The sequence below is a fragment of the Camellia sinensis genome, chromosome 1 (genome assembly GCF_055761805.1).
Source record: "Camellia sinensis isolate YWXY chromosome 1, ASM5576180v1, whole genome shotgun sequence".
Lineage (NCBI taxonomy): Eukaryota > Viridiplantae > Streptophyta > Magnoliopsida > Ericales > Theaceae > Camellia > Camellia sinensis.
This window is the reverse complement of record NC_138961.1, coordinates 57,793,867-57,865,955: the sequence shown is the minus strand read 5'-3', so window position 1 is coordinate 57,865,955 and position 72,089 is coordinate 57,793,867. Positions and strand designations below refer to the sequence as shown.

Genomic DNA, 72,089 nt, shown 5'->3' with positions numbered 1-72,089 from the left:
ATGGTTATGTGATTAAAGTTTAAGTTTTATTTTCTTGCTTGATTAAACAAGTCTTTGTTTATTTTGTAAATAGGGCTAAGTCTTTTTTTGTCAAATCTGTATATATATGATGACGTAAGGATAATATGTAAATATGTATATAAAAAGTTTAAAATTTTCCTGTGTCATATAAGTCTGCACAGCTCAGTGGACATTGTATATTTGTTATTTGCTTCTGCTAGCCCCTAATATTATGTTAATTTGTCTCAGAGGCCTTCAATAATCCCAGCATTATTGGCTGGTTATGATGCTAAACTTATAGGGGCGGGTTTGGATTACGATAGTATGTATGGGAGGATTTTAAGCAAGAACTAGAGAAATTATGAAAAGAAATTAGGTTTTGAAATGTTTTAGAGAGAAAAGGAAATGAAAAAATGACTAAACATCCCCTCGCCCCGATCTAATATACACACAGATCACTCGAGTGATCAAAACACCGCTAGAGCGTCAGACACAATAAGTGAGACCACTCGAGCGATCAAAAACACCGCTCGAGTACACAATGACTCCCTCCCAAAAGTTTTGCAGACTGTAGAAGACTGCTTGAGTGAATATCACTCTACTCTCAGAAATTTTGCAGACCTACAAAAATATCGGGAGATCTCAAAGACTGCTCGAGTGACCAAAACACCGTTCGAGCAAAGAAGAAAGGAGTTAGATAGCAACTCTTTTGAAAAACTTGCTCTCAACTTGTTTCAAATATAACCAACAACTTCAAGCTCAACAACAACAAGACAAGAAGAAACAAAGACAATGAATAAGAGCATCGAATCCTGAATCCAAGAACATGATATGAGTCGAATCTAAACAGGAACCATTATAGTTTTCCAATATGGTAGGTCAAACATAATGCATTTTTTTGTCCAATTGGGAGTTGGATTTTCATTCTTTTGTTTTTTTGGATTGTTTGGATGCTTTTCATATGGCCTGTATATCCCATAATCAATTTATTCCGGTATTTTTTCTCCCAATAACTCCACAGGTTTGGACCGATTCTCAATTTGACCATTAAAGAACTTGTTCCTTCTCTAACTATGGTTCTCAAGCAAGTAGTGGCGAGCACCCATATACCCTATCTTACTTCACAAACTTTAAGATGATGCATCCACGATACAACTAGGGCAGGCCAAATAACCCTTTATACTCCACCCTGACATGTAAACTCTCAAATTAATATTGTTTTCGTGTTACAAAAGTCAGATTTCCACACCATCCATCAATCTATACTGTGGGTCATTGTTAATTTGATGCTTTTTCTTTGCAAATACTGCATCTTCAAGTTGCTTTAGATCATACGTAAAAGTAATGCTCGTTTATGATGTCAAACTTTTGGTAGCATCCAAGTGGACTAGTCCATTGTGGCTACTATCATCTTCTGTACATCGGAGAAACGTTACCAGTCCACTTTCCTATATATGGACCAATATGAATGAATTCCATTGAAGACAAGCTTGATCTCACCATACTTGGGCAATTCCTTTATGTCAACCATGTATCCGTCTGCTGATCGAAACTCCATTACACAATTGTCCACGTACGAAAACTTGATCTGTCCTTGAAGAAAAGATTTAAAAATAATAATAATAAATAAATAAAACTAAAACGTTACCATTTAATGGCATAGCAATGATCCCAAATCCTTCTTTTTGCACTCTATTTCTTGAATAGTTGCATGTTTGTCCCTTTTATTTTATGAAAGCTATATTTAACTGTATTTGAGAGCTATTTTTGGTCGAGAGAATTGAATTGCCTACCACAAGCCATGCTAACAAGATGGGTTCAACCACAGTTCATCTATTAACTTTTTTTCTTTTATATTTTTTTTAAATTTTTTTTAAGAAGGAAGTACTAAGACATAATTGATCCGCAACTTGGCAACAAACATTAAACACAACACTTAAATACAATTCAGTCAACCCATTTTCGATAATAATCCCTTGGATGGGAATATCATGTCCGGATGCAGTATTAATATTTTAGTCAAATATCACATTATTTATTTTTTTGGATTAGTAATTCAATTTTAAGGTCATGTTTGCTTAAACAAACTGTGGGGATATATTTTTGGATACCAACACGTGGCATGGCGACGCCGACGTGTTGGCCGAGTTACCACGTGTCGTGGAAGTTACGCCGAGGTAATCTCGGAGTTGCCGAGGTTATCTCTGAAGATATCGGAATCCGAGATAAGAAGATAAAGGACAGGAGTCCTAGGACAACGAGGAGACTTAGCCAAGATAAGGATAAAGCTCTTAGGGAGTTTATCTTTATCTCTTGAAGAATCCAAAGTCAGTATTGAATTGGAGTCCATAGAAGACAGGCTTCTAGTGGGACTAGGATTGAGTAAACTATAAAAGAGAGGCACCCCCATGGGTCTAAGGTACGCTGTTTTATATTCAAGCTTGTGAGTTTAGCACTTGATTATCTTTGAGAGATATACTGACTTGATCGTCGGAGTGCCCCCGGGTGGAAGAGCCACCGCCGGAGCCCTTTCTTTCTGTTACAGGTTACTGAAGCCATCTATTCTGCCGGTGCTCTCCAGCTGATTACTAGGCGGGCAGTGTGGTCGAAAAATCACCCACACAATTTGGCGTCGTTTGTGGGAATCTTAGAAGAATAGATGGCCAGTGACGGACAAGGGGGAAACATTGGGGGGGAAACATTGGGGGCGAAACTCCTGCTGGAAGTGGCAGACCAATTGACCTTGATGTTGAAGGAGACAACCATAATGCAGGAATTCATGACCAAGGCCACGTCGAGAAAGACATCGGCCAGGAGGGCAACACTTCAAAGAAAACAGACCAAGACCAGTACTATAACGAAGATAACCTTCAGGTATGGAGGGATAGATGCCTACGGAGGGATGAGGAAGTAAAAGACTTGGCAAACAAGTTGGCGGACCTACAGTCGGTCGTCAACTTCATGATGCAAAATAATGTTATGCAGCCACCATACCCACTACAAGATACGCCAATGCCAGCGATTAATACCCAGAAGGGAGGAAGAAAAGCAATCCCCGAAGCCCCTCAGCACACCAGAAGTGGAAGCCACTCTCACCGACCTTCCAGGGAAGTCGGACGAAAAGAACCAAGGCAAGGAGAGTCCCAAAGGACACATCGCATGAAGGATCCAGGGCCCAAGGAACATCGTCATGTTCAAGGGCAAGCACTCTGCTTTGACACAACCCATGAAGAAAGATCGAAACGGGCCCACCACGAGGCCGAAAGTAGTGTGCCAAAAAGATTGAAGTCCAGAGATAGCCGAACTCCAGGTAGGAGTAAGGAAGACTTGAGGGACTACTTCAAAAGGAGACAGCAGAATGTTGAAGCTGAGGTGACTTCCAAAGTTAAGCCGAGAACACCATTCTCGGTGAAACTTGACAAATTTGAAGCACCAAAGAGATTCAGTATGCCGAGGTTCCAAATTTATGATGGTAAGTCAGACCCCAACTTTCATGTTGGACTATACCTGAACTCAATGGCATTATACAGTGGGAACGAGCCATTGCTCTACAAAATATTTCCCTCATCCTTTGGGGAAATTACATCCGATTGGTTCCATAAGCTACCAAAGGGAAGCGTGAAGACATGGGAAGGCCTGGCCGAGATGTTTGTGGCCAGGTTTGTAACAAACAAACTACAGCCCTTGAGGGTCGACGCCCTGATGGCTTTAAGAATCACCAAGGAAGAAGGCCTTAGGGCCTACGCGAAGAGATACTACGAAGTGTTCAATCGAATACCCGAATGCAACCAAGAAGTGGCGGTCGTATCTTTCAAGAACGGCCTAAAAGATGACTGCCCACTACGGAAGTTTTTGGCAAAAACACTGCCAAAAAGCATGGAAGAACTCATGGCAAGAATTGAGAAATACGCCAGAGCCGAGGAAGATACATCGGGAAACAAAGAGATAAAGCAGGAGAAAGCAAACGGCTCGCCGAAGCGAGGCCGAGGTAACAACGGACCACCTAAACAAGAATCGGAATTGAAGGGCAAACAGGCAGTGACGACGGTGTTCCGAATCCCCATCCATAAAGTCCTGGATCAAATACGAAACCAACCCTATTTCAGACCTCCAGCAAGAGCACCAGGGGAATTCATGGAAAGAAACATGGGTAGGCATTGTGCTTACCACAATGAGGAAGGGCACCCAACCCAGGGTTGCAGAGCCCTAAAAGCACACTTAGAAGACTTGGTAAGGCAAGGCCATCTGAGGGACCTTATTGATGAGGCCAGGACCAAAGAAGAACAGGCAAGATTGCCTCAAGCACCAGCAGCTCCACCACCTCCAGCACAGCAACCACAGGCAGAAGGACCAAGGGTGGTTAATGTGATCCACTCAAGGGTCAACGAGAACGAAGTCAGAGGAGAAACCCAGAGGGTAAGGCATTTACAGCATGTCTACCAAATCGGGAAAAAAAGACCTCGGCATGAAGAAAGCCAAGGACCAATGATAACCTTCACTGAAGCCGACCTAGATTTGGTCCAGCATCCACATAATGATGCCTTGCAAGTATCCCTCCAGGTTGGGGAATGCCAAGTAAAACGCATCCTAATAGATCAAGGCAGCTCTTGTGACATCATGTATATCAGATGTTACAAGGAGCTGGGCCTTCATCCTGACGACCTGGAACAATCCAACAACCCTATGGTTGGCTTCAATGGAACACCGACATGGCCACTGGGCGCAGAAAGCGTGGAAGTACAAGCCGGTTCTAAGAGGATCAAAACAGAATTTATGGTGATTGACACACCCTCACCATATAACATCATCTTGGGAAGACCATGGTTGCACGTAATGGGGGCAGTTCCCTCAACATTGCATCAACTACTACGGTTCCCCACAGAGCATGGAATTGAAGAAGTCAGAGAAGATCAACTGCAGGCAAAAAGTTGCTCCATGGCAGCAACGAAGTCCACTTGTAACATTCGAGAGCCAAAAGAGGCAGAGATTGAAGATGAGGACATGGAGGTCCTAGATGATGTCGGCAAGGAACCAACCGAAAAAAGTGAAGAGACACTAAAGAAAATCCTAGTCCAGGAGGGCAACGAAGAACGTTTCTTTCTTCTCGGTTCAGGTTTAGCCGAAGAAGAGGAAAAAGAACTGGAAGATTTTTTGAGAGCCAACATTGATGTGTTCGCCTGGACACCTTATAAAATGCCTGGCATTGACCCCGAGGTCACTTGCCACAGACTGAATGTCGACAGGTCGGCAAAACCTGTGATTCAACGAGCCAGAAAACCAACGTTGATGCACGTCGAAGCAGTAGAAGAAGAAGTAGACAAACTTCTGGAGGCCAGGGCCATCCGAGAAGTTCACTATCTGACATGGCTGTCCAACACAGTAGTAGTGAAAAAGAAGAACGGTAAATGGAGGGTCTGTGTAGACTTTACTAGCCTCAACAAAGCCTGCCCCAAAGACAGCTTTCCTCTACCCAAGATTGACCAGCTAGTAGATGCAACTTCCGGGCACGAAAGGATGAGTTTTTTGGATGCATACAGGGGGTACCACCAGATTGCCATGTACCCACCAGACGAGGAGAAAACTGCGTTCATCACCCCTAAAGGCTTGTACTGTTACAAGGTAATGCCTTTTGGGTTGAAGAACGCAGGAGCAACTTACCAAAGGTTAGTAACAAAAATGTTCAAGCACCTGATTGGCAAAACGGTAGAAGTCTACATTGATGACATGGTCGTGAAGACCAAAGAATCTAAGGGTCATCTTGCCGACCTAAAAGAGGTCTTTGATATACTCAAAACATACCGGCTCCGACTCAACGCATCAAAGTGCGCGTTTGGAGTTGGATCAGGCAAGTTTTTAGGATATCTGGTAACGAGAAAGGGCATTGAGGCGAGCCCAGACCAAATCAAGGCCATCCTAGAACTGCAGAGCCCGACGTCGGCGAAACAGGTTCAGATGCTTACTGGAAGGGCGGCAGCCCTAAACAGATTTATCAGCAGAAGCTCAGATAAATGCAGACCCTTCTTCAACTTGGTAAAAAAAGCCACAGATTTTCTATGGACAGAAGAATGTGAAGCCGCTCTAACCGACCTAAAGAAGTATTTGACCACAACTCCGGTCCTTTCCAATCTAGAACCAGAGGAAGAACTGTATTTGTACTTGGCAGTGTCAGAACACGCAGTAAGTGCAGTACTAATCCGAGAAGAAAAAGGGGAGCAAAAGGCGGTTTACTATGTAAGCAAAACCTTGGCCAGCGCAGAAACAAGGTATCTACCACTAGAGAAATTAATGCTGGCCTTAGTAATGGCTTCAAAGAAGTTGAACCATTATTTTCAGGCGCACAAGATTGTGGTCCTAACAGAGCACCCACTGAAGTCCTTGTTGCAACAAAGAGACTTAACATGAAGGATAGTAAGATGGGCAGTGGCCCTGGGCCAATATGACCTGAAGTTCAGGCCGAGAACAGCAATAAAGGGCCAAGTTTTGGCCGACTTAGTGGCGGAATTCACACCCGAAACCGTCGAACATCGGGCTCCGTTGAGCCGAGATGAGCAGTATCCCAGCAAGCAAGGAGAAGCCCAGCCAAAGGCAAAAGAGCAAAAGAAGGAAAAACTCAGACCCCGTAGCATCTACATCGGCGATTCATTCAGATTGTTCGTCGATGGAAGTTCAAACCGTCAAGGAGCGGGGGCAGGAGTACTACTGATATCTCCAGATGGAGAAATAATAGAACAGTCCATCCGTTTGGGGTTCAAGGCCTCAAACAACGAAGCGGAGTACGAAGCATTAATTGCAGGGCTAAAACTGGCAGCAGTAGCAGAAGCAGATGAGGTAATTGTTTTTTGTGATTCACAACTCATTGTTAACCAATCAACAGGAGAATTTGCAGCCAGGGACGGAAGGATGTCGGCATATGCAAAAGAGGTCATCAGATTGGCAGCCCTATTTCAGAACTGCCGACTACTGCAAGTCAGTCGAGATGACAACACCCACGCCGACGCGTTGGCTTACCTGGCAAGTTCAATACAGATTGGAAAAACAAGAACAGTTATGATAGACTACATGTCGGGCCCGAGCATAGAACCAGGGAGCACAAAGCAGCAAGCAATGTGTGTGGACATAGGGCCAAGTTGGATGGATACAATTATTGTATTCCTGAAAGAAGGAAAGTTGCCAGAAGATCGTAAGGAAGCACACAAAGTCAGATTGAAATCTGCAATATTCTATCTAACAGAAAATGGACATCTCTACAGAAGGTCCTTCACTCGACCACTTTTAAGGTGCGTACACCCTTTGCAGGTTGAGGATTTTCTCTATGAAATTCATGAAGGAATTTGTGGAAGCCATGCTGGGGGCAGATCACTAGCCCACAGGGCCATTACCTAGGGGTATTGGTGGCCCTACATGCAAAAGAATGCTGAAGCCTACGTAAAGAAGTGTGAACAATGCCAAAGGTTTGCACCTTTAATACATCAGCCAACCGCTGACCTGAACCCAGTATCCAGCCCTTGGCCATTTGCCCAATGGGGCATGGATCTTGTCGGACAACTTCCCCAGGCAACTGGGCAGAGAAAGTACCTGCTGGTGGCAACAGATTACTTTACCAAATGGATAGAGGCAGAACCTCTTGCCAAAATCCGAGATGTGGACGTCAAGAACTTTATATGGAAAAACATCATCACCAGATTTGGCATTCCAAGGGCAATAGTTACCGACAACGGAACACAGTTTGACAGCAAACTCATCAAGAACTTTTGTGCGAAATTCAAGATCAAGAACTATTTTTCAACACCAAGTTTTCCCCAGAGTAATGGTCAAGCAGAAGCATCTAATAAAGTAATTTTAGATGGAATAAAGAAGAGGCTGCAGGCAGCAAAAGGAAAGTGGGTAGACGAATTGCCCAACGTACTTTGGGCATATCGGACTACGCCGAGAAGATCAACAGGAGAATCCCCCTTTGCCATGGCTTATAGCACAGAAGCAGTCATCCCATTAGAGATCGGCATCCCAGGGATCAGGACCCAGGGAGTAGAGAATGGCACCAATGACATACTCTTAGCCCGAGATCTGGATCTTCTAGAAGAACGAAGAGAAAAAGCTGCAATTCAACTAGCAGTATACCAGCAACAGCTTGCTAGAACTTACAACAAAAAGGTCAATCCAAGAGATTTTCAAGTCGGCGACCTAGTCCTAAGAAAAGTCGTCGGCAATAAAAAGGATCCCAGAGAGGGCAAGCTTGGCCCAAACTGGGAAGGACCCTATAGAATTACTTCGGTATTAGGCAATGGAGCTTATCGACTTGAAGATAATGAGGGCAAAGCACTACCAAGACCTTGGAACACTTGTAATTTGAAATTCTTCTATCATTAGATGTGCAGTATTTTTTGCCGATGTCTTTAATAAAGTTTTTTCAAGAATTCTTTCAACACATATGACTGATAAAATTACATACTGATGTTTTCTGGAGACATGAATAATGAGAACCCAAGAAGAACTCAAGTCCACATTGGGGGCAGAAAGAAGAAGAATGTGTTTACCACTTGTTGAAATTTGTAGCAATTTACAAGTTGGTTAAACCAAGATAATGTTTAAAATTGAAATTAGACCGGGATGATGCTTAACCAAAGTTAAGCCAAGATGATTCCTTGTCTTCACTTGTTGAAATTTGTAGCAATTTACAAGTTGGAGTCAAGATGATTCTTTGTCTTCACTTGTTGAAATTTGTAGCAATATACAAGTTGGAGTCAAGCTGATTCCTTAATTCACTTGTTGAAATTTATAGCAATTTACAAGTTGAAATTAAGCTGATTCCTTGTCTTCACTTGTTGAAATTTGTAGCAATTTACAAGTTGGAGTCAAGCTGATTCCTTAATTCACTTGTTGAAATTTGTAGCAATTTACAAGTTGGAATTAAGCTGATTCCTTGTCTTCACTTGTTGAAATTTGTAGCAATTTACAAGTTGGGGTCAAGCTGATTCCTTGTCTTCACTTGTTGAAATTTGTAACAATTTACAAGTTGGAGTCAAGCTGATTCCTTAATTCACTTGTTGAAATTTGTAGCAATTTACAAGTTGGAATTAAGCTGATTCCTTATCTTCACCTGTTAAAATTTGTAGCAATTTACAAGTTGAAGATAAGCCGAGATTACTGTTTCTCTTCACTTGTTAAAATTTGCAGCAATCTACAAATCGAAGTAAAGCCGAGGTTATAGCTTGCAACTTTTAGCAATCTACAGGTTGATCCAACCAAAGAAGATGCTTAACACTTGTTGAAATTTGTAGCAATTTAAAAGATAATGTTAAGCCGGCATGTGATCATCCGTTGAAATTTACAGCAATTTGCAGATTGAAGTAAAAGCTAAGTATATTGTTCAAACACTTGTTGAAATTTGCAGCAATTTACAAGTAGACCATTATTTAACACTTGTTATAACTTGCGAACAGTTTATTTACAGTATATGTTAACACTTGTTGAAATTTGTTGCAATTTACAAGTAGGTTAGACCGAGATCACTGTTTACATACTTGTTGAAACTTGAGAAGAAATTTGCAGAGTTAATATTGAATAGTATATGTTAAACACATGTTGGAATTTATCAAGAGCTTTCAGGTCTGTATCTTGCCGAAGTAAAGTTGGATGATTGATGTACCCGAAGTGTGTGACCCCGAGGAGATTGCACAAAGGTGGCAACATATAGAAGGCACACAACCATACAGAAGCAAATCAAAGAGGAATTAAAAGATTGAAGCATCCATAAAAAAAAAACAATTTCAGTTACATACAAAGAAAGGCTCATCGGCCATAAAAGGCAGTTTACATTGTTCAGAAAACAAAACAGAGTATAAAAAGGCAAGGAAATAAAGACATTCAAATCAGGATTCTTCAGCATTAACAGCTAGGGGCGCTGGGACCTCGGAAGATTCTGGTGGAACCTCATCGGCAATCTTTTCTGCTTCAATCTCAGCGTCAATCTCTGCAAGAGTTTCATCAAGACTTTTTTCGGCTGGAGGAATGTCGGAAGATGCCTGTTCAGGAGTTGCCTCCTTAATAACCTCCTCATCCTCTTCATGAGTCAGATCTAGGATTTGATCATCTTGAGGAAAAGATTGGGTCTCATTGGCATCCTTAGGCTTCCTTACTAGAGCATCACCGTCATCCTTATCCTCATCTCCGGCTTCAGACTCAGACTCAGATTCCTCTTCAGCCTGACTTGGAGGTGGAAGAGGAGGAAATGGAAGAGAAATAGCTTCAGCCTTACGCAACGGCGAGTCATCTGGGATATTGAGTTTTTTGGCAAGGGCCATCCAACCGAGGGAGAAGCCCCTGTTGCATGCCTGCCTAACTTGAAGTTTGTATTCCTCAGTGACGTCGGCCATACCCTGGGCGTAGGCCTTCTCATCGACTTCTTTGATTTCGGCCTTTTTTTGTGGCCAGAGCCTCCTGAAGCTCTTTCTCAGCCTGAACCATTTTTGATTTAAACTCCTTCTTTTCAGCTTCGGCAACCTTTCTAATAACCTCAGCAGACTCCGCTTTTTCTTTGGCCATCTGCTGGGCCTTAGTAGCAGCCTCGGCCTAATCTTCCAATTTCTTCATCTTTGATTCAAGAGATTTACTATCCTTTTTTAGGGCAGAAACCTCCATCTTCAAGTCGACCACTCTTTGCCGATTTTCAAAAGATTGCATCGAAAATGAATGGGCGTGCTGGATGGCCTGAAAGAAAACAGAAGTGTTAGAAAATCTTCTAAGTATGAAGCAGAAAGAAAAGACAAAAACAAGAAACACTTACTTGAACGGAGTGCTGGAGCATTAGCGCGTAGTTTTCATACTCGCTGTACTCAGCATTTTGCTCCAGATCGCTTGGAAAAAGAAGAGCAGTATTGAGGGCAATGCCGACATTAATGTCGTCGGCACTCTCGGTTGGCATAATTGGCCTATCCTCCAAAGTCAACTTTGGTGCCCAGGGGACATCGGGTTTCTTGGACCCAAAGTTGTAGCTGAGGCAGACCTCGGCTTCTTTGATTGGGTGGACTCGGAGGGCTAGGTCTCGGCAGACCTTTTTGCAGGAGCAGAAGAAGTCTTCTTACTCTCAGCCAATTTTGAGATAGGCAAACTATCCTCAGCCTCAACAGCCTTGGCCTTAGGCTGGGCCTTCTTGATTCTTTTTGGCTTCGGTGGGGGCATTGGTTGGGATGGTACAGCATCAGCATCAGTCGGGAGGTCGGCAAGGAGATTTTGGGCAATTGGCTTTGCACGACCCATTTCGGCAGTTTTGACAAGGCGTCGCCGACGTTTTCTTTCTGGTATTGGGATCAAGTATGGGGCCGAAGTGGATGGTTGATTGGTTGGGTCAGATGTGGACTCTTGATCTATTCGGGATGAAGAAGCGGTTATAGTTGTGGCAGTAGGTGGAGAGAGGCTCTTCTTCTTTTTCTTCGGGACGTCGGGCAATGTGGATTTGTACGTCAGAATAAAATTCAGTAACAGGGGAGCCTTGCGCTTATGAATTGGAAGATCTAGAAGCTTCTTTAAATCTTTTCCAGGGATGAAGGATCGACGGAAGTTTTTGGGTGGCTGATGAAGATCTGCAAGACAAACAAACCAACATTAGAAACAGACAGAGTTTTGAAAACTTGGAAAAGAAACAACTAAGTATTGGCACAGGGCTCTTACCCTTGCCCTCTTTAACTGTTCGAGGAAGAGGGTAGAGGTGAACGTCTTCGTCTGGGCCAAATTCCCAATTTCCCGAAGCAATGACAAAGTCATCCCCGGCTCCCTTGTTGGAATCCGGGAGGTCGGCTACAATTTTGAACTCGGTGGACCTCGGCTTGAGGTAGTAGACATAACCTCTTTCCTTCAGGTTAAGGGGGCACATGGTATAACAAAATTAGATATCGGCAAGGGTGATCCTAACGTTCTCTTGCCTAGCCAGGGCTATGATACCATTAATCACTCGATAAGAGTTGATGGTAAGTTGCATAGGGTTCAACCTATAGAAATGGAGAACCTCGCGAAAGAGGGGATTGAGTGGAAGCCGGAGTCTACATTCAGTAAAGGCTACAATAGGAAAGGGCATCGTATGATCTATGGGCATAATAGAATCGTCATCCCCACCTAGCCTGAGGTGAACATCGGCTGGAATTGAGAATTCTTGCCTAAAGAATTCAAGTTTAGTTGGGGTGTCTACCCGGTGTCTCCACATACCCATTATGTCGACCTAAAACAAAGAAGGCTGTGTTTCGGAAGATAGGTGTTTCAGAAGGGTTGCTAGAACCTCGGTTTCAAAACCTGGGTAAGGACTGGTAAGGTTTGTTTCAGTTTTTCCTAAAGATTGAAGGTTCTACAGACAAATCCCAAACCTAAAATTATAAAGACGAAGATCGAGGGCACAGATCTAGTAAAAATACAAAAAACAGAGAACAAAAGCGAAGTTTCAGAAACAAGAACAGGAATGGGCTATCAAGAACACGAAGAATACAAAGGGTTAAGGGCCAAGAACAGTGGTGAAACAATGTAAGTGTTCATAGCATGTGAAAAATCATGAAATAAGACGCATTTAGGTGAATGATTCACAAATAATGCCTAAGAAGAACAGTAATCGCAAGAAACTCCAAAACTGATCAAGAACTGAAAAAAAGGGGTTAAGGGGGGCCAGTTGCTTACCAGATAAAGTGAAGCCGGAGCAATATTCACCGAGATCAGACGACAGTTGAAACAGTGGCAAAAGCTTCGCAGGAATAGAAGAATAAAGACGGTCGCAGAATTTGGGGCTTAGAGCAATGGCAGATTCGAAGAATGCTAAAGCTTTTAGAGAGAGAAAATGCAAGAAATCAGAATACAGAAAGTGGAGAAAGGAAGAAGGAAAGAAAAAGTTTTGTAAAAAAACTTAAAACGGCGGCAAAACAGGGCATTTATTGCGCCTGGAGCACCGGATACGTCAGACGGCGCAGACGAATAAAAGACAGCTTTTAAGCGCGTCACAGACACGGGCCAATAAAGACAAAGCACGTGAAAGGAACGGTTAGATGTGCATGACAGCTCATGCGCGTGATGGAGTTCATTAGAATTCTTGTTCTCCGAAGAGAACACATCGGCTTGAAAATAAATTATTTCGGCCAAACAGTTTTTGAGCCACTATGCAGAAAGAAATATCGATATAGGTTCCATCACCTCAGAATGCCGAGGTAATAGAACCTAGGGGGCAGTTGTGGGGATATATTTTTGGATACCAACACGTGACATGGCGACGCCGACGTGTTGGCCGAGTTACCACGTGTTGTGGAAGTTACGCCGAGGTAATCTCGGAGTTGCCGAGGTTATCTCCGAAGATATCGGAATCCGAGATAAGAAGATAAGGGACAGGAGTCCTAGGACAACGAGGAGACTTAGCCAAGATAAGGATAAAGCTCTTAGGGAGTTTATCTTTATCTCTTGAAGAATCCAAAGTCAGTATTGAATTGGAGTCCATAGAAGACAGGCTTCTAGTGGGACTAGGATTGAGTAAACTATAAAAGAGAGGCACCCCCATGGGTCTAAGGTACGCTGTTTTATATTCAATCTTGTGAGTTTAGCACTTGATTATCTTTAAGAGATATACTGACTTGATCGTCGGAGTGCCCCCGGGTGGAAGAGCCACCGCCGGAGCCCTTTCTTTCTGTTACAGGTTACTGAAGCCATCTATTCTGCCGGTGCTCTCCAGCTGATTACTAGGCGGGCAGTGTGGTCGAAAAATCACCCACACACAAACATTACCTAAGAGTAATATAATGATTTTTACCCAAAAAGGAAAGTATAAAAAAAATTGCAAAACTTTCTCCATAAAAATTAATGAATAAATAAATTGACAATGACCAAATAAATCAACTCTTTAAAGCTGAAAAATTAAAAATAAATAAATAATAATAACTACTTAACAAGCAATTGCCAAACACAGCCTAGACCTCACCTAGAACCAAAAAAATCTCAAAAAAATCTCAAAAGTTTAACTCTTGTAAAAAAATAAATTTTGAATTTTGAATTTTGACAATTTAAACTTTAATTTTTAATATAATATTAATTTGTTTTTAATCTAAACGATCAGTCTATATTTGTTAAGTAAAATAATAGAAAAAATATATTTTAGTCATTAAACTCAACAGAAAAAATATATACACACATATTGAATTTAATAACCAAAATATTCTTTTCTATCAATTTTACTTGGCAAAAATAGCAAAATAATTCAAGTTGAAAATAAATCAAAATATTAAAATTTAAAACTTAATATTTACTTTATTACAACCGTCAAATATTCTTTTTTAAATTTTTTCAATATATATTATTGCTACCAACTATAACTAACTGTGTCCAGGGGCGACATCACAGCCTAGTCTGTGGGAATCAGGATCCCCTCCTTGTATTTTCTACTTGCAAGGTCATTGGGCTCACTTTTAGGCCCAATTTTGATAATCCGAACCGTTCATATTTTAAGATTTGTTCATTATATTATATCTGTAAAAAATCAAGTTGATCGGATATCAGAAAGCATGGGTTCTGAAAACTCAAACTAAAAACTATTTTTTTAAAGAATTTAATAAACAGTTTTCTGAACACATGCTTTCTGATATCCGATCAACTTGATTTTTTACAGGTATGATATACTGAACAAATCTTAAAATATGCACGGTTTGGATTATCAAAATTAAGCGTAAAAGTGGACCCAATAGCCCTGCAAGTAGAAAATGCAAGAAAGGGATCCTGATTCAGTCCGTGGTGTCACTTGAGCCCCCTCCACATGAGGGAAAAATTATGGTCGCATTTTGTTTAATTTTAGAATCATTATTTCAATTAAAAAATTTCAAAACTTATAACCAAACACTCAACTTAAAAAAAAAAAAAGATTCAAAAACTCTTTTCAAAACTTAAAATTCAAAACTCTATTTTTAGAGCAAAAAAAAATCAAAATTTTTTTTTTCATTTTGTTCTTTAAATTTTTTTTTATATTCGAAGAATATATATATTTTTTTATTTTTTTAAAAAATATTTTGTTATGTTTTTAAGTATATTGACGAAGAAATTTGTTATGATTTAAATATATGCGAACAATCCAAAAAATTTTAAATTTTTTATAAAAAAAAATTTAAAAATTAAATATTTAAAAAAAATTAAAAATATTTTGAAAAATTAAAAAATATATTTAAAATATTGAAAAAAATAGAATAAAATATTTAATATAAAAAATAACAAAATATTTAAAATAAAATTATATATTTAAAATAAAAAATAAAATTTTTAAATATTTAAAATATTTTAAAAAATACAACGTACAAATATAATAAATTTAGCACATATTAAAAAACATAAAAAATATTTACCCTAAAAAAATAAAATTAAGAACATTTTTAAATATTTTAAAAAAATAAACCCAAAATAATTTCAAAGTATAACTCAAATTTTTTTTCAAAACTCTTTTTAAAACTCATAGTCAAACAAGTTTTTTTTTTTTTTTTTTTCAAAATTCATTTCAAAAACTTATATTTCAAAACATAAATCCACATTCAAATTATAATTCTAAAACTAAACCAAATACTCTATATATAATTGTTGATTTAGAAATAAGTCAGCATAACCGATCCACTATACGCTATGTTTGGATTGAGTGATTTGGAGAGAAAAAAAAAGAAATAAAAACATATGTATTTCTCTTATTTGTTTGGATAACCTAAATGGAGAGAAATGAGAAGAAATGGAGAGAAACTCATTTTCTCTTATAAGTCTCATTTTCAATCTTCCCAAAAGTGGAGAGATTAGGAGAGAAAAGAAACCATTATTTTCATAATACCAATTTTGTCCCTATAAAAATAAAAGAAATAAAATGATTGAAAATATAAAAAGGTTATTTTGGTAATATAACATAAAATAATTTCTTTTCTTTTCTCTTAATGAAATCTAACCAAACAAGAATGAGAGAAATCACAATCATTTCTTTTCTTTTATTTCTTCCTTATCCAAACAAAAAGGAGATATATCACAATTATTTTTTTTCTTTTCTTTTCTCTTATAACTTAAGTAGTCCTTTCTTTTCTTTTCTCTCCTAAATTCCCAAACATAGTAAAAGACTGACTCTTTCTTTTAGAGTAAAGAAGTCTCAAAACACATTACAACGCTTCAAAATGGATCTACGAATTTGAACCTACGAATTTTTGTTTATGACGTGTATAAGCCCATAAAGGCCATGAATCACTATGAACAACCCAAGCCCATCACTTGGAGCCCAATACATAACCCAGCTGGTAAGGTCCAGGACAGCTGGAATCCAACATGGCATAAAAAGCCAATGACATTCAGACATATGGCAGGTGAAGGACGAGCCACATCAGCAGACAAAGATCTGCAAAGTTATTACCACTGCACATCACCATTAATGCAGCCCATCACAGCATTTATTATGACAACACCTCTCCGTCGGAACAGGACCCCCTTGCCCTGAATAAGGTAAGCTACAGCATAGACTTTCGGCAAGGAGGTCAGGTCGGAAGGGACAGCGAAATGATTACCAAAGGATATAAGCAAACGTTGAAGACAAGAAGAAGGTTAAGCTTTTCTATCTCTAATCTCTCCCTCTACACTCTACATCTCTTCCTAACTTGCTCGTCGGAGGGTTCACTGGGAGACTACCCCGTTCCCCGTTGAACTTGTTTGCAGGTTATCCAGTGGGCTTGATCATTTGGACCTAGGCTTGAGGAGCTTGGACCAGTCTAATCCATTCACTGGGACAAACTGTATCATCAGTTGGCGCCGTCTGTGGGAACTGGTTCTTATCCGGACGCCAGTTGTGCTCATTGTCGCCGGAGACCCTGTCCTAAGTGTATGGTCACGACTAAATCCATGGCTTCTCACCATAATGCTGCCGACCATCAAACCGACCCTCCCAATCCAAACAACCCATCACAGTATATCATTGAGCTTACCAACAGCATTAACCGCATGGCCGAACAAAACCAGGCCCTGATAAATGCTTTACTCCAAAGAAACCTTCCGATGCCTCCTCCACCACCTCCAGATATTCCACCCAACGAAGAAAGAGCCCCGAGCCATACTATTCCGCAACCCTATCCACCCAACTTGGAAGGTTTACAACCTCCTCCCCCGCATATAATTCTACCACCTCCACCCCTACACCCTTCGGTCGTGGCACCAGCCCCTGAAGGGAAAGCCAGCAACGTCCAACCCCCATTAACTGACCATGGTGACCACATTCCCCTCTGGAACGCTGAACTCCGAGCAATGAAGCTCCAACTCCAAGGGGTCATGCAGAACATTCAGCATAAACCCTCTACCACGGCAAGCTCACCATTTGTTGCCTCAATCCGGGACAAACCTCTGCCCGCCAAGTTCAAGATGCCCACCATTGACTCCTTTGACGGTACGACGGACCCAGTCGACCATCTGGAGACCTACCGTACCCTCATGATCCTCCATGCCTTCCCTAACGAGATCATATGTCGGGCTTTCCCCGTGACACTGAAGGGGTCAGCTCGACTATGGTTCGGCCAATAACCAGCAGACTCTGTCTCCACTTTCCAGCATCTCAGCGACTCCTTCCTTAGCCATTTCATTGGAACCCAGCGCCAACGCCGCCCTACAACCTAACTCCTCAACATCCGTCAGACCGAGGGGGAGTCGCTGCGCAGTTTCGTTACCCCCTTCAACACCGAAGCCCTGCAAGTAGCGGAAAACGATGACAAGGTCATCCTCACGGCTTTCATGGCCGGGCTACGATCGTCCGATTTCCTCTTCTCCTTCTCCAAAAACGCCCCGACCTCCATGGCAGCCCTACTCTTCAAAGCCCAGAAATACATGAATGTTGAAGATTCACTAGCCGCTCGGCAGGATCCAATACCTAAAAACCCGACCCCCAGAGAAAAGAGAAAAGACTCAGAACCTAGAAACACCCAGTATAACAGCCAACCACCCATTATACAGACCGACCTCCTCGAGCTGACCGGTCGGCACCAGCCCGACCGTTCGGTTGGTTCGAGCGGTACACGCCCCTTAATTCTCCCATGGAACAAGTCCTCCCCCAGATCCAACGAGACTACCCCCTCAAATGGCCCCTACCCTCACGGACCCCTTCCAATCGGAAAGACCAGTCCAAATATTGTTGTTTCCACCAGGACCATGGCCATAACACTGATGACTGCATCAACCTCAAGGATCAGGTCGAGACCCTAATTCGTTAAGGGCGTCTCAGTCGGTTCACGGACACCCGCCCACAGTAGAGGCAAAGAACCGAGCCCCTCAGAAACAACCGTCAGCGTACCCCACCCCGGCAGCCGGCCTAACCTAACCAAGGCCATGATCGTCCCCTACAACAGCCTCGGCTGCCAGGTAATTCCCCTCCGCCAGTTGGTGAAATCCGAGTCATTTCAGGTGGCCTTGCTTGTGGCGGACCATCCCGCTCCGCTCAGAGGGCAGAACTCAGGAAGATAAGGCAAGGCTCGAACAGAGCAGTTGCCACGGTAGACCGACCCTCCAAACAGCCCAAGCAGTGGACAGAGCCCATCACCTTCACGGACGCCGACTGTACAGGCATCCGTTATCCTCATGATGACCCTCTCGTCATTTTTGCCCTCTTCTCCAACTATAAGGTTAGGCAGGTTCTCATTGACAACGGCAGTTCTTCAGACATCATATTCCTCAACTGCTTCTGCCAGCTCAAGATTGGGGAGGAAAGTCTGTCTCCCCTCCAAACCCCTTTGGTCGGTTTCACTGGCGACCGGGTGACCTCCATCGGCTCCATCAATCTCCCCCTTACCATCGGTGAATACCCATGGCAGACTACCAAGTTGGTCACTTTCCTTGTGGTCGACTGTCCCTCTGCCTACAACATCATCCTTGGCCGCACCGCCCTCAACGCTTTCCAAGCTATCACTTCAACCTACCACCTCGTCATAAAGTTCCCTACCGACCTGGGCGTCGGGACAGTAAAGGGAGAGTAGACCGTAGCCAGGGAATGTTATGTTGCCTCACTCAAAGAAGTCAAGCTGAAGGAGGCCATGATCATTGAAGGACTTGACGTCCAAGATGAGGATGAGCTGCTTAGAGGAGAACCGGTGGACGAGCTCGTTGAGGTTCCCATCGATCCCACCAACCCTATGAAAACTGCCAAGATCGGCATTTAACTATCCTCCCAAGCTAAGGCTGACCTTACCACCCTTCTGATCGAGCACAATGATGTATTTGTTTGGACCCATTCAGACATGCCGGGCATTGACTCCTCTTTCATAACTCACTGCCTCAACATCGAACCTCATTTCCGACCTTACCGCCAGAAGCAGCGCATCTTCCATCTAGAGCGCAATACACTTATAGCCGCAGAAGTTGACAAGCTCCTTGAGGCCCAATTCATCAAAAACGTGGATTACCCTAAATGGTTGTCAAACGTGGTCCTAGTCCGCATGAACAATGGCAAATGGCGACTCTGTGTCGATTACTCTGATCTAAACCGAGCTTGTCCCAAAGACAGCTATCCTCTTCCCCACATAGATCTGCTGGTCGACGGCACGGCCGGTCATCAAATGCTCAGCTTCATGGATGCTTTCTCTAGGTACAACCAAATCCTGATGCACCCGTCCGATCGGGAACATACATCCTTCATTACCGACCGAGGTACCTACCACTACCGCGTGATGCCATTCGGACTGAAGAATGCTGGGGCCACCTACCAACGGTTGGTCAATGCCGTTTTCCATCATCAGATAGGTCGAAATATGGAAGTATATGTCGACAACATGCTAGTCAAGAGCAAACTCTCTATTAATCATCTGTCCGACCTGTGAGAGACCTTCGCCACCCTATGCAAGTACCAAATGAAGCTCAACCCAGAGAAGTGTGCCTTCGGCGTAGGATCTGGGAAGTTTCTGGGTTTTATGGTCAGTCAGCGGGGCATTGAAGCTAACCTTGAAAAGATCAAGGCCTTGATTGAGATGCAGTCACCCAGAACGGTTAAGGAGGTTCAAAGGCTCACTGGCCGAGTTGCGGCCCTCAACCGCTTCATTTCCCGCGCAACAGATAAGTGCCTACCATTCTTCAAAGTTCTTCGGCAAACTTTTGAATGGACAACTGAATCTGAAGAAGCTTTTCAGCAGTTGAAGCAGTTCATGGCAAATCCCCCCTCCTTTCACAAGCAATTACGGGCGAGCCCCTCTTCCTTTATTTAGCCGTCTCAAGCACCGCAGTCAGTGCAACTCTTATCAAGGAAGACGACTTGGTCCAATGGCCAGTCTACTACATCAGTCAGGCTCTCAGGGGAGCAGAGCAGAATTACCCGCTGTTAGAAAAATTGTCCTTGGCCTTGGTCACCGCCTCTAAACGGCTTCGTCCTTACTTCTAGGCCCATTCCATAGTGTTTCTCACCGACCAACCCTTGAAGAAGGTCATGCAACAACCAGAACTTTCCGGCAGACTCATGCAGTGTTCAGTGGAACTCAGTCTGTTTGACATCTCCTACCGGCCTCAAACAGCAATTAAGGGACAGGCTGTCGTAGATTTCATCCTGGAATTCACTAATCCTACCCCACCAGTCTGACCTCAGCCACGGTGTCCGCCTCGAATACCTAGCCCACCCGACCCTCTCACCTGACCTACAAGAAGTGCAGTTCCTCCAAAACGAACCTATCCCTTAGGCGTCCGACATCTTCCTATTTTTGACAACGGGAGAACTCGTAGATGACCAACAACAGGCCGCCAAAGTCAGGGCCCGGTCGTCCAATTACATCCTGGTCAGTGGCGTCTTGTACAAACGGGGTTTTTCACGCCCATACCTGCGATGCCTCAATTCGGCTCAAGCAACCTATGTAATGCGGGAAATCCATGAAGGGGCGGCAGGTCTCTGGCCCATAAAATACTCCGTACTGGTTATTTCTGGCCAACTCCCAATCAAGATGCGACTGATTTCGTGCTCAAATGTGATAAGTGTCAACGTTTTGCCAACATCCCTCATGCTCCTCCTACAGAGTTGATCACACTCTGCAGCCCTTATTCGTTCACCAAATGGGGGATCGACTTGGTCGGTCCACTTCCCACCGGCCAAGGTCAGACCAAGTTCGCAATCGTCGCCATTGATTACTTCACCAAGTGGGTAGAGGCAGAACCCCTTGCCACCATTACCGAGCGGAACACAACCAAGTTCATCTGGCAGTCGATCGTTTGCAGATTTGGCATCCCTCAGGCCATCGTCTCCGACAACGGCAAACAATTTGACAACCCCAAGTACAGGAAGTTATGTGCCAACCTCCAGATTCAACCATGTTTCTCTTCCCCCGGTCATCCCCAGGCCAATGGCCAAGTCGAGGTCACCAACTGTTCTCTCCTGAAGATCATCAAAACTAAGCTCGAAACTGCTAAGGGACTTTGGGCTGAGGAACTACTGAATGTACTCTGGGCTTACCGAACTACAGCTCGGACTCCCATTGGGGAAACCCCTTTTCGCTTAACATACAACGCTGAGGCGGTTATTCTAGTAGAAGTCGGTCTGCCTACTCCCAGGGTTTTACATCCGGATCCAGCACTAACCGAAGAGCTCCGTCGGGAAGACCTGGATCTAATTGAAGAACTCAGAGAGACCACCACTGTCAGACTGGACTCATACCAACAGAAAATGAGAACACACTGCAACTGCAAAGTCCGACCAAGGGAGTTCACTGTAGGGGACTTTGTCTTGAGAGAAGCAACTCTTGCCACCAAAAATCCGACTGAGGGTAAACTGGCAGCCAAATGGAAGGGACCTTACGTTGTGAAAGCCCAACCACGTCTAGGCACCTACCGACTTCAGGACATGGAAGGTCGAGACCTCCCCCACCCATGGAACACCGAACACCTGAAACGTTACTTTCAATAAGCTCCTACTTTTGTATTGCTCAGTTATTATATTTTCTTTTCGGCAAATTTACACATTCTTGATATCCCCTTACGCAATGTAACTTTTTGATTAACTGGGTTACACTTTCCCTGCCAACAATTATATATCTCAGTTATCTATATGGTGTCTCAATGACGTTTTGATTGCAGCACCCATGAAAAGCCTCAGCCAAACTGAGCATCATAAAGCCTCAGCCAGACTGAGCATCAAAAAGCTTCGTCCAGACCGAGCATCAAAAAGCCATAGCCAGACTAAGCACTAAAAGCCTCAGCCAGACTGAGCACTAAAAAGCCTCAGCCAGACTGAGCATCATAAAGCCTCAGCCAGACTGAGCATCAAAAAGCTTCGTCCAGACTGAGCACTAAAAGCCTCAGCCAGACTGAGCACTAAAAAGCTTCAGCCAGACTGAACATCAAAAAGCCTCAGCCAGACCGAACACAAAAAGCCTCAGCTAGACTAAGCACTAAAAAACTTCGTCCAGACCGCGCATCAAAAAAGCCTCAACCAGACCGGGCACGAAAAGCCTCAGTCAGACTGAGCACTAAAAGCCTCATCCAGACTGAGCATGAAGCACTCGGCCAAACCAAGCCTCAACCAACCTAAGCACAACAAGTCTTAGCCAGACCGGGCGCCACAATTTCAGGTTCAGACTGAGTTCCTTACAACGTCAGTGAATCATAGCTTAGCCCCAACTGAGCACGCGTGCAGGGCTCGGTCAAAGCCAGCTATGCAAACTTCATGCTTGTGGAATTAGTAGACACATTTAGTCACAATCCCAGGTCTAAGTCTTTACACCACTCTTTGCTTAGTCAAATTCCAAAGACGTTCTTACACGTTTTCTTTACAAGTCAGGTTATTTTCTTCTCAATCAAACTCTTACAAGTTAGCCTGTTTCCTTACAAGTCAAGCCTCACTCCAATAAACCACTAATCTACTTCAGCAGTGTGGCAAACACAAACTTATAATTTTACTACATTTTAAATTTCACTCTGCATTAAGGAGTTCCTAACTTTACCCTACATTGAGTTTTTATTACAACTTCAATTTCACTCTACACTGAGGAGTTCTTAAATTTAGTTCTTATTACAAGTTTAACTCCACTTTGCACTTCACAATGGGTTATACACGCCTCGCCCACGCCTCATTCATTTCAGTTGCACAAGCCTCATTCATTTCAGTTACACAAGCACAGACAATCAAATGAAAACATAATTGCAATTTTATTTATTTAGAAATTTGTACATGAGTTCATTACAGCCATTCAAAATAGAAAACAAAACAAAACAACAAACAAAACAAACACAAACACACAAGGTCTGTCCAAGGCCTTCTTCTTCTTCTTCAAACTACTCCTCTTCACTGGACACAAGGTCTTCTTCTTCAATACCCTCATCAAGGGGGGTCTGGGCCACATCGTTGTCATCGATTTTCACATTACTCAGGTCCAAGTCTGGGAATAGCTCCTCAACTTTACGCTTGAACATTTTCCAACCACTGTCCTAGAACTCAGCCATTTCGTGCTTATAAAAGTCTGACCGCTGGAAGCTCTCAATCACTTCTGCCTCAGTCCTTCCTCCAACAGTCGTCCTCAAAGGACCCGCCCCCCCAAACTCCTCCCTCGCCAAGCTATTGGCGACCGCGCCATCCACTGCCATCTGAAATTCAGCAGACCCTTTGAACTAGTCCACTGCTGCCACATAAAGATTGGGGTAAGCCGCCCTTTCAGAGGCTGCCTAAGCCCTCTCCTCCGCCAACTCCTTATCTAGGGTCGCCCTTTCAACAGTTGCCTTTTTTTCTCTGCCTCCAACTCCTTCTGAAGGCTCTCCTTCTCAGTAGCCGCCTTGGCTCTCTCTGCTTCCAACTCCTTTTGAAGGCTCTCATTCTCCTCCACTGCCTTAGCATGCTCGCCCTTCAGCTCCATTCGCAGACCATCAATCTTCACGTCTGCCTCATCCTTCTGCCTGACCAGCGCTTCATTACTGCTTATCGCCTCTTTATGTCATTCGACCGCGACTGCGCAGGCTTTTTGGGCCTCATCCAACCTCTTCTGCTCGCTAACCAGTTGGAACTCGAGCGACACAACTTGGCGGCGTATGTTCTCCAGCTCCACCTTAACCATTTGCAGCTCAGCGTGGGCACTCTCCCAGTTTGCGCTCTCCTTCTTCAACCTTGCAAGTTGAGCCTTGGCCTCATCTGCCTTGAGCTTTGCAGCCCCAGCCTTTCTCAGTAGAGCCCCTGCTAAGGTGGTTACCTCCATTTGAGCGGAACATAACCCCCTCAGCAGTTCAGCCTCATTGAATCTGGCTGCTGAGCGCAAGGCTGCCTCTTCTACAATCCCCACAAGGCGGTCTGCCCCTGCCCTGGCTGGGCCTTCTTCTCCCTCCAGCAGCCTAGCCACCGCACGAGCCTGGTAGATCGCAGTAGTCAGACTAACTCCCCCTCCTTGGGGTGCAGGACCTCCCTAGGGCTGTTCTTCCTTTCTTGGCTCAGGGCCAGTCACCTCACCTTCTACTTGCATTTTAGGGGCGACCCTCGCGACCCCTGCGGCAATCACCGCCACAATTGGAACGACTTCCATGCCCTCTGAGGCAAGGTCCACCACTTCTGGGGCAATTACTCTTCCTGGGGTCTCCTTCACTTCCACCCACTTCTGCCTCCTTCGCCATACTGGTCTCTTCTGCCCTCACTTCCCTCTTTCTCTTCTGGGCAGGCTCTTCTTCACTCCTCCTCACTCTCCTCTTCTTCTTCACTACGCCAAACACCTCCATCTCCTTCAACGACCTCTCATTCAAAGGATCTATTGGGAGCGGTCGTGACATAAATTCACCTAAGTTTTTTTCCCCCAAGGGTTTGGGTCGCAGTTGGATCCTCTCCCTTGTAACCGGCTTTGGCGGTCGGTCTGCCTGAGACTCTTTGAATTTTTGGGCTTTGGCAAGGATGGTCTGATCCTCCGCCTCTTGAGCCTTCCTCCTTGCCTCCAACTCCGTTCGATCGAGGTCCCCACCACTCGGCTGTGGACCCAACCCTGCCTCAAACAAAGATGACGGCTGAACGAGCTTGTCCCACCTGGGCCATTCCTTCTCCCTCCATTCCTTTACCCTCTTCACCCTCTCCTCTGCTGTTGCTCCCAACTATGGCTCCACAGACTTGGTGGGCACTTTCCAAATGGTGCGCACTCCAACCCCTCCTCTAGCAGATACATAGAACCACCGTGGTCTCCACCCCTTGATCAACGACGGCAGCCCCGCCACCAGCCCTTTCCCTGCCGCTGTCTGCAGAGTGACCCAAGTCTCTTGTTGCCCTGAGGCCTTGTAACATGCGAAGAATTCGTCTACTGTCATAGCCGCCCCTTCGTTCGCCTTCGGCCACGCACTCGCACAGGCCAGTAAGATCTTCCACGCATTGGGCATTAGTTGGCCCGACGCTACCTCCAAACGATTCAGGACATCTACCACCACTTGCGGCAGGGGCAGCCTCAGTCCTCCCTTCAATGCTTCCTCATAAAAGGCAAACTCCTCTGGCCTGGCGTCGGATGGCCTCTCCGTCGACATCGGCAACAACAACTCTATTTCAGCAGGCACCTGGTATTTTTCGCGAATGGCCTCCAAATCCGCTGCAGTAACCGTTGATCTATCTGCCTTTGTATGCCAGTGATCTGGTTCGGCCTGGCTGATTGGCTTTGGAGCTGCTATCATAGTGGAACCATGGGATTGTACCACCGACTCTCCCACCCTCTCCATCCTATATTGCTGTGCTAACTCCACTGCATCATCATCACCAAGTGGATCCACCTTGACATTCGCAGTTTCTTCTTGGGCCATTTCTATGGTATGCTTGCGAATCGCTTCGGATGTAGGTGCAAGGAAGTTGAAAAAGTGTTGCAGAGGTGTATCGCGAGCAACAAAGGAATTCACACTTGGAATATTTTGAGTTTTCGTAAACAAGTAAGTGAATCGAATAATGCCAAAAGCCCACGGTTTGCCCGTATTCCAAGGATCCCAATTAATTTTCGCCAGCTTGAAAACTTTTCAAATCATCCGCCAAAACTGTCTTTTCAAACACCCATAATGACCTATCGTTTCACTTCTGATCTAATACCTAATCTCCCCCCCCCCCGGCGGGATGTTGCTACGTGTACAACCACGATCCACTATCTCCTCTCCTTACCCTATCTTTTCCACTTCAAATCACCACGTGACACGCCGCCTCTCGAGCCCCACGCCCCTCTACCTCACCCTTCGTGGTCGACCCTCCTACTCGGTCACCCTTCGCGGTCGGCCCTCCTTGTGGTCGACCCTCCCATTCGGCCCCCCCTCGCGGTCGGCCCCCCCTTCGCGGTCGGCCCTCCTCGTGGTCGATCCTCCCACTCGGCCAACCTTTGCGGTCGCCCTCCTCGTGGTCGGCCCTTCCACTCGGTCACCCCGCACAGTCGAACCACCTCCCGGTCGGTTCACCCTCTCGGTCACCCCTGCCGGTTGACCTCTATCCTGCCAATCCCTAACACCCTCATCTTCTTCTTTTATATTCCCTTCATTGGACTAAAGCTGCACTCGGGAATGGGGGACTACTGACGTGTATAAGCCCATAAAGGCCATGAATCACTATGAACAACCCAAGCCCATTACTTGGAGCCCAATACATAACCCAGCTGGTGAGGTCCAGGATAGCTGGAATCCAACATGGCACAAAGAGCCAATGACATTCAGACACATGGCAGGTGAAAGATGAGCCACATCAGCAGACAAAGATCTGCAAAGTTATTGCCACTGCACATCACCATTAATGCAGCCCATCACAGCATTTATTACGACAACACCTCTCCGTCGGAACAGGACCCCCTTGCCCTGAACAAGGTAAGCTACAACATAGACTTTCGGCGAGGAGGTCAGGTCGGAAGGGACAGCGAAATGATTACCAAAGGATATAAGCAAACGTTGAAGACAAGAAGAAAGTTAAGCTTTTCTATCTCTAATCTCTCCCTCTACATTGTACATCTCTTCCTGTCTTGCTCGTCGGAGGGTTCACTGGGGGACTACCCCGTTCCCCGTTGAACTTGTTTGCAGGTTATCCGGTGGGCTTGATCATTTGGACCTAGGCTTGAGGAGCTTAGACCAGTCCAATCCATTCACTGGAACAAACTATATCATCAGTTTAGTTAAACAAATTCTTTACCATCCGTTTGAATAGACTTGAATTGCATGTGCATGAATTTAATATTAATAATTTAAATTTAAAATGCATGAATTTAATATTAATAATTTAAATTTAACTACTTATAAATTTTAAAATTGAAGCTAAACCTAATACTCTGCATATAATTGTTGTTTTAGAAATAAGTCAACATATCTGATCCACTAAAAGGTTGACTTTTTTTTTTTTTAGAGTGGGGAAGTCTCAAAACATATTACAAATGTTTTGAGAAGATGGTTAAAAGTTATTTTTTGACTTTTTTTAACTTTTTTATGAGAGAGAAAAGTAGGTTAAAAGCTAAAAAGTGACTTTTAACCTACTTCCCAAAATGGCCAAAGCTTTAGAATGGATCTACGAATTTGAACCCACAAATTTTTGTTTAGTTTAACAAATTCTTTACCATCCGCTTGAATAGATTTGAATTTAAAATGCATGAATTTAATATTAATAATTTAAATTTAAGTACTTATGAATTTTAAAATTGAAACTAAACCAAATACTCTGCATATAATTGTTATTTTAGAAATAAGTCAACATAACTGATACACTAAAAGATTGATTTTTTTTTTTATTTTTTTTAAGTGGGAAAGTCTCAAAACAGAATACAAAGCTTCAGAATGGGTCTACGAATTTGAACCTACGAATTTTCTTTAAGTTTAACAAATTCTTTACCATCCCTTTGAATAGATTTGAATTTAAAATGCATGAATTTAATATTAATAATTTAAATTTAACTACTTATAAATTTTAAATTTGAATTCAATAACTTCATCAGGTATGAAATAACTATATTTGAAATCATGTTCAAGATTCTCATCTAGCTAAAAATATCTTACTGAAGTACATCTCTTTTATCTTATCTTCTTCAATTTATGTTTGTATGTTAGTACCCATACAAAATATAACCCTCGTAAAATTATATTCGTACTCCTAAATTATTTTAAGGTACTTAATATTTTTAATTTTTTAAAAAGAACTCCTTATATGATGTTTTAAAAAAATAATAATAATAATATACTGATGGTACAGTTTGTCCCGGTGAATGGATCGGACTGGTCCAAGCTCCTCAAGCTTAGGTCCAAATGATCAAGCCCACCAGATAACCTACAAACAAGTTCAACGGGGAACGGGGTAGTCCCCCAGTGAACCCTCCGACGAGCAAGTTAGGAAGAAAAGTAGAGTGTAGAGGGAGAGATTAGAGATAGGAAAGCTTAACCTTCTTATTGTCTTCAACGTTTGCTTATATCTTTTGGTAATCATTTCGCTGTCCCTTCCGACCTGCCCTCCTCGCCGAAAGTCTATGCTATAGCTTACCTTATTCAGGGTAAGGGGGTCCTGTTCCGACGGAGAGGTGTTGTCGTAATAAATGCTGTGATAGGCTGCATTAATGGTGATGTGCAGTGGCAATAACTTTGCAAATCTTTGTCTGCTGATGTGGCTCGTCCTTCATCTACCGTGTGTCTGAATGCCATTGGCTGTTTATGCCATGTTGGACTCCAGCTGTCCTGGACCTCACCAGTTGGGTTATGCATTGTGCTCCAAGTGATGGGCTTTGATTGTTCATAGTGATTCGTGGCCTTTATGGGCTTATACACGTCATATACAAACATAACACTTGTACAAAAATTCTATATAGATTGAGTTGGCATCTTGTGATCGTTTCATTTTTAATCAAAACATCCACTATTATCTTTATAATTTCACAAATGTCATTGACACATCATTCTGATAAATTTTTTTATATGAATTTTAACCAGAACATTTAGCCTACTGGCTATGTGGCATCTTTTGTGGTGTGAGGTATGGGGTAGAGGAATAGTTTGATATTCTTTATAGTAGTTAATTTATTTCTCCCACATTACGAGTTAAAAAGTGCCCCCCTTATACCAAATTTCTAGATCCGCCATTGCCCATAATGGATAACTATAATCTCAAATATCTTGATTTTAAATTCACATCCATCCAAACAGGCAATTAAGGTGGATTATTTAGATTATAGTTTTACAAATCAGTGGAAAGTATTTGACACAATTTATTTATTCAATTATATAGTTTCATTAACTTACTTTTAACAAGAAAAATGGTTTTTCTTTCAAAATACTCAAGTGGTATTTTTTTAGTTAACTTTTCCCTTTAAAAAATAGTTGGGTTAAAAAGAAAAATTGTGAGATTTTAGATTTTAAACTTTAAATGAATTATTTACAAATAATTTTAACCCTTCATATTGTACTAACTACAGTGAAATTGAATGATTTTTTTTTTTTAACATGAATTGAATGATCATTCTATTAAAATATTCATTTTTATGTCTAGTTGACTAAAAAATTAATGAAAATAAAATTACAAATAGAATCATTATTCATTATTGTAACTTGTAAGGGAATGATCATTTCATAAGGAAGCCAAAGGAAGGATCATTATATTCTATTTCATCTCATTCTAATTAACCAAATAGAGCATTACAATTTATTCAAAGCATTTTAAGCCATTAATATTACTTACTACACACACATAATAATTTTTAGAATTTGAAAATATCTTAATTCACACATTAACTTTTCATTACTAGCTCTAAGGTAACACACCACTTGTCTGTTTGAATACACACCACAACCCACACCCAAATATCTCCATCTTCAAAACATCAGAAACCTCCATCTTCAAAACACCATAGATCTCCATTGTCGGTGTTAAAGATCTCCATTACTAGCGAAGGGTTTTGTTCGGCCAGTGCATTCTCGTTGTTTCAAATCTCCATCGTCATCGTCATCGTCATCGTCATCGTCGTCATTTTGCAGTTGACTTGACGATGCATTGTCATCATTTCAAATCTCCATCTTTGTTGTCCTCTTGCCATTGTTTCACCGGTGCATTGTCGGTATTGAATATTTTTCATTCTCACCCTTGATTCACACATTGGATTCTCACCTTGATATGTTTTTCCTATATTCTTTTGATTTGGTTACCAATTCAACTTCTATAGCAATTTCTATTTCAAATTTGGCTCAATTCTGGTTGTCTAAGCATAACATCATCGTAAAAAAAATAAAATTGAATATATTCAAAATATTTATGTTGAACAAAATAAATACGTTTATACTTTATATGTTAGCTAATTTTAATTCGTTCAAACTTATTATGTTGAACATATATTAAATTATATATATATATATATATATATATATTGTAAGTGTTAAATACATCTACTTTTTCTAAAAATATAAAAGAAAATACACAAAAATAAATTAAATTATTGAATTAAATTTGAGATATGAAATTTTTGAGGAATTAAAGTATTCCATTTTTTTTATCTGCGAACATTTATAATTTAGTCAACCTTAATAATTTCAACAAAATTATTTCTTCGAATAAAAATAATCAAACATTGTGTAAAAATTCAACTATAATTATCCGAATATGTGACGAACAAAGTCATCTTCCCAACAATTATATAAACAAAATAAACAAAAAAAAAAATCAAAAAATTAAATATTAAACTGACCTTTTTATTATTGCATTGTTCGAAATCAACAATCTCAGCGCCATCCATGGTGTGTAAATCTTCAAAATTAATTAATTTCAATATTCTTAAATCCTAAATCTTCAAAACCAATTTATTTTGGATATTTATATATCTATAAGTGATGATAGTGTGTGAAAAGTGTTTTATATTTTTATATATGAAATCTTTAAATAGGTAGAATACATTTCCATATTGTCCTTAATAGTCTTTTCCTTTGAGGATATTATTAGAACATAAATTTAATTTGTTAATGTTGTGTACTAAAAGGATTAGTAGTATGTAAATAAAAATTTCCTAATATAAGACTCCATAATAATTATAAGGGTAAATTACACTTTGCACTCTTTATGTTTTATCACTTCTCACTTTATCTCTTCAAGTTTATTCTTTTTCCCATTTTGTCCTTTCATATTTCAAGTTTTTCTCACTCTACTCTTAAAACTAACTTCTATTTAAAATTAGATAGAAAATATCACAATAACTGTTATATAATATAAAAAATATATTATTATATTAAATTTTAAGTTTATATTAAAGGTGTGAGTCATATATAATAAAATATTTTTATGTCACATAACCGTAAATGTGTTGTTTTTTGTCTAATTTTAAATAAAAGTTAGCTTTAGAAGTAAAATGAAAAAAAGTTGAAAGATGAAGAGCTAGAATGAAGAAAAAAAAAAAAAAAAAAAGCCAAAATAAAAAAGTGACAAAACATACAAAGTATAATTTATTCTAATTTTAAAAGCTAACTTCTAACTTTTTTTTCAAATGGGGCTTTGAACCTACATAAAAATTAAAATGTTTTACAGAATTTCCTTTCCCTAATATAAAAAATTTTCTTTAAAATGTTTTATATGTAAAATACAATTTATATTCTTTGTTTTGGGAATTTATCAAGGCAATTAGAAATATTTTGGCTTTTAATTGACAGCACAGACTTAAGATTCGGCGCTGGCCGTGTCTCATGCATCACTTGGTCTCCCACTCCTCTCCTCTCCTCTCCTCACATCCTAGAATTCAGAGATGGCTGCTACTTCGCTAACTTGCGCACTCCTTCCTTGTCAAGGTCTCCATTGATAACCCCCTGAATTAACACATTCTCTCTCTCTCTCTCTCTCTCTCTCTCTCTCTCACACAGTTTTGTTGGTTGCATAACAGGTGGGTCAAATCGGAGGAGCTTGCTGTGGAGGAAGAAACAGGTCAGCTTATTTATTTATTTATTATGCATTTCATCGTTCTGAATTTGTGGGTGTTGCAAAACTGTCATTTATCTTTTACCAACTATGCAATAAAAATTGCACTACATGACTTGGGACTGCACGTATGATGTTTGATGAAATGTTCCTGTTGGATTGAATTTTGGACACTACCAAATTTTATGCTTCGTATTTGTTCTCTGTTTCTTCAATTCGCTCCTTACTTGATACCTTGATGCACATAATATTCTTTGCCTCAAAAAACAAAGCTTCATCACCTAAACAAAATGGAAAAGGAAAAGTTGCCGTGTGTATGTGCAATCGCTAATGCATTTGGCTCCTATTGGGGCTCAAATATAACATCAAATGTGTGTAGAACTAGAACTGCTTTGTTTTTGCTAATTATTTCTTTGCAAGTTATTGGAAAATAAATGTCCTCCTGATGACAAGTATGGCTTTGTTTCTGTCAATTTCTCTTTCTTTTGGTGTTTGTGGTTTTAGTTTCTGGACCAATCGTAATAAGGTCAAAGACTTCAACTAAAAATTTAGAATAAAATTCTATCTTGTCTGGATCAGAATAAAACACCAGTATATGGTCTTTGCCAAAAGATAGACTGATTTAATTTGTACTTTTCTATCCGTTTTCCCATAGAATTTTGGCTAGTTTAGAGTGTTTAAACAACCATTGGGGATATCGTTGTTGATTAGAAGAAGGGTTATGTACACCAAGACCCCCTATCAACTATTTCTAAATATCACCTTACCCCTTTATCTATGAACCCGTACATTTTAACATCCTCAACTATAAAAAAAATAATACTTTCACCCCCTGTAGACTACCTCCAAAAGGGGTGTATTTGTACTTTTTTCGTCTGAGGCGCTATGCTTATAACAGTGGTGTCAGTTGACACTACTGAGTTTCAAAAAAATTTTGAGTACAAATTTTTATCCAAAATTGTTGACTATTTACACAATGAACCCAGTGGGTCTATCAAAAGAAAAAAAAAAAAAAAACCCATTATGAAAACTTTAGATATTGACCACACTCATTGGGCCCAAGAAAAAAAACTCACTCTCACTATACATATACAAACAAAATCAAACTTTATTAAGAAAGTTTAGCACTCTACAAACAAACCCACCGTTTGTTTATTCTTCTTGGTCCCAATCTTGATTCCAACGTCGATAATCATTTGGAACGGCAATCACAATTTTTGGTCCTTTGGTCCTTAAATGTGGCACCACCAGGGTCATATTTCTTTTACTCAAGACATTTCTCTGTGTATGATTCAATTGTGTTGATGAGTTTTTGTCAATATTTAGGATTTGACAAGAAAAAAGACTAGGGGTTTTTTTTTTTTTTTGGGGGGGGGGGAGTTTTGAGATTTTGGGGTTTATAGTTTTGTGATGTTCCTTTGTGTTGTGCAAAATGCACTCTACACTTATTTTAAATTGACATTATTTTGGATTACTTATGTCAATATAATTGGGAATATATGAAATTTACAAAGTATCATATGAATGTTAATGTTGTTCGGTTGTGTAGAACTAAAAATATGATATAATGACGTTGATGATGCTTAGGTAAATGAACTCGCTAAACGGAATTTTTGGCTACGCCACTGCTTTTCGTAGTTTAGGGGGTCAATATGTACTGGTCTATGAAGCACCGACATGTCCCCAAGGCCTGCGTACAAGTGTCGGATATGGACATGCGTCGGACACGCTATGGACACGTGTCCGACACTCTCTAACATGTCCCTTTTTTTTTTTTTTGAATTTTTCCAGTTGGACATGCCGTGGACACGCAATGACACTTTCCGGACATGCACGAGGTGGATCAAAGAAGCCCTAACCTATTGGAGAAGAGAGAGAGAGAGAGAGAGAGAGAGAGAGAGAGAGAGAGGGTAAGATCGATTGAAGGAAGAAGCCCCAACCTATTCAAAAGAGATCAATCGAAGAAATCCTAAGGTATTTTTCTTCGTCTTCTGTGTTCTTCTTCTTCTTCTCTTCGTCTTCTTTTCTTCGTGTTCTTCTTCTTCTCCTCCCTTCTCTATTTCGCGTCCCTTCTTTGTTTCTTCTCTTCGTCTTCTCTAATTTTTTCTCTCCCTTTTCTGATTTCACCTCTCCTCTCTTTCATTTCTCTCTTCTTCTTTTTTTCTTTTTCTACCTCTTTTCTGATTTCATCCTCTTTCATTTCTCTCTTTTTTTTCTTTTTTTTCTGTCCTCCTCTACTTTCCTAATTTCTCCCCTCCCTTTTTTTTTTAATTTTTTTTTAAATTTTTTTTTATTATTTTTTTATCCTTATTTTTGTTAAACCTAAAATTCATAGAATAAATTATTTTTATTTAAAAAAACTCAATTTTTATTAAAAAAATTTAGGAAATGTGTTTATTAATTTTATTATTATTGCAATTGTATAGGAACCGATGATTCTTTTTTTTTTTTTATAGTATATTTTAGACATATAATAAATAAATAAAATTATATATATATCTATTAAACGTGTCCCCAATGTGTCGTGTCTCCCATTTTTTGAAAATTTGCGTATCCGTGTCATGTCCCGTGTCTGTGTCTGTGCATCATAGGTACCGGTTCATCAACAAGGGGCGTAAAGTGATGTGCGCTAATAGTTGAGGGATTCTTAGTGTAATTAACCCTTAGAAGAATCAATCCTTTGTTTGGCAACTTAAAGAGGGTAGCTCTAATTTGTATTTATTTTCAGTCAAGTCCTTTTAAATGTTCAAGTCAAATGGAAGAAAGTTTATGCTGAATGATGTTTCTATTATTAACTTGGATTTGGATCCAGCATACCAAATGGCCAAGCTTATGATTGCAAAGTGTAAAACGAAAATAAGAATGCATTTAAGAAGTCATTAGCAAACCTCTAATGTATTTGAGTAATATAGAGATGATGGAAGTGGTTTCTTCGAGCTATTATTGTATGAGAAGATTGAATTGAGAGCATGTGTGGAAGCAAGTTTAAAGCCAGTTGAATGCTCTTAAAAGTGGAAATGTATGGCTAAGGACATCAGAATTATTAGGAGTCTTATTGTCTAGTTCTTTGATTTGTTATGGCATTGCAAAAGATGGAATGGTTTGTTTAATTTGCTAACACTAGAGCTTGAAAATCATAATTTTCACTATAGTTAATTTATCCATATTTGTCAAGTGGCTGAAGTGCGGTAAATCAACCATTGTAGACAGAATCTTCTTTTAGCATTACCTTTTTGAATAACCTATTGGAATCATACTCTCTTCTCTATGTTTGGTTAAAATGAAAAATCAAAGAATGAAGACGGGGAGGGATGGAAGGAAAATACCTTTTATGATAATAGGAATAAGGGGACAATATGGGCTCACCAATTTTACTCTCCAAAAATGGGTGGACAATATGGGCAAAAGGCTTCCTCTCTTTTAAAAATGTGGTATTACTTTTCCATCATTCAATTTTTTGTTACTTCTTCAATAATAAAAGGTAAAATTATAAAACAATATGCTACGTAATAGTCTTTTCCCCTATTGCCCTCCATTCCTCATTCACTTCTACTATTAACCACTTTGGAAAGATCCCACAATCCATTCTTTTCGTTCTTTTACCAAACATAGCATTGGTTGTAAAATTCAAATTCTCGCTATTGAAAATTATCCCCATTTGTTGTCCTGATGTTTAGTGAATATGATTGCAGATGAAATAGGTGATTCTAAGGTTTTATGATAGAAATAGTATTCACCTTATACACAAAATTTTAAAATTCCTGTAGGACAAGAAACTTGTACCTAGTGCACAAGCTTCCTGCTTACAGCAGAATCTAGAATTTGTGAGAGGTAGTGAAGCCCTACCCCCATTTTTCTTGTAGAGAGACTGATTCTTGTGACTTGAACTTGTTCCACAATGTTGTGTGCAGAGAACACTTACCATCACACCAGGTCACGGCCTCATAATTATAACAGATTGTTCTCCAAGAAGCAACAGATTTCAATAAAATTTATTTATTTGTTTGTCTCTCTCTGAGGCAATTGAATAGTGTTATACTAGCAATATTCATGTACTAATTATTTTTTAAGGAAGTCCAGATTCTACTTGTTTACAATTCAGATTTACCTTATGAGTTTTTGATACTGTTGCAATTCCAAATATAGAAAGGAAAGTTCATGTTTCACATCTTCTAGAAAGCTGCCAATACTGGGACTAGCTTACAAACCATCAGTAACTCTTCTATCTGTTGCAGAGAAAATGTCTGAGGAAAGCTGGTCCTGTTATGATAACTGCCAAACTTGAACTGAAGCCTCCTCCATACCCTCTGGTAAGTACTTTTCTGACGAATGGTTAAAAAGTGTAAACAAGCTAAACTATATGTGCTTTAATTAGCTATATGACAGTTTATGGGCTCTATTTTGATTTAGATTTCAAAGAGTTTTGGGGATTAGACCCGGTTCTGCCTGCTTTTGGAGTCACTGGGTTAGACTTCAGTTTGCTCCGTTGCACAGCACTATTTCAATTTAGGGGGTAAACTAATAAAGTTGGATGGCATATGTGGTTGATTAAGTTTGGCATGGTGAACTTGGATTGACTTCAAACCTAGGACCAATTATGCTTTTCTGAGCATTGTATGTGTGCCTTTAGCATTGCTTCCCTAACCAGGCTAGTTTTCAGTGTAATTGCACTCTCATTGCATTTTCTTTTTCATGATTGCCTATTCAGTCATTCTCCTAATATGGTGTGTGATTAAACAGAACCAACCTTAGGGATTGTTTAGGCAATCATGAAAAAGGACCAGGTCAGGCCCACTTCCAATAAATTGTCTTCCTTTTCTTTTCCTTTTTTTTTAAACAACCCTGCCTTTATATGAAGTTAAATAGGTTTTGGCCACTTTTATCAAACAAAGGTGGGTCCAGTATACTTTTACAATTTATTTACCAAATACTTTAAAGGTTTTAAACCAGTTAAGTTGTGGCTTCCAGAACTGGTTTTCATTCTTTCCAAACAGGCTTTTAGCTTACCTCTGATAAATTTCTATAAAGCCTCACAGGAGTCAATAAGTACTTGTCCTGTATTTCTCAAACATTTAAGCTTTTGTTGATAACTTCGAATATTTTTTGTTTAATCATGATTGTATATTTATTCTTTGATGGATACATGGCAGAATGCTTTAGAACCACATATGAGCCGTGATACACTGGAGTACCACTGGGGGAAGCACCATAGAACTTATGTAGAGAACTTAAACAGGCAAATAGTGGGAACAGAATTGGATGGAATGACATTAGAAGGCATAATCATTGCTACATACAACAAGGGCGACCTCCTTCCTGCTTTCAATAATGCTGCACAAGTATGAAACACACAACTCTATTTTCTTTTGTGCTTTTTCAAACTATTTGAGTCCATTATCTTCTTTCTTTCTCTTTAGACAGATCTCTTACCATTAGAATTAGATATTTGTCAAGTCCATTCAATGAAACCCTTCTTAGTTAATTAGTGGACATGTTTTATGACAATTTTCCTGATTTTCGTGAGATCCATGCTGGTTCATTAAATTTTATCCGCTTGGATGTAGGTATTGATAAATCACTTTTGACGAACTTCTTTTTGAATTCATGGTTGCAATTTTGACCTTCTACACTTTTGCAGGCATGGAATCATGATTTCTTCTGGGAGTCTATGAAACCAGGTGGTGGTGGAAAGCCATCCGGAGAACTCCTAGAATTGATTAATAGAGATTTTGGTTCTTTTGAAGGATTTGTTAGAGAGTTCAAAGCAGCTGCAGCCACACAGTTTGGTTCTGGTTGGGCATGGCTTACATGTGAGTGGTTGGTTTTTCCTATACACAACACCCCTCTCACCCAACTATAAACAACCTGCATTAGCGAACGAATAGAAATTGACTGATAGTCCTGTTTTGTTTTCTTCTAGACAAAGCCAACAGACTTGATGTGGGAAATGCAGTAAATCCTCTTCCGTCGGAGGAGGACAAGAAGTTAGTGGTGGTGAAGAGTCCCAATGCCGTGAACCCCCTTGTCTGGGATTATACAGTAAGTCAGTACAACTGATCAAATGCCCTTCTATTCTTTTTCTATCTTTTGGGTGATTTACAAGTCTTCTATCCATAACTTGTGCACAGATTTCTTTCTTTTTTCTTCTTTTCTTTTTGGGAGGTGGGGAGTTGCAAACACTTGTGCCAACAGGGCTTGATAAAGTAGATTGAGTGGTAGGAAATACCACTCAAGTTAAGAGCTGGTGATATTTTATTTCTGATTATAAAGAAGTTTGGTTCCGAGAATCTCATGATATTATTAAAATTCATTTTCTGCAGCCACTACTTACTATTGATGTTTGGGAGGTAACCTACTTACACTTGATTTGAAACTTTTTATTTTTTATTTTTTATTTTTATTTTAAGAATGAATTTTAGCTAATTACTAATTTAATTCTGTGATGTGATTCATTGTCACAGCATGCTTACTACCTTGACTTTCAGGTAAGGTTTGAATTGATTAAACATGATATCAGTTTTTTTTGCCATTTATGACAGGTTCAGTTTTGTCCTGTTTTCATGAACTTTTGAACATATAATAGCATAACAGCATTACTGATGTTTCTCACAGAATCGACGGCCTGATTATATATCAACCTTTATGGAAAAGCTTGTATCTTGGGAGGCAGTCAATTCTAGACTGGAAAAGGCAAAGGCTCGGGCTGCTGAGAGAGAAAGAGAAGAAGAGAAGAGGAAAAGAGAGCAAGAAGAGGGGAATGCAGCAGGCAATGAAGTTACAGAGATGTACTTGGATAGTGAAATAGATGATTCGGAGGCTGAATGACTTCTGGTTTTGTTTGTCTGCAAAGGCATTAGCGTATGAAAGTCAGTTAGCTATCTTCATTTTTTGATTAAAGATTGAGAAATAGAGTTCACTTGGAGTTGTGCAAACAATATTTCTATGCTTCGGGAATAGGGTTTTGTACTAATTGTTTTTTCTGTTGTTAATAGCTGCAATTTAATGGACATCTTACGTTGAGTCATCTTTTCCTCCAAAATTTGTCATATACGAAATTGAGCATTAAGCAAAAATCCCTTAACTAAACTTTTTATATATTTTAAAATATGCTTAAAATTTTAAGCTGTATGAATTGTAGCTATCAAACACAATTTATTTTCATTGGTTATCAAACACCATTTGTAAAATTTTCAAGCCACAAGAACTCCTTGACAATTCGAAGAATTATTTAAATCATGTTTGAACAAGAAACATGAAATAATCAAAGATCACATTGGAAGAAGAAAGAAATTGAAAAGACAAATTAAGGCGAACAATTTATATGTTTTGACCAAATTAATTTAGTTAATACTTTCTTGGAAGATCGGAACAATTGAAATGGCAAGATATCTGTGCAAATAAAAAGCATCTAGCTCATTAAAACGTTGAATGTTTCCAATCTCTGAAGCTGAAGACTAACAATGTCATCTGTGAAATATATGGAGTTAGGATAGCACTCGGGAACACACAAGCCCAAGCATGCTTAGAATAGCTGTTAGTTACCAAGGAACGGAGCATTACCAGCCAAGCTATTCATTCACAACTACTAGGTTGAAAACCTTGAATCCTACAGTCACTCGCTGTTCTGAATTATCATCATCATCATAATCATTAATGTAAAAATATCAGTTGAAAATCCTTTGAACCTGCAATATATCACCTGAATATAATGTTTCCACAACATGGTTCTTAACCAAATACCGGCTGAGTGAATGAGAAGATGCACACACATGCAATCATTTTCAACTCTGGACAGGGTGTGCTACTGCTAATATCGCACGATTTTAATCAACCATATCCACCTAAAACGTAGAACATGCCTTTGCATTATATAAAATCGACTTAAACCATCTATGAAAGCCCAATTTTTATCATTTGATTTAATGAAAGACCCAGTGTATGATATCGTAGATGATCATAACCTCACAGTGACGAGGAGCCACAGCAAGTGTGGCAGATAGTATAGCCCCAGCAACGTAATTCTCTAATTTTTGGCTGCTTGGGAGCTCAATGAATGCAGGGAGATGGATGACACCCTTGCCATCTTGTTGGGATTAAATACGGTTATGATCAAAGTATCATCAACCATCCATGGGATGAACCAGTACAAGGTTTGTTCTTGTTACCACTAATATTGGGCATGAGAAACTTCAAGTTTGACACCTTTCTGTTGGTGATAGTGTAAAAACTGTGAGTCTAGTGGCAGTGGTCTTGTTATGAATCTTGTTGTTGTGGAGCGGTGACTACCACAAGTAGTGGAAGTTCATGAAGAAGATTGGAGCGGTGCTTGGAAGGTTGTGGTGGCAGAGGGCAGTGCGATGCCATATCTTGCAAACTATGGTGAAGCGGATGTAGTCAGAGAGGGCGACTAACTTACTTAAAATTTGATCCAGAAGGTTCTTAGGAAGCCGTGCTCACTCTGATCTTGCCTTGATTTTTCTCTTTGTAACTGGATTAGATGATGCCATAATGTTGGGTATTGTGGACCTGATAAGTACTGAACATTAGACCCTAGATCCAATGTGGTGGCCATTCACATACAATTAAGAAAAATAATCTTTTGGAGACTGAATGGCAGAGTTAGCTATTCATGTGCAGTGTAATTTTTCTGTCATTGTAGCAACTGTTTGGTTAACAAATCTACCTCCCCTTTCAATCAAGAAACATTCCTTTTCTGTTGAATGTAGTCAATACTTGTTCAATTTATGCAGAAACCGAGCCATTTATTGAGGCATTTAACAAAATTAAATAAATAATTATTGGTTAATATGGGCATTATTTGCCAGTCCAAAAATTCTATTCCTCAAGTTTGTGAATTAATGATGAGTAGGATGCGCTTGGGTGCCATTATCAACTCTAAGAATGAGACGAAAGCCACTGCATGATGTGCCATGTTTGGGATTAGTACATCATGTCACGTCCCGCCAAATTACCTAGACAAAATTGCCTATCAAGAGGAAGTCTCAAAGAAAGGAGGCTAATGAAATATTTTGGAATCTCCTGGAAGACTTGAGAAAATATGGGAATATAATACATAATTCTATAATGTACATAGAAGGATCTAAGGTTTTAGAGCATTCAAATGAAGATTGGAGGTATGGAAGCAATAGAAACTTCTAAAACCTCCTAGAGAAATAGAGGTGGTAAAAGACCTTTGCACCTACTTCTAGATGTTTGTATAGATATTTTTATAGAGGATTCTAGAACCCTCTCGTAAGATAAGGAAAGCGTCCATTAGAAACTCTTTCCATAATCCTTTTCTTGTATGTTCTGAAATATTTTGGAAAAGGCCTAAGATGCCTATAAATAGGAGAGGGGCTCATTTGCTCCATCCACCATCCAAGAGTTGTACAAGTTTTCTCAAAGGGAATACAAACGCATTCTCTCAAACTCTCTGTGTCTTTTTACTTGTCTTTTTTTGCAAACTTGTGAGTTAGGCTGACTTAGCATGACCAAGTAAGACTTGTGATTGTCTAAGTGTCGCACGGATAGCTTGAAAATAACCAAGGCCGTGACAATCAACTAACTGAAGGCTTCGAGCATTGCATATCCAAAGGATACATCATACATCACAAGATAGAACAAAAATAATTGTTTTGTAAATTATTTGTATTAGTGTAAACTATTTGCACTCACTATCACTACTGTGATGTGATTTTTTCATACTGATTTTTTCATACTGATGATTTATGAACGAAGACCCAAATTACAAACAAATAATGAGCTCCCCGCCCATAAATTACACAAAATCTCTATTAGTTGGGCTTTGCAATTCATCCTTGTGGCGATCTTAAGCCGCGAAGCTGCTTCTCCCTAGACAGTATTTTCGCCAACCTATATAGAGATTAACCAACAAATATAACAATAATTAAAATAATTGTGCTTTTTTTTTTAAAGTTGAATAGAGATTGTCAGATACTTGCAAGATTAAAATTTAGTACCTTATGAGAGCCTCCTCATTAGTACCCTGATTAGAAGGTTCATATAAACCGGTCTCTAAATTCACACATGAAACTGGCTTTTTCAACAATCTCTCACCAACTTTCACAAGATCCTCCAAGTTCTCCTTGGTTGCAATATCAACGGAAGATACTTGCCCACTTAATGTGTCATCCTACATTTTTTTTACTCAATTAATAGCCATCTTTAGACAGTTTACATCTAAATTATGTGCCCATTTGTCAAATGTCTTTTCACTATCTTGATTTTTTGGGTTATTTTTGTTTGTAAATGTACTTTGATGCATTTTTTTTTTTCATTCAATTTTTTTTTTTTTTTTTTTTGCACCTTTTAGTCTAGAGAAACCTCAAAAGTAAAAACATTTTGACAATTCTCAAAACATTTTGGAAAATACATTTTGCAAACAAGGTCTAATTAGCAAGGAAAGCTAAAGAAATAGAAAGAATCATATGCAGTATATAGTCTTTTCTTGAATTGTCTTTCATTTTGACATTGATTCTCAAATTGTATGACATGTTGAGCATGGTTGCGTATATACCTGAATTCTGAGGTAATTATTTTCAAAGTGAAGAGCTTGAAAGATGGTAGAAATGTGTAAATCCATGATATCGCCACTGGCTTCAGTGAATACATCGACTAGTGGAGTGGAAGCACTATTAGTCAACCACCCCAAAACACCCCATTTAGCTGCGTCTTTGGCGTTGTATTTCTCATCTTTTTTTGCTGAGCCCGTTCCTAGTGATAAAACTAGGAATTTGCCATGATTTGTCGACTTTATCGGGAAAAAGTCGCTACGCTCTCGGTTAATCTCCTTTGCCACTTCACCAATCGCAACTAGAGTCTATAACAAATGAATTGAAATTTGGGGAGAGTATTTTAACCAAGAAATCTACATTAATTATTTATCAACAAATTATGTATTTACCGGATTGTTCGCTACAACTCCGCCATCAACAAGATTGAATTGTCTTGCTTTCCCTGAAGAGTCCTTTGTTTCAAAACCATGTGGAGGAAGATAAGTTGGTGCAGCAGAAGTTGCAATGCATATATCTGAGAGTAAGGCATTTAGGCTTGGATTTTTTTTCACCTAAAAGATACAAGCATAATATCGATATAAGAAGACTAAAAAATTGACACAAGTAAGAATAAAACTATGTATCAAAGATATGTATATATATTAAAACCTCATAGGTAGAGAAGATGGTTGGCTGTAGTAGCTTGATGTCAAAAGTTGGAACCACAACATTGGTCAATGTATGGTTCAACCTTGTGTTTCCAAGCATCTCTTTAACGAGACAATGGAGATACTTGCCATCATACATTGGTCCTGACAAAGCTCTTATTACCTTTGTAGCATTAGCAAATGAACGTCTGTTGCTTGAAAAATGGTGGTATGTTAGCAAACAAATACTATAGAGAAAGCCCAACTGCATAAAGGAATTCAAGAGAAAAAGGACACAAATGTAAGGAATTTCACCTCTTCTGAGGGAAGATTTTGGGACAATGATCAAGATAGAAGGCCTTGATGTCTTTTGCAGCAAACAATGGCCGATTCTTTTCATTTGGGGCAGTCAACATTGCTGTGACTAGACCACCTGTGCTTGTCCCTGCAATCACATCAAAGTAGTCTGCAATTCTTGCATCTTCACCATCTAATTTCTACACATGGGCATGATTAGGACTAGTTAATATTAAATAAAAAAATAACTAGAAACTAAAAATAAATAAATAAATAAATAAAATAAAAATGGATAGTATGTTGGCATAATGATGGTTACAACACTTGGGTGCTCTGATGCACTGCTAAAAGAAAATTGAGAATTGAGTGTTTTAGCCTAACTCGTTTATTAATCCTGTTTGAATCTAGATTCAAACTCAGATTGAACATACAATCACAAAAGTTTAAGCTCAACTTGTTAAATATTATTCTACCTCGAGCTTAGCTCAAAACTCAAAAAAGAAATAAAATTCACATTGTTAAATACACTGTAAATATTACCTTATTATTATTATATAATTTGAGCACAATGCAGATGTTAAAATTCAGGATTTAACAGCGGATACAGGACAAAATGGGACCTAATTTTTTATGTAAAGTGATGTCAATTTTGTGATGTTTGTTAGTGTACAATACTCCAAGAAAATGTTTGGGACCTCTAAAAAATTCTCACAATTTGACACAATGCAATAGCATGATAGGTGTCACACATCTAACTATATAAGGCCTAACTCCGTTTCTATATCATTACGAGTAAATTTAAGAGTCTAAACTATGAGTATATGGGAATCTAGTTTTAGTGATGCCATTCAACTCATGGGCTATGGGCTACTGGAGGGAATGCTTAATGTTTGCAATAATACTGAACTAGTTAGGGATGAGTAAGGAATCTGTGAAATCCGTAATCCGATCCGGTTCAATCCAATCCGATAGATTTGGATTATTTTTTGAGTCTATGGTTCGGTTCCGGATTGAAAAATTAAAAATTCGTTGTTCACGGATCGGTTCCGGATTGAACTCCACGGTTCCGGATTGAAACCAATCCAGACCGTATACAAATAGCCTATATTTATATTATATACCCTCCTGCATAGTATCTTCTCTTATTCTATATAAAACCTAAACCCAAATCCCGTGTAGTATTTTCTTTTATTACTTTTGTTTGTTGATTTTTAGTTTTAACTTGTAATGGTCTAAATATTTATGGTGAAACCTGTTTTCTTATGGTTGTTTGAATTCTATAACAGTATGTCGCTATTATGGAAAGGCCCATTGCTATTGTGGAACTAATATGATGCTATGTTTATATTTTTATGAAATTAAAATGTTCTATATTTTTTTTTGTTATTTAATTATATAAATCTGTGGTCCTAAACCGATTCAATCAGTGTTTAAATTGATTGGTTCGGATTGGTTCCACTATTATATTTATTTTATTTTAGAAAAACACAAAACAAAAAATTAAAAATAAAAACGCAATTAAAGAGTGATTATTTTTTCTTGTAAATGATGTTCAACATTCAACCAATGAACTTGACTGGGATTTTCAAACTGCACTTGGTGTATGCTACAAGAACACCAAATTTCACTTCTCTGTTTCAATTTTACGTAACTTTATTCAACTCCGTTTGGCAATAAATTATTTTTATCTATAAATGTCAAAAGTAAAAAGTCTATTTGGTTTGGCTAAATAAATAACTTCTCTGTACATTTTTTTGAGAACCTCTACAGATTATTGTGAGCATGATTTTGCCTTTAGAGCCTGTTTATTTTTAGAGGTAGGTTGGGTGAGATTGTTACTGAGAAGACTGTTAATAAGAACATTAAGAAAAATTGTGTTTGATTGATAATTAGTGGATTAACAATAGTTCATGTTTGTTTTGAGAGATAGAAGCGGGATTAATCATGTAAAATTTCACGAATACCCTTATTGCATTACTATCAAATTTTGGCTTATACCAACTAATATATGCATTACATATTTTAATAGTAAAAATATATTTTATAAATATTAAAATTATATTTTAATATTAAAAATTATATTTCATAAATATATATATATTTTTTGGTACTATTTTATTTTTTTAATATAATTTCTTTTGGTATAAATATTATTATACTATTATATTTTTATATTAAAAACTATTTTTATATTAAGTTATTTTGATATAAAGAATGGTGGAATAATTATATAAAAAATGATAATAAAAATAAATAAATAAATAATTAACTATACTAATCAAGTTAATCAAGTAGAGTAGTAAATTAGGTACGATAATAGAGGGCAAAACGGTAACCCCTTTTAATCTCCAAGGATTATTTTTCTAATACAATCTCCTATAATGGACTACTAGTCTCATCTACAAAGGTCTATTATAATCCTAGGGTATGTTTGATTGGAAGGATTAAAGCATGGGATTGGGATTATTAATCCGTGGGCCCAATCATCCTATGTTTGTTTTGACACTTTGGTTTAGGATTATTAATCCAATGGATAATTAATCCAAAAAATTTGTAGGATTATTAGTAATGGGGTAGGGATGGGATAGTTAACACCACACTAATTTGATAGGATTATTAATACTTTACTAATAGTGAAGTGAATCAAACATGACCCTAAGGTATTATGAATTCCCTTTCTCATTTTGCAAACAAATACAATATTAATAAATTCCACATACATCTTAATCTAATCTCATCTCTTATAACCCAAAACAAATGGACCCTTAATATTTTGAGGACGTCCATGGTGTCTATCTGATTATGTTAACAACACCTCAACATTATTTTTATTTACTAATTACTTGCAATATCACCGACGACAAATTTTTATTTATTTATTTTTTAGGGATAGTCACGTGAAGGTCCTAATAAGTGGACTTATTATTTAATAGGTCCTATAAGAAAAATTTGTCATAAAAAAAAGTTATTAATTGTAAGTTTTATCGACAATTTATAAAAATTATGACAAAAAAATCATTAATTATCAATGTTTAGAGACATATATACAAACATGATCACAAAAAAATTATTTTCAAAGACAATTTTACCAAGACTTATTTTCAACAGGACTTGATGGGAATTAAGTCCAACTATTATGACCTATTGGTAGTTTACTCTTTTTTTTCTTTTTTTTTTTAAAATAAAGTTCACTAAATAATTTGTGAAGCTAAGCTTAAAAAGAAAAAGAAAAAATTAAATTGTGGAAATAATTTTTTTTGTCGAGGAGTGTTAATTAATCAAATTTATATAATTTCTTGAAAAAATGCAAAGAGGGAACACATACCTGAAGTTGGGCTTCAAGAAAATTGAGAATAATGCTGGGAATAATGCCTCTAATTCCACCACCATCAATAGATAACACAGTCCTTAACTCTCCATATTTTTCGGATTGAATTTGAAAAAGATGCGAACTTGTTCTCTCCATTACAAAATCAAAAAATCAATAAGACTACGATATGACAATCACAATCACAATCACAATCACAATCACAATTACGAGCACTATCACTAATACTAGTCTATAGAACACTTCTTGACTATCACTTGTTTCAAACACTCTTTGACTATCCTTTGAGTTTTTACTTTCACTTGCTTAACTATATCCATATAAATTCTCTAACCCTCTTATTTATAACTTTTTTGACATACCAAAAAAGGTTTGTGATACGAAATTTGAAAAGTTCCCAAATTTATGAGATAATTGTTATTATTTTTTTGGATTGAAGAAAATTAAGATAACTGAGATGAAGCAAAATCTTCCACAATGGCATTATCTAACATAACTGAATATAGGTCATTGTCATCCTATATTATATTTTTGGAAATTTCCATTTATGAATATATATGCAGAATCTTTTACAACAACGGCTCTTTTTGACTATCCTTTGCATCTCTTAGTTATTTAGCTGCCGTTTGGCAAATGAGGTAAAAGTGAGGTGGGATTAAAAAAATATAAATTAGACTAAATAAATTAATAAGACAAAATGATACATTTAAATTATAATCATTTTATTTTTTTCTCACAAAAAAAAATAAAAAGGTCAAAAAATTCTTTCCAAATAGAACTAATTTAATCAGGTTAAATGAGCTAAAAAATAAAAAAGTCGGGCTAAACAAATTCTTTCCAAACGAACCCTAAGACGATTCATAATATGGTTTTATTTGTATTTTTTTAGGAAATTACAAATACATCTCCTCATATTTGCTTAAAATATGAATTATTTCCTATTATTCTAATAATTATAGATACTCTCTTATTAGAATTTTTTTATTTAATAAAATTAATAGAAAATATAAAATTTCTAACTACTATCCTATGTAACAATCAGATTACTTAAATTGTTAATTAAAATATATTTCTGATATCATTTAAGACTGTTAATTGACTTTCTGATTTGTTAATAAAACCATTTGTTATGCAATTAGAATTTAAAGGGGCGAAATGTAATTTCTAGAACACATGAGACAATATGTATTTTAGGCAAACTTTAAGGGATGCGTTTGTATTTTACCTCCTTTTTTGTTTGTACAAAAATGAATGTAAATAGGCTACTCTATATACTCATCATTTTGAACAAAAAAAGATCGCCTACAAAACTAAAAACAAAGTGAAATTCAAAAGAAACTATTGGGACCACTAATAATGAAGAAATTACTTCAATAATCCCTATAATTAGAGATGTAATCAGTTTGATATGGTCAATATTTAGATAAAAAATTACATTGAATCGATAATGTTTGTTTTATTATTTTGAACACTGATGCAAACCACTTCTCCCATCAAATTGCACCGAACCGAACCAATTGAAACGGTTCAATTTGGTGTTGTTTAATCGGCCTAGGATTTTCAAACATGAGCCACTTTTAAATATAATCATTAATCTATATAAAAATATTAAATTAGTTATTTGTCTACCATTTCAAACATATCTAATCCATCCATTTAATACATACTTTTTAATTCATAAATTAACAAAAAATATATATATATATATATATATTAAGATTTCAAGAATAATGAGTTAGAGTTAATATTATATATAATAAAAGTTTACAAACTGAGGTTAGAAAAATGATAAGGTTAATACTTTATTATACTTATTAATATCATTATATTATTAGATTATATATATATATTATAAATACAATATATGTTGAAACGGTCGATTTCAGTTTAGATTGGTGGACAAGGTACTTAGACCGATACCGAACCAAAAATAGAAAAAAAATTAAACTTAAAAACTACAAAAACCAATTCTTATTAAAAAACGGACCAAATATAACCATTTTAATCCGATTCAATCGGTTTAGTCAATTTTTTCTATTTTTCTTACATTCCTATCTATAATTTATTTTCATTTTCATCACTCTAATTTTTTCTCTAGTATTGTATTTTGGTGAGAAATTATCGCCTTGGTAGTATTGTGAAGCCCGATGGAATATCAAGTCTTTAGAGTAAAATTGTCTTTTCTCAAATTTGTTTTAAAAAAACTGTTATTTGATCATAAAAGCTTCGGAAAATTCGGTTTTCATACATTTAATTATTTTAGTGCATACACTTAATGAAATATTATTTTAATAGTAATTATATTCTAAACTAAAATGACTATAATGAACATCCACTAGCACCCATAATATTATATAAAAATATTTTCGATACACATCTTTTAAAAATAAAAATAAAAATCTCAATGTGCACATTTTGAGTAAAACAAAAACAAAAACCCTAGTTTTTCTATTGTTATCATTTTGCTTGCTATACACTTTATACTCCTCTATTACTTGCAAAGCAATACTCTCATAACAACTCTCATATTATTTTAATCTCTATATTTATACTCAATTAGTGATGAAAAAGTTTTTTTTTTTTTGTGCAAAACTTTTTTTTTTTTTCCCTTTCATGGTTATTAGTCAGACAACCAGTACCGAATTATTTCATTATATTCAGAAATCAACTGCAGAAAGCTTTTTTATTTTTTTTGGGAACAAATTTGTCGAACTAATCACTTTTATTCCGAAGTTAAGTTTCGAATTAAATGTATAATTTCGGAAAACCAGTGCCGAAATCTCCAAATCGCAAAACATAAAAAAAAAATTAAAATTAAAAATGAAAAGAAGAGGGTTTTATGGCAATGGAGTGCACAGAGATTTAGAAATGACAAATGTAATAACAAAATGAACAGATGCCTCATCTTCAACAATATTTTGGAGGGGTTTCAATGATGTTTTTAATGGAAGTTCAATAAGATCTTCAATGAAGGTCTTCAATTGAGGACTTTGTCTTCATTTCACACTATGGTTTTGCATGGTCTTCATGTGGGTTTACAAATCTAGAAGTAAGGTCACTCAACAAGTGTGTGGAAAAGAGAGTTGAGTGTGTGTACAATAATTATAAGTGAATGAAATAATTGTAACTTTCAGTATGTGAATTGAGAAAATTTATTAATAATCAAATTAATAAATATATATACTGTAAGAATATATATACTTGTGTGTGTGAAAATTGAATTTGTCACAAGTTTATAGAAGTATTTCTAATTAGGAAACAATCTCAAAGAAATCTGACAACTGTCTTCTTATCCAAGAGAGATAAGACAGAATGTGTGTTTCATAGTCTCCGACACATTCACCTTCTTTCCATTTTAGGGTTTTACTGTAGTTATATATGTATATATATATATATATATAGAAATCGGATTCACTAAATTTAAATGATGGTAATGACTCATTGCCACATCAATTTGTAAAACAAATTTATTTTGTTAATATATCACGTATAACAATTTCATTTTTAAATTGATGAAAACTCTTAAAAATGTATAAAAGTTATTATTTGATGGTTGAACTATCCGAAAAAATTATCTATAATTTTTAGATAATTAAACCAACTCTCATCTCCTAATGCAAAACATGGATAGGCCGTGTCAAAGCAACCAAACCCAAAAAAAATTAGAAGGATTTAGGGTATAATTTGTGTCCATAGGATAGGTTTTGACCAATAAAATGCAATGGCATGATTTCAGAAATTTATCCCAAAAATAAAAGTATTATCCATGTATATATTATACAAAAGTGAGGTTTTAAGAGTTGGACTTCTCAAAACTTCAAAATCTCAACTCAAAATTTTTTTAATTTTTAAATTTTGGTTTATTATACTTTCTATCTCTAAACTATCATCAAAATATTTATTTTGTCCCTAAATTATCAATTGAGTTTACTAGGTCCCTAAAATATATAAATCAAAATCTATGCAGTTACTGTATCATCGATTAAATCTATTAAGTTCCTAAAATATTTAATTCAAACCTATTTAGTCCCTAATAATATTTTAAAAAATAAAATATGAATTCATAAATATTTTAAATTAGTAAAAGACCAAATCTAGTTAAGATTTTATTCCAAAAGAAAATCTTAAATTTCTATTTTGTCCTAAAATTGTTTTGTTTTGTTATGTGTTTAATTAGTATTAGATCTTGATTTCTTGATCTTGCAAATAAAATTATAGATATACCGAAAAAGTAGAATTAAATAATTTAAGAAATAACACTTTGCTACAAATAATAATAGAACAAACTAACACATTAATTAAGTTATTAAAAAAATTAACGAAAAATCTAAAGACAATTAATTAGAAATTGTAAATAAAATTTAGCATGTAATACTAGACAAAGGAAATCCAATTGTTAACTTAAACTTGTTTAGATCCTGAAAGAATTTTCAATTGTGATATAAACCCCCACACATACATGACCTCTACAACCCCCACTCTCATCCCAACCACTCATAATGTAGGGTCTACACATACATGAGTGGACCCCACACACACATCAAAGGCCAAAATCAAATTGGGGGTCATGCCACCCCAAAAAAAGGGTCCCAAACATTTCTTTTAAATTAAATACTTTAGAGAGATAACATATGCAATTGATTGATTAGGAACTAAATAGATTTTGATTTATATATTTTAGGGACATAATAAACTTGATTGATAGTTTGGGGACTAAGTAAATAATTCGACGATAACACAGGGGTAGAAAATGTAACAAACCCTTTAAATTTTAGAAAGGTTAAGACTATGTCACAACAAATTTATATTAGATCATACTTCATTTATTCAAAGAAAAAAAAGATTAAATACTAATAATAATAATTCTACACCTACTAACAATCTTAGTAAAAATACAAAAATCTAAATGTGATTGGTCCTCAAAAACACAATGATATTTAAACACCCAATAATATTTGGACATGTATATTTTTAATAGTAGGATTTTAAGTAGATGTAGCACTGTTAAAAAAAACAAACAAGCTTTTGAGAAAGTGTAGGCCATGTTTTCTCTTTTCTTTTTTCTTGTTTTTTTTAAAGTTAAATGAGCCTGCTCTCTGTCACTGACCCCAAAGAAAGCTTGATTTTTGCCTCCACTACCTACTGGGTAAAAAAAACTAGAAAGTAGAAACCAAAGAAAGGGAAGACAAAGTTCCTACTATACAGTTCATTATTTTATTTTTTTTAGGGGGCAAGTATTCATTATTTGAATTATAGAGAAAAATAATTTCACTGATGGGTTTCGTTCTAAATGAATCTTTAGTAAATTTATCTGCTGCTAGCCTTTTGTTAATTTTAAGCATTTTCTTTGCACAATGGATTGATTACTCTCTTGGTTTTTAGCAATACCAGAGCTGTCCACAAGGTATGTGAACCACCATAGTTAAGGGCTTAATGAGGACTCCTGAATTTTAAGAATAAAATTAAAAATAATAATAATCCAAAGTTATGTCCCCATTGGGCAACAAGGATCTCAGAGAATTACTCCTCAAGACTACTGATTCCCAATCTTCAAAAAATTGCATCATTAGACATTTTTCCAACATTGATTGTAAACACAGCATACCAAACATTCCAATTCCCTATCATCACATCTATCTTATTGGGGATGTCTTGAGCGACAACAAGCCATCCAATTGAGAAACCTTTTTGTCTGGCTGTGGCGGTCCAAAAATCTCCCACAAGCGCAGCGTCTCATCTGCCACCGCTGATATCACATTCAATCCATCCGGGCTCTGCAATAGATCAATAATTCAAAGGGGAGAGCAATTATAAGGTTCAAGCAGATCTAAATTCAAGCTCTTTCTAGTTTTGAAGGACTAATTCAGACCTGAGAAAGGTGGAGGACTCTGGATGAGTGGCATGCTGACCTGCCTACTGTAGACATGGAAGGGTACCTCCACAAGCACAGCTGGTTTTTGCACTCGCTTGCACTGTAACCGTGGCCACTCAGTATCTCCTTGTGATGCCTGTTCCATTCCAAGCCACAAACCTGTTGATCATATACAACACCAAATTACTAAATGCAATGCAAATATTAATTTGTATTCAAATTTGTAAATTCTGAACCAAAACACTGAAACAGTAACAAGTGATAGTTCAATAACAATTTATGAAACAGTCTATGCAATATTTGCTGCCTAATGATTAACAGAAACAGATGGCCAAGATTTAAGTATTATGAGACCACTAAATTTACTGTTTTGAAATGAAAGTGCATCCATGTTTCGGAAAGTGCTTTCCAAAACGTAAATCAATAAGGTGTTAGCATTTTCTGGTACGACTTCCCTGAGAACCTAAGGTCTCATTTTTTATGCTTAGCCTAGGGTCTCAAAAACCTTAGGCCACACAATGGTTTTCGTTTTTGGTTTTTTGTTTTCATTTTTCAGAAAACACATAATCCCTTTTGTATGCACCCAAATTTTCAAGTAAACAGTATGTCGGAATCAATTCAAGGAAAAATTATTCCCATTTTATTTAGCTTTATCCATTTTCTCTATCTATAAAAAAATAATAAAAAGTGAAAAATGAAAGGACTCTGTTAGACTTGCCTGTGCTTGAGTATCAATGCTGTTAATGCACAACCCATTTTGTATGCTCCATAACTTAATACACCCATCCATTGTACCTCCACCAGAGGCTAGCACATGTGAGTCATATGGGCACCAAGCAAGGGCCTTGACAGCTCCATTATGCTCATCCAACCTATGCAAGAAATGGGATGAACTCATCTTTGAAGCTTCCCAAATGTAAATCATATTGTCATTGCCACCACTTGCCAATAGATTGCCTCTGTTCGACCACTTCAATCCGCATACTTGATGGGCATGCGTTTGTACACGACAAATCATACTGTTCCTCACTCTAACTGTCAAAGAAAGCAAGCTTGAAATCAACACAATCAAGTGTCAAAAAATACATAGCCAAAGCTTAAAAGGATGTAATAATTCTATTACCATCATGATTGATGATGGATCTGTCTTGGCTCCCTGATGTTAGTATGTGGCCATTCCATGCTAAAGTGCCTACCTTTTTCTGATGACCTTCTAGGATTCTAACCTGTGCATAAAAGGCAAAATGTAGTGAAATTTCACTGTTTTAAAAGTTTAGAAGACCAAGATAGAGAGAGGGTTGTACAGGTTTGAGAGCCTCGGCATCCCAGAGATGAATCTCTGAGCACATATGTCCAACCGCGACTGCCTTGGCATCATCAGACCAGGCTACACTTGAAGGGTAATCGTTGCCACGATCTACTTGAAACAGCTTTTGAGTGTTACTGTTCTCAGCATTCCACATGTATACCTCTGATCCTAAAGCAATAGCAAGAATGTTGTTTTTTCCCCAATCCATGATGTTCAAATAGTAATCATCCTTTAAACGCGGCGCATCCAGGATTCGGGCTTCTTTCTGCTATATACAATATTACATCACGGTATTAATTTGGAAGTGTAAATTCCAGAGGCTGTTCATTAACCTCTAGAGTTGATATTTTCAACATCAAAGCCTCAATTTCATATTTTTTAAAACAATGACATATAAACACTCAAAATCACTTTGACTGAAGACTTGGAAGTCCAAAAATGGTAATGTAATATGTCTGTCAACCTAAAATCTCCCTCCGATTAATTTCATTTTTGGAATCTGTTTTCTAAAAAACAATAAAAATTAAAATATTGCTTGCCATTTTAAATAACTGTGAAGAATCATGTACCTTGGGGAAGTTTCGGTATTGCTTCGTATTATTGGTATGATTAAAAGCCTCCTCTTCACTACGCCGCATCTCATCAACAAGACGAAGCGATTTTCTACTTGATTTTGGGCTACCCCTGAAAACCAGCATCTTGAATGGTCTTCCTTCAGAATCCAAATTCAGATTCTCCTCCACCTTCTGTCGGTATTCGTGCTGGCACAAAAAGAAAAACACCCAATAAATCAAAAAGCCCTTTTGATTATTTCAAGTTTTCAGTACATTCTTCATAACCCACCAACAAAACTTAAAACTCCTAAATACCAATTAAAATAAATCTGACAGGTTCTTCATGCCACAATCAAAACATTCAAGAAACAGAGTACCCACTGAAGAAAATTTCAGTAACTACATAGCACAACCACAAATTTCAAGAACTCTAACAAAACCAATAGCCCATATGAGAGAATTTCAAGAAATCATGGAGAGAGAGAGAGAGAGAGAGAGAGAGAGAGAGAGACTAACATTGAATTTAGAATTGCTGGTTTCTTTAGTCCAGCTTGTAAGCAAAGTGTGGGCTTGATCAAGATCCATCAAACTCCTATTGGGTATAAACCGATCTCCCTAACATATACCAAAATGAAAAAGAAACGTAGAAATGAGACAATTTAGATCAATTGTTTCACAGAAACATGAAAAATTCTCAGAGAATTATTGAAGAAAAGGGTCTAATGATACCGGGAAATCATATTGAACGGGACTGCCGCTGAGGAGGCGAGTTGGAGAGTACCAATCGGTTTGTAATCTCCACATGGTGTTTGGATCCATCGATTGGTCACCCATTGAGAAAGCAGAAAGTAATTGAATCGATCACTGTTGGTTCTTTGTGTTGAGTCTGAAGAACAAGAACTAACGGTTGTGTGAAGGGCCTATTTAATAATTGTTGGCGCCAAAATTATGTTAATGTTTCTGAAACGGTCAAGTGTTCGTTAGTTTCCTCTCGGCCAACCGTCGCGGGTTTTACGGTTGTTTTTGTAGTTTTTGAAGTTGAAGGGAAATTCGAATTCCTTTTTTGCCCCTGTATTTGAAAACTCACAATTCCAAAAAGAAAGAAAGAAGGAAATTGTATTCACTTCAATTGATGGCATAAATCTGGGGAAAATCATATGGTGTATCTCCTATCTCCATAATGGAAAATGATATATACATGAACAAAATTTTAAAAAAAAATTCGGACATTGATTTTAGGAATATTTACCAATAAATCTCATCTCACAAACAAATACTCCAATTAGTTACAAGTTTTTTCTATTGATCTGTTAAGTCTTATTAGTGGAGAGTTTCTTTCCATGTGGTCCTATTTTGTATTTTGGTAGTGTTTTGATGGACGATTATACCATTTTATTAATGTAACAGGTATTAATGTGACGCTCTAAAAAAATTAAGAACTCACTTTTCCTAAATGTGATAACGTGGCGGGTATGATGTGACACTCTAAAACTTTTATTCTAAAAAAAATAAAAACTTCTTTAGTATGCATTTTCTTAATGTGACAACGTAGCGGATATGATGTAACACTTTAAAAAAAAAATCTTTAGTGTACTTTTTCTTCATGTGATAACGTGACAGGTATGATGTGGCAATTCAAAAAAAATAAAAACTCCTTAGTGTACTTTTTCAAACGTGACAACATGACGGTTATGATGTGACACTCTAAAAAAAATATACTCTAATGTGGCAAGTATTAATGTGACACTCCAAAAAAATAAAAAATTTCTTAGTATACTTTTCCTAAATATGACAACGTGGCGGGTATAATGTGACACTCCAAAACTTTTACTCCAAAAAAAATAAATTGTTTAATATATTTTTTCTAATGTAATAACGTAACGGGTATAATGTAACACTTCAAAAAAAAAAAAAAAAACGGTTGTGTGGCACGTACATACATCACACAAAAAGCATAAAACATAAAAAGCCCTATAATGCACTTTTGTGTTGTGTGGCACCCATTCAATCGCACAATTTGCCACGTGTTCATCATACAAACTAATAAACATATACATACAGCCACACGGGACTAATGCTTACCACCAATAACACACCAATTTAAATCACACAACTGTTTATAAAGTCAAACAAAGGTCACTTTTGTCTTTTACATAACATAAAGGACTAAATGGATCACAAGCATTAATCTGGGACCAAATAGAACATAAATTCAACATTTAGGATTTATGGGTAACTCTCTCTTTATTATCTATATATATATATATATTTTTAATGATTATAAAATAAAAATAAAAATTTATAATTAGTTTACATTAAAAAGGATCATTACAGATATAATGAAATATCTTCGTTACAAATATACAGTGAAAATGATAGTTTTGACATAATTACTTCAATTTTTTTTGTTGTGTTTGGTTGGAAAATCTAGGAAATGATTTGGAAAGGGAAATGAAAAGAGTAAGTGAAATGTGAGTAAAATATACATTTATTTCATCTAGTTTCCCATACATTTCTCCTTTCTCTTTTAAAATTTCCGAACCAAATACACTGTTAGTTACTTTAAAAGGATTGGAACTAATGCAGATATGTGAAAACATTTTAAAAAATGTGATAAAATATAAAGTTGAGTGTAAAACATATGACAATATTATTTTTCTACCCATGATTACTGAATTACTGATCAAAAAAGAGCCAAGCATTACGTAAATTAAAACACTAAAAACATATCCAATGGGTTGTTTAAAAGAATATTGTTAACTATTATGAAGTGTTTTGGAAAGTTAGTAAAAAGTTAATTTTTTAACTTTTTAGTTTATTTTGTTTTTTTGTAAGTAAAAAATGTGAGAAATGATATGACCCAAAATGGATAAAAAACTAAAAGTTGGGTAAAAAACTACTTCCCAAACCATGATCCTATTTTAGATTTGGCTATTATAATAGTTATTTTAACAAACTCTTACAGGCTAGTTATATTTTAAAAAATTTTAAAGGCTTTTAAATAATTATATGGATAAATAGGTTAAATATAAAATAACGTTGAATTTTTTTTTTTTCCTTTTATTTCTTCAATAATTGATATCCAAACAAGAGAAGGTGTGAATTGAGAATTCTTATGGTATGCAAATAAAACGTCCTATCATTGCACGTAAGAACACCAGTAGCTCCCAAGTTAACCACCACAGCACAGTAGTCACCGAGCCGTGTAGGGAAGGCAGAGCCATTGGCTAGTGGAAGTCACCATGGCAGTTCTTGGTTCATCTTTGAGAATTCCTCCATGCAACACCAATTGATCGTAGTAACAGTTGTCTTCTACAGCTAATGTTTAGCGCAGTTTGATAGTTAACTGTAATAGTAACTGGATTGTCGGCAATTGCATATGGTGTAGACATGTAGGAAAAGATCAGATTGTTTTAAAGCAATGTCGGATTTGTTGACCTCAATCGGTTGAGGCAGACCAAATCACATCACACTGATAAAAACCTCAAATCAAAATGATTTAGTAGGACACCTAGTTCTCCAGCAATCGATGTTAACAAGATGGGTTGGGGGCTTTTCCCACACCAAGTCAAAATAACAACTTATTTCCCAAATTAGGTAGTTCGGACGGAATTTTTAAATTAGGCTAAAACGTGGTTACAAACCACGCTTTTACCTTTTTTGTGGCTCTCTCATGAAAAATTTATAAAATCGTAAAAGCGTGGTTACAAACTACGCTTTTAATTAAGAAAGCATGGTAAATTTGATTTATACGTAATTTTTTTTTTCCAAAAAATGTGGTTACAAACCACGTTTATACTATTGACAAAAAAAAACATGGATAATAACAACGCATGTAACCAAAATGTAAGAACGTGTTTTTTCAACACAAAACCACACTCATAGGGCTTCATTCTCACACACTCACTCAGACACCCCCCCCCCCCCTCTCTCTCTCTCTCTCTCTCTCTCTCACCCACCACACTCACACACTTACATATAATATATATAAATTTTATTTTATAAAATTGAGACTAATATTAAATATATATATATATATATATAATAATAATTTATAATAGTAAATAATAATTAACTTTATAATTTTTATAAATATAAATCATTTTTATATAATTTTAGAAATAATTTTTTACAAATTAAATTAAAACAATCATACATACGTATGTATATAACCTGCCCAAACATTAAAATGATAATTATTTTTTACCCTTAAATGATAATTATTTTTTATTTTTTATTTCTTAACCAAATTAATTTTTAATTTAAAAAAAAATCTAAAAATCTAACCATACATAGCCTAAAAATCTTTTAATAAGTCATTTTTTACGTTGGTAACTTATTTAATTATTTGTTAATTTTACGACATTTTTATCATCTGAGGCATGTTTGGTAACCATTTCGTTTTTAATTTTCAATTTATATTTACAAAAAATTTAAAAAAAATCATAAAAACTTGTTTGATAATTTTTTTTAGTTTATAAATGGTTATCTCAATTTGTAAATTTGAGGAAAAAATGTAAATTCAAAAAATGAGTTTACATTGGTTTTTAAACAAAAATTTAAAAATTTTACTAACAAATTTTTTTTTCAATTAATTTTTTTTTCAAATAAATTCAAAAAATGAGTTTATGTTGGTTTGTAAATAATTTTTTTTTTCAAAGAAACTCATTTTTTAAATTTACGTTTTTTACTCAAATTTACAAATTGAGACAACCATTTATAAACTAAAAAAATTATCAAACAAGTTTTTATGATAGTTTTTAAAATTTTTGTAAATATAAATTGAAAACTGAAAACGAAATGATTACCAAACATGCCTCAGATAGTAAAAATGTCGTAAAATTAACAAATAATTAAATAAGTTACAAACGTAAAAAAATGACTTATTAAAAGATTTTTAGGCTATATATGGTTTGATTTTTAATTTTTTTTTTTTAAATTAAAAATTAATTTGATTAAGAAATAAAAAATAAAGAATAATTATCATTTAAGAGTAAAAAATAATTATCATTTTAACTTTTAGACAGGTTATATACATACGAACGTATGGTTTGTTTTAATTTAATTTGTAAAAATTATTTCTAAAATTATATAAAAATAATTTATATTTACAAAAATTATAAAAATTATATAGTTAATTATTATTTGCTAGTATAAATTATTATTATATATATTTAATATTAGTCTCAATTTTATAAAATAAAATTTATAAATATTAAAAATTATATATGTGAGTGGTGGGTGTGTGTGTGAGAGAGAGAGTGAGAATGAAGCCTCTGAGTGTGGTTTTGTGTTGAAAAGGTGTTTTCAAAACACGTTTTTATATTTTGGTTAGATGCGTGGTTATTATCCACACTTTTTTTGGTCAACAGTAAAAGCGTAATTTGTAACCACGTTTTCTGGAAAAAAAAAAAAAAATTACTTAAAAGCGTGGTTCTTAACAACGTTTTATGTATAAATCAAATTTCTTTAAATGCGTGGTTTGTAACCACGCTTTCTTAATTAAAAGAGTGGTTTCGCTTTTACGATTTTACAAATTTTCCACGGGAAGGCCACAAAAACGGTAAAAGCGTGGTTTGTAACCACGTTTTAACCTTGTTTGGAAATTCCATTTGAACTAGTCCTAGTTTGAAAAATAAGTTGCTATTTTGGCTTAGTTTGGGAAAAACCCCGATGGGTTCAAGCAAAGGTTATCATCAACCTTTTTGTCATAATGCTTTTGAGAGGGGGGAAAAAAAAGACTGACATAAAATACCTGAAATCTTTAACAATATCCAAAGGGAAGTATATCAGTACAAAGTACACAAAACTGGTTCTCTCAAAACACATAAATAGATCCAACAGCCGCAGATTACTTCTGCCACTAACCGTGACAACTACCGATATGTAAGAAAACCTAAAAACAACGGCATCCATAGGAGAGACAGGAATTGCATCAACATTCAAAAAAAAATTCGATTAAACCTTCTGGTTCATGTCCCGCTATTCCCATGCAGGTTTACTTTCTTTCGCAATATCATCTTTGATGGCTCGTTGGATCCGTTTGATAATAAAAAAGTACTGTTGAAAAATAGAGGCAAGAATTAACAAGAAATATACAAAAAGCTCCACATTACGCGACAAAGGGATACAGAACAACCTAACAAGTGTAGAAGCTTACTTGAAATGCCAAAATCAAAGGAATCCATATTTTTCCCCTTTCATTAGGGTTTGGCCCTTCAATCAACTTTTTGTCAACCAAAATACCCTTGCTTCCATTTGAAACGATCTCTGCTATTGTTTTGACTAGATTAGGAATCCAAGCAGTCCCATTTGGAACAATCTGTGATCCAAAAAAATCCCAACATCTCAATAATCCTAAGATTGAACAATAATATAATCATAATATGATTAAAACAATTGGACGGCATGATGCAGGTTACCAACCTTCTCATCACAATCATTCTTATTACATCTCCCACTATTCTCAACCAAAACAACAGGAATAGAAGAACCCTGGGATCAGCAATTGAAACACAGAATATCAGAATTATAACATATATATATATATAATATATATATGCCTCCAAACAACTGTGCAGAATTATCAACTTATGAAGCCCAAAACAATTGTCAAGAAAAAAATCATGAGAAAGCAGCCCAATCGATGGAAATATGAAAGGGGCCATGTTAGTACAAGATAAAGCAGCTCCATTACTAGAAAAGCAATCATGCTAGAAGTAAGAACTGTGATATAACTGCAAATAATTTATATCCACCAACATGGATGTCTGTATCTTCATACCCTATCCCATTAATTCCTACCCATCCTTTCAGAAATGAATATGTATTGGTGTGAGCATGCATGCTAGTGTGTGACACGGCCAGAAATATAAAATTAGCTCTAATTCTCTCTACTGGTCCTAATTCTCTTGAATGCAGAAGTTGGTAGTGAATTTAGCACTCTGTGACATACAGTGGCAGATGCAACACAGGAACTACAACTAGTAGGGACCAAACTATAGGCATTCAAAATTGACAATAAAGTTTCGATTATTTCATTCATAGCAAAGGCATCATTCATAAGTTGTACTAAAAGATACATTTTTATAAACATAAATTTAAAAATATCATTAAATTTGTAAATAAAATTTCAGTGAATGTTAGTTAGATAGATTGTACAAAACTAATAACAACAAAAAATGATGAGACTATATAGCCTAGATGAGGGGGGAGGTTTTTTTGGTAGCTTGACTGCCCTTAGGCCCTACCACTTACATATATTACACGTACAATGATAACAAATATGGTGTTTGGTTTACTAGAATGAAACTTATAATAAAATGATCATTCAATCGAAATACTTATTCTCGTGTTTGGTTCAGTAAAAAGAAAGAAAAAAAAAATGTACATTTCAAATGGAATCACCATTGACCAATTTAGGAGAATAGTCATTCCATTGAAAACCAAGGAATAACCATTGAATTACTATTTAAAATTATCCTAATGAACCAAACACTACGTAAGATAATAAATAATTTTTTATACACAAATGTAATTATGAACACTAAATAATTTTTTGAGGCCAATATTGAAATGAAATACAAACTAGGACACTTCTACAAGGCCCACTGCTTCATAACTTACTGTCCAAGATGAAAAGCAATTCATGACTTACTTCTTACAATTCAACGTACAATTCTAGATTTGATAGCATGTTAAATACATACAGACAGAACAAGAAGTAGAGATGTATTGTTGAATCTGAGTTCTTTTACCAGAGAAGTAGGAAATCATTGGGTCTGACAAAAATCCATAAAAGATACATCGTTGAATCTAGGTTCTTTTAATGGCTAGGGAGATGGGGCTCATTTTCTACCATATTTTGGACAGAGCCTTAAGTCCACAGGTTGGTGAACAAGGGCATGCTAAGCATGCATGCATTCCAAGGTACACCTCAAGAGCCTCTAGTTTCATCATGGCAGGAGGTTGCACTCTTCTTCTAAATTTGGCATCTAATGTAGCTTCAGGAACTTGTATAACTATGCTTTAAAATATAAATCCAACAATATAACTAGGCTTTAAAATATAAAAATCTGGTCACAATTGTTGCATAACAAATCAATAAGTCTTACTATAAACCATTGAGACCTGCATTCATAAAGAGATTGTACCCAATTCCCAAGACTCTTGCTTACAGCAGGGTCTAGGAAAGTAGTAGGTGCGCAAACTTTCCCCAATTCTAGTGGAAAGGTTGATTCTTGTAACTAAAGCCTGTACCACAGTGCTGCGAGCAGATAGCACTTGCCATCACTTCAGTCACAACCTCTTGTTCAGAGAAATTAATGGACCTAGAAAGCAATTTGGATGTCTCTTTTCTTCAACATACAAATAGATGACCAAGCAACCAGTTCCGTAAAAAAATTTGTGAATTTGTCTAAAATCTTTGTTGCCTAAGGTTTTCGCTAATCCACACCCTTGCATTTATCCACCTTCATTTAGATAATGATATATGGATCACCATGAAACATCATGAGCTCCACTTCTTTTCTTCGTTTTGGCAACACACCGCCTCCCAGACTAGGGCTGTTCATAGATCCGAATCACCCGACAAATCCGACTCGAACCACCCGATCCGAAGGCAATACGGACGGTTTCGACCATTAGTTTGGTCGGCTGCGGTTCAGATTTTTGAAATTTCTACAGGTGTCGGTCAAGTGTCAGTCTTAATAAATAAAAAATTGCTAAACCCGACCCATCCGAATTATTTTTATACAATAAATATGAATCTGTCAAGGTTCATATATAATACCAATTTCCAACGGAGACCTTTACCTTTCCAAGAACCTTTTTGTCTTCCCAAGAACCTTTTTGTCTTCTCAAGGTCATCTTCCCAAGAAATGACTTGTATCCCCTATTCTCAAAGACTTATACCTACATCCTTAGAATAACTTTAAATTTATTATATTACCAATACAATTTCTGACTAAGTTTAATGCTATATCTTTTTAATTTATTATTTTTAAATAATTTTTAATGATATTACATTGAAACTAAATTTTACATAATAAAATAATTGATAAATTAAAATTTAATATTTATCAAACACATCATTAAAAATAATAAATTAATATATTTCAAATATTTTTCTTTTCTTTTCTTTTTTTTCCATCCTCTATCTAACTCTCTCCTCTGTCCCCCCATATCCCAAGAATGTCTTTCTAACTTTATTCATCACCAATGCATCTGACCAATTTCTATTATCTCTCTCTCTCGTCTACCTTTTCCTTCTCAACCCTTTTTCTTGACCGTTTCATCTCTCTCTCTCTCTCTCTCTCTCTCTCTCTCTCTCTCTCTCTCTCTCTCTATCTTTTTCCTTCTCTCTTGCACAATGATATCTCTCTGTCTCTCAATAAACCTCTCGTCTGCCTCTCCCTCTTTCTTGACCGTTTCGTTTCTTCTCTCTCTCTCTCTCAACTTTTTTTTTCCTTTCATACACACAGTGGCGCAATGAATATCTAAGCTCTACCAAAGCCCTTTAGTGAAGTGCAAGCTTTGGATTGTTAAAATTCATGACAATTGTAGTTATAACTTTCTCTCTCCCTCACTCTTGATTTCTGAACACTCATGCTTGGCGATGGTGTCAAGTGACGATGATAATTGTGCGATGATGTGTGGGTATAGCCTCGCTATTATTAATTTTTTTTTTTTCAATATCACTTTTTCCGATCTGGTCTAAATCAGTATTTATGTATTTAGATTGTATATATTTTTTATTTTGAGTTTTGTTCGAATGTGAAAAAAAAAAAAAACTGGTTTGTATGTATCATCCGTCCGATCCAACCGTCAAACCGAATCGCTTGGTTCGGACGATTTCGACCAGTATGGCGGTTGAAAGCGGGTGATTCATATTCTCACCCGACATGCTCGGTTCGGCTAGCGGTTAGGGGGTGAACCCGAGCCGACTCGACCCGTGAACACCCTTATCCCAGACCATGTTTCATTCTCAAATGCATTACAAATCAACCACCCTCCAAAAGAATAAAGAAATAAAATACCTGCATATCTTGCTTCTTTATCCGAGCTCCCATACGAACAACTTTTAAAAGAGCCTCTGATCTTTTAGAGAAGAAATCCTCATAACTCAAAGCATCCGGAGGTGAGAGCTGAGCATGTGTCAGTACAACCAATCCTCGGTTCCATATTTCTTTACCAAAACTCTCAGTTATAGCTCTGACAACCTGCCTATCCAAGTTATCCACTCTATACGCATCCAGACGGTCCACGTAAAGCAAAACATCTATGGTCTTGTTCAAAAGGAACCTGTTCAGACAGCCAAACCCAAAACAAATTCAAAGTCATTCAAGCATATGAGGGTCCAAAATATACACAGTTACCATACAAAACAAAATCCCACATTTTAAATGCATCAGAAATAACATCTTATAATCGAAAAACTGTAAACTTTAGTTTCGTGTATAGCTAAGCGGATACAAACCTTTTTATGATCTCAAGTGCCTGGTCATTGACATATCCTCCTTCAACGAGCCCTGGAGTGTCAATTACATTCAATGTAAATCCTGCTCGTGAACGTGAAACCATCACAGGTCTTGGTCCTTCCGACTGCAAAATCATACAAGGCATATGTTCAATACATGATGACCAGCTATTGGTCTGCAGTAAAAGTTAAAAATAGATACCTGGAAAGCACTGACAGCCACTACTCTTTCCCCTATGATGGAGTTCACAGTTGAAGATTTTCCGACACCTCCTTTCCCCATCACAAGAATTGTCAAGGAGTTCACATTCTACAATAGTATATTAACAATGTCACTATCCTTTAGGTTTGGTTGCTGAAAAGAAGTTACAAATATCAAATACGGTAAGACAATGAAAAAACAAATGGATATATGGAACCCATTGGTATCATTTGCATTCCTCTTAAGGTTGTTTTCGATTTCTGTTTAAAAATAAAAACCACCAGAAGTTTAAAAATTAAATACTTTTTTTAATGAATTGTAAATTTTTGAAGAATTCAGTCGAAAAAAATAAATAGGCTGTTTCTATATAAAGTTTTTTTTTAAAAAAAAGTTCTACCAATCGCGTTTCCGTTTCCTTTTGATATTTTCTGTATTCAGGAAAAGAGGACAGGTCTTAAAATGCGATTCCAAAATGGCCCTCTCTTCTCCCCTAAACCCCAAACATTCATTCAAGTTAGTTTCTTCTTATTCCCACACTTCTAAGTATCATGTTTAAATGAGCAAGAAAGCAAAGTATGTGATATAGGAAAACAGACAATATCTCTTTTCCTTCCTTTATATTTTAATGGATAATTTTGGTATTATAAAAAATCCACAACCAATCTCACCACTTTTGAAGAGAAATCAAACCTCTAAAAAAATAACAGAGTTATCTTTCTCTCCATTTATCATCATTTTTCACCTAATTTATAAAACAAACATGATAAAAAAAAAGAGATATCTATCATTTCTCACAAAATAACAGGACATTCAAGTAATGAAAGTTGATTTTAAAAGGGTAGAAGTGGACCTCCTGCTTGAGTTTTCCAAGCAATTCAAGCATTTTGGTCTGGGTGGCAGAAGGGAACTGCTGAATCCCAGTCCATTCTCGGATTAGAGACGCCATCAACTGTTAAAAACCCAAACCCACATCACAATCAGTCACACAATTGTCAACAGACAAGTACAAAAAGTTCGAGCCATGAAATTCAACAACAAATTACATACATATGAAAGAGAAAAAATTGAAAATTGAGATAAACCCTAAGCCTGAAAAAGCATTCTTGTGAAAGAGGTGAGAGAGCTTGCTTGGAAGAGCTTACCTGAACTGTGCAAATCCAGAGAGAGAGAGAGAGAGAGAGAGATGGGTTTAGATTACGAAGATAGAAGAGGGGTTTTGAAGGGTTCTGTGATTGTGCTTGACGCACTCTCTTTCTCTCAGATACAGAACCAAACAAGATGGGCTTATCGTCTTCGATTTGTAGTAGTTGGTGTCTGTCTCTATATGTATATATGTATTGACCCTAATGCGATAATGGGTTTTGATTTGAGTGAAGGGTTTTTGATATTGGAGCAACCCGGAAACAAACTCAATGACTGGGTGCTTAAATCTTGGATGGGTTGACGGTTTCCGGATCAAAACCCGACAACATATCTTGAAAACAAAGCCTAGCCCTATTATTTTGTAGAGTGATGGTAGAGATTCAAAAAATTCTACCAAATATTTTATATGGGTGTAAAGCTTACATTATATTGTGTGGGTCTCATGTGAGTCCTATACCATGTGAGACATTTGATAGAATTTTTGAGATTTTTAATATTTTTATATTTTTTATTTTGACAAAATAATGAAAAAGTTCAAAAATATTTGGGTAAATTACGAATACACTTTTTGAGGTTTAATTAAGGGAAAATCGGTCTAGGGTCCCTCTCTCACTTTTCGTAATGGAAGAGGTCCACAAAATTATATTATGATGTCTAAGGTCCCTACAGAGAAATTTCATATCCCTCACCCTTCAAACCTCCATAAACCAATTCGATGATTTGTCTCTCCATTCTAGAGAGAGAATCTAGAGAGAGAGAGCGCCATAGTTGCATTGCAGATCTGTTGAACAGACATGGAGGCTGTCTACTTCAATGATTCTCAACGTGAGGCAGCAAACGATGATGGTGTAATTGCTGGACTCAATGTAATGCGTATCATCAATGAACCCACTGCCGCTCCTTCTTGGCAGCCTCTCGGATCAGATTATCGAAGAAATCTTCGATTGTTATCAGACATATTCACCCCCACATGTATTGACTTTGCCCAACTCCAGTATGGCGTCCCAGAAGTCCATCATCCACCGAACCTCATTTTAGAGAGAGAATCTAGAGAGAGAGAGCGCCATAGTTGCATTGCAGAGCTGTTGAACAGACATGGAGGCTGCCTACTTCAATGATTCTCAACGTCAGGCAACAAAGGATGATGGTGTTATTGCTGGACTCAATGTGATGCGTATCATCAATGAACCTACTGCCGCTGCCAGGCGTCCATACACGATTGCTTGAACACTGGCCATTAGTTTCGCTATCTCTCGACCTGAGAAGCCTTCTGTCTTCTTGGCAGCCTCTCGGATCAGATCATCGAAGAAATCTTCTATTGTTATCAGACATATTCTCCCCCACATGTATCGACTCTGTCCAACTCCAGTATGGCGTCCCATAAGTCCATCATCCACCGAACCTCATTCTTCGAATCTACGAATCTCTCACTCCTCCACCACTATAAACGAGATTGAAAAACATTTTAGAGACAAACCGATAACAAGACAGAGTCTCTATATACAAACCCATGCCAATTTTAGACCCTTGGCCTCATTTTTAGCAAACTCATTTCCTATAAACAAGAAAGGGACAAATTGAGAGTGTGAATCTGAGGAGTTCTTACTTTAAAAACCCTGAAAGCTCTGAAAATTGAAAGCACTTTGCGTATACACTGACTTTTCCATCTCTTTGCGAATTTCTCTGGGTTTGGGAAATTTATTTGGTTTAAGTGAATTTCTTTGGAATTGGGGAAGAGAAATTTCTCTGGAGAGAAGGGAAGGCCAGAGAAATTTTCTCTAGATGGCCAGAGAAAATCACAGAGATGAGTATGTGATTTAGTCAGAGAAATTTGAAAATTTCTCTGTGAAGTCACCAGAGAAATTCTTTGTGAACCAGAATTCTCTATGAAGTTCACAGAGAATTCTCTGTGAAATTTGATATTTGATTCTACAGAATTCAGGTTGTAGAGTTGGTAATAATTGTTGATTTCGCTAAATTCGACTTCACAGAGAAAATTGGTGCAGGGACTTACCTTCCCTAGACTTTCCATTGCAAATTTCTCTGGTCTTCCCTTCTCTCCAGAGAAATTTTTTTCTCTGGCCTTCTGTATATTTCCCACTCTCCATTAGAATTAGGTAAGGATAGATATACCCTGAAAAATTTGTAGATAAGTACAACAAAAATTTATTGAATTCATTCAAAGAAAATGATAGGAATTTCCCAAACAAATTGTAGAAATTCTGAATCAATATCAACAATATAGCATATTCAAACAAGATGAAGCACATTACAATTTCTCTAGAGAGAAGGGAAATTTCTCTGGAGAGAATGGAAGGCCAGAGAAATTTACAGTGGGAATTCTAGGGAATGTTAGAGAAATTGGAAAGTCCAGAGAAATTCTTCCCAGAATTTCTCTGGACCAATTTTCTCTTTGAAGTTGAATTTTCTCTGGAAGTCTAGGGAATGACTTCTTCTCTTTCTTATCTATGCTAAGGTATGGCAAAATCTTACTGTCAACCACCTCATCTTGTTGAACTTGATCTACAAAGAGCACTAGGATTAGCAAACATAATTTTGATAGTAACCCTTCATGAAAAGATATTTGTAAGAGAACATATAAAATGCACGATGATGCAGAGTTTCCTGGATTGTGTGAATTTTCTCTGAACTATCTGAATTTTCTCTGGATGTCTAAATTTTCTCTGGACTATCTGAATTTTCTCTGGATAAAGAGAATTTCTCTGGATGTCTGGAGAGAATTTCTCTGGAAAGTCCAGAGAAATTCTCTGGACCGAATTTTCTCTGGATCGAATTTTCTCTGGATTGATGTTGAAGGACCTTAGACATTATGAAAATATTGAGTGTCCTTTATACTATAAATTCTTAATATCAGAGACCTTAAAAAAAATCCCCCTTTAATTAAAGGGAAAATTATTTATAAGTTCTATTAGGGAAACTTATGTTACATATGGTCCTACTAAAAAACTTATGTTCCCATAAGTCCTATGGGAAGTTTGTTGACACATTTACCCTCAATATTAGTTGTTAATATCATAAATAATAGTAAAACTATATATAGGAAATTGAATGTTACCATAGATCATATCTATATAAACGTAACGTAACGTGACACCTACATAAACATAACGTGACACCTATACATAACGTGACACATACATAAACGTAACGTGACACCTATGATCTATGGTGACATGTAATTTCCTATATACGAAATTGCATGTTACCATAGATCATATCTACACAAACGTAACGTAACATGACACCTACATAATGTAACGTGACACCTATAATCTATGGCAACATTCAATTTCCTATAGGAAATTGAATGTTGCCATAGATCATATTTATATAAAACGTAACGTGACACCAACATAAACCAGCAACATTTTCACATTCAATTTAAAAAAATAAAAACTCATTAAGTTTGCGAAACGTAACGTGACATGTTACGCTACGTTTATGTAGATGTCACGTTACGTTACGTTTATATAAGTGTCACGTTACGTTACGTTACGTTTATGTAAGTGCCACGTCACGTTACGTTTATGTAGGATCTTGTGGAATACATTCCAATCTAAATAGGACTTGAGACTCTATAAGAAATTACACAGGATTTAGCCTACCATAAGTGTTTGAAAAATGACTTATAAATAAGTCTCCCTTAATTAAAATACGAATACCCTTGTGGAATATTACATTTCACCCAGTGAGATTTTAAATTTCATAACAAATCGCATATTTTATTAATAAATCATGAAGTCAATTAATAATAGTCAATTAATAGTTTTTAATAATATTATAAATATGTTTCAATTAATAATTTAGATAATTTTATTATTGTTTAAGAGAGTAATTGTGATTTTCATTTTTTTAATTAATTTTGTTAAATAAACGATTCGGAGAAGGGGCATTTGTAATTTTTCAAATCATATGGGACAATCTGTACTTTAAATAAATCTCAGAGGTTGTATTTGTAATTTACCCAAAATATTTATAATTTCTTTTGTGTGGAGATAAATTTTAAATTTGCAGATATATTTTCTTTTGTGTTTTAAAAAGTGTGTTATTTTGTAGAAAGTTTTGTAAAAATACTATTTGTCCTTTTTTTTGTATTTTTTAAAAAAATAAAAAGACAAGTAGAAAATAAACCACAGCCAGCCAATCATGCCATAGTTTTATTTTATTTTATTTCAAAATAATTTGAATAGGTGAAACCAATTGAATATAAAAGAAAATACAATTAAACATGCTATAATTTTATCTTATTTTTTCATAAAAGATTTTGGTGGCGTAAAATATATAGCAATAAATGGTTACATCACTAATCAAATAACTTAATAAGATTATGATTACCTCAACCAGGAAGGACATCGACATGGGTTGGAGAAGGGTGTGGTGAGTCCAATGTTTTTGAAATAGTAGGTGCGTGGACAGCGAACAGAACATTAGTGAAGAAAGAAAAGAATAAGCGCTTGGGTAGCAAGGAAGGGGTAGAGGTGGTGATTAAGTAGATCGAAGTATGAGGTTAGAATTGAAGAAGATTGTGGTGGGCTTATTGGAGAAATGGAGGGAAAATGTTTACATCGACCACAATCTTGATTTACACCAATGTAGTTTTCAATTAAGCTCTCGTACTTACCCTTTTGTGACAATATCATTGTTAGAAATGGAATTTAGAAGTTTTGAAAAAATAGATTTTTTCTCAATTTTGGTTTGTTTTTTAGGTGAGACCCATGGGTCAAAGTTGGTAGGTCTAAGTGGTAACGCGTTCTATGTTACGTTGTGATTCACGTAGTATGTTTGGCTGCTCAAAATCATTATCAGGTGAATAGAAAATTGAAGCCAGAAAGAGTTCTATGAAAATGGTGTTTTTGGTGAAATTTCCTAAAGATTTGGTTTAAGACTTATCCCACATTGATTTGGTGAGCAAACTTTGAGTAGGTTTATAAGGCTTGAGTTTGGAACTTGGGATAGGCCTTAAGGGGCATCCAAGTTTTGTAGAAGGGAGGTAGTGGGCAAAGTGGGCTACACCCATTAAACCAAAAATAAACACACGCGCGCGTTGCCACCGCCATCCGACCGGCTGTGCTGGGCTTGAGCGCGAGTGTGTGGTTGGGTTGGGATTGTCCGCCCTAATACCTATCTTTTTGGGCAAAAAACATTTGAATTTTATTTTTCTAAAATTAAATTCTAATTTTTTGGAATTTGAATTTCGAAAATTATTTTCAAAATTGGCTCCTATTTTTCTCTACCCGCACAAATGAATATCTATTTGAATTTAAACCCAACAGCTACATTACCTGTTCATTCAAACCGAACAGATATAATACTTGTTCAAATAGGTTTTACACCTGTTTAATTCAAACTGTACAGCCCCCTTTACATCTATAAATAGGTAGTTCCTCACTTGATTTTTTCACTCCAATTTTTGTCCCAAATTCTGCCTACTCTCTTTGCATTTTGATGCATTATTTTCCTTGTAAGAAAGAGTGTAAACACTTAGTGTGTTCGTTGTGTAAATAGTGTGTAGTGTTGTTATTATTCATTGTTGATCATTTTATCCTGGGAGATAGATATCCGCAATCTGAAAGCACCGTGGAGAGGACGAATTTGTTTGAAGAACATAGTGTTAAACACTGGACTTGATCAAAACTTTGTTCGAGAAGTTAATAAAGTAAATTGTTAATTTATTTTCTGTTTTATTATTTATTTATATCAGATTTTGATTTTGATTTTGTTTTTGTTACAAAATAAAGATCTATTTTTTAATTTATTTATTTTTATTTACTGGTTTGATTTTTGTAATCAAACAATCTCTCTCATTTCCTTTATTTCTTCTGTATTCCGTTTGTTGTTAAGTACACAAATAGATTTTTTTTTTTTTTTTTTTTTAAATACAATGAAATTTGTCCTACAATCATCTCACCCTTACCACAATTATC

At 36.8% G+C, this 72,089-nt stretch overlaps 4 protein-coding genes and 1 long non-coding RNA gene across 7 annotated transcripts; 1 reads left to right on the top strand and 4 right to left on the bottom strand.

The window, feature by feature from the left end:
* The first annotated feature begins 31,378 nt into the window (after window positions 1-31,378).
* On the top strand, window positions 31,379-38,825 carry FSD2 (Fe superoxide dismutase 2). Of its 2 annotated transcripts, XM_028212510.2 has the most exons (9): window positions 31,481-31,674; window positions 31,767-31,807; window positions 36,037-36,111; window positions 36,952-37,140; window positions 37,440-37,611; window positions 37,722-37,840; window positions 38,122-38,148; window positions 38,263-38,286; window positions 38,414-38,825. In XM_028212510.2, exons 1-9 carry the CDS (start codon window positions 31,632-31,634, stop codon window positions 38,624-38,626), a joined length of 903 nt encoding a protein of 300 aa, XP_028068311.2. In that variant the 5' UTR covers window positions 31,481-31,631; the 3' UTR covers window positions 38,627-38,825. The 2 variants fall into 2 exon arrangements, with proteins under 2 accessions (XP_082734166.1, XP_028068311.2); XM_082878040.1 differs by lacking the exons at window positions 38,263-38,286; window positions 38,414-38,825 and having other exon boundaries at window positions 31,379-31,674; window positions 37,930-38,148.
* Window positions 38,826-41,595: 2,770 nt separating this feature from the next.
* On the bottom strand, window positions 41,596-46,725 carry LOC114270901 (patatin-like protein 2). Its single transcript, XM_082878030.1, is given in 7 exon segments — window positions 41,596-41,674; window positions 41,782-41,954; window positions 42,339-42,641; window positions 42,726-42,887; window positions 42,985-43,171; window positions 43,278-43,459; window positions 46,585-46,725. Coding segments are annotated over 7 exon segments (1,227 nt in total).
* A 5,310-nt stretch (window positions 46,726-52,035) lies between these two features.
* LOC114282369 (cell division cycle 20.2, cofactor of APC complex) lies at window positions 52,036-55,328 on the bottom strand. The gene is made up of 8 exons (XM_028225009.2): window positions 55,052-55,328; window positions 54,839-54,937; window positions 54,338-54,529; window positions 53,764-54,033; window positions 53,583-53,685; window positions 53,178-53,494; window positions 52,457-52,618; window positions 52,036-52,361 (listed from the first exon to the last, which is right to left on the bottom strand). Exons 1-8 carry the CDS (start codon window positions 55,154-55,156, stop codon window positions 52,221-52,223), a joined length of 1,389 nt encoding a protein of 462 aa, XP_028080810.2. The 5' UTR covers window positions 55,157-55,328; the 3' UTR covers window positions 52,036-52,220.
* Window positions 55,329-60,064: 4,736 nt separating this feature from the next.
* Window positions 60,065-66,478, bottom strand: LOC145795121 (translocase of chloroplast 34-like). 2 transcript variants are annotated; one of them, XM_082878018.1, is made up of 8 exons: window positions 66,144-66,478; window positions 65,852-65,950; window positions 65,002-65,109; window positions 64,800-64,924; window positions 64,360-64,624; window positions 60,749-60,817; window positions 60,483-60,644; window positions 60,065-60,382 (listed from the first exon to the last, which is right to left on the bottom strand). In XM_082878018.1, exons 2-8 carry the CDS (start codon window positions 65,945-65,947, stop codon window positions 60,305-60,307), a joined length of 903 nt encoding a protein of 300 aa, XP_082734144.1. In that variant the 5' UTR covers window positions 65,948-65,950; window positions 66,144-66,478; the 3' UTR covers window positions 60,065-60,304. The 2 variants fall into 2 exon arrangements, with proteins under 2 accessions (XP_082734144.1, XP_082734149.1); XM_082878023.1 differs by having other exon boundaries at window positions 65,002-65,154; window positions 66,144-66,400.
* Window positions 66,479-66,727: 249 nt separating this feature from the next.
* LOC145789737 (uncharacterized) lies at window positions 66,728-69,012 on the bottom strand. Its single transcript, XR_014328020.1, has 2 exons — window positions 68,159-69,012; window positions 66,728-67,585 (listed from the first exon to the last, which is right to left on the bottom strand). It is a non-coding gene; the product is annotated as an uncharacterized LOC145789737 (long non-coding RNA).
* Window positions 69,013-72,089: the final 3,077 nt, after the last annotated feature.

Coding starts and splice junctions, on each gene's coding strand:
- FSD2 (XM_028212510.2), top strand. CDS start 31,632: ATGGCTGCTACTTCGCTAACTTGCGCACTCCTTCCTTGTCAAG. Junction 36,112..36,951: donor AGCCTCCTCCATACCCTCTG/GTAAGTACTTTT, acceptor GATACATGGCAG/AATGCTTTAGAACCACATAT. Junction 38,149..38,262: donor TTACTATTGATGTTTGGGAG/GTAACCTACTTA, acceptor TCATTGTCACAG/CATGCTTACTACCTTGACTT.
- LOC114282369 (XM_028225009.2), bottom strand. CDS start 55,156: ATGGGTGACCAATCGATGGATCCAAACACCATGTGGAGATTACAAACC. Junction 53,686..53,763: donor ATGCCGAGGCTCTCAAACCT/GTACAACCCTCT, acceptor TTTTATGCACAG/GTTAGAATCCTAGAAGGTCA. Junction 52,619..53,177: donor GCATTGATACTCAAGCACAG/GCAAGTCTAACA, acceptor TATGATCAACAG/GTTTGTGGCTTGGAATGGAA.
- LOC145795121 (XM_082878018.1), bottom strand. CDS start 65,947: ATGGCGTCTCTAATCCGAGAATGGACTGGGATTCAGCAGTTCCCTTCT. Junction 65,110..65,851: donor TTGGAAAACTCAAGCAGGAG/GTCCACTTCTAC, acceptor ATACTATTGTAG/AATGTGAACTCCTTGACAAT. Junction 64,625..64,799: donor GCACTTGAGATCATAAAAAG/GTTTGTATCCGC, acceptor CTGTCTGAACAG/GTTCCTTTTGAACAAGACCA.